Genomic DNA, 70,784 nt, shown 5'->3' on the forward strand with positions numbered 1-70,784 from the left:
ATAATAATAATAATAATATATTTCTTATACCCCCCCCCATCTGGGCGGGCCTCCCCAGCCACTCCGGGTGGCTCCCAACAGGATATTAAAAACACAAGAAAACATCAAACATTAAAAACTTCCCTAAACAGGGCTGCCTTTAGATGTCTTCTAGAAGTCAGAGAGTTGTTTATTTCCTTGACATCTGATGGGAGGGTGTTCCACAGGGAGGGTGCCATTACCAAAAAGGCCCTCTGCCTGGTTCCCTGTAACCTCACTTAACCTCAGAGCTGGACCTCAGTGAGCAATGGGGGTGGAGATGCTCCTTCAGGTATACTGGGCTGAGGCCGTTTAGGGCTTTAAAGCAGGGGTCAGCAAACTTTTTCAGCAGGGGGCCAGTCCACTGTTCCTCAGACCTTGTGGGGGGCCGGACTATATTTTTTTTGGGGGGGGGGGAATGAACGAATTCCTATGCCCCACAAATAACCCAGAGATGCATTTTAAATAAAAGGACACATTCTACTCATGTAAAAACATGCTGATTCCCCGACCGTCCGCGGGCCGGATTTAGAAGGTGATTGGGTTGCATCCGGCCCCCGGGCCTTAGTTTGGAAACCCCTGCTTTAAAGGTCGGCACCAACACTTTGAATTGTGCTTGGAAACGGACTGGGAGCCAATAAGTTATGATAACTATGTCATGTCTCCATTCTTAACCCACACACACGAATCAATTCACAGGAATTAACAACATTCATGTTCGTTCGTTCGTTTCCTTCCTTTTAAAAATCCCCCTCTATTAAAATGAGAAAATCTGGTACAAGCTCATTTTGTTCGTATTCCGCTTGGCAAGTTTATTTTCCTCAGCCCTCTTGCGGGATCTTTAGCTCCTTAGAACAAGAGCAAAGAAGCGAGCCTTGAAAACGGATGCAGTAAAATGCAGCCAGCTGAGAAAGAAAGAAAAAACTGAGCTGGATTCACAGTAAAAATCTACCCCACAGTAGTGCAGACTGTTAAGTTGCAGGCTGTCCTCCTTACCCTGAAAGCATGTTTGCCTGGGGGAAGGGGGAAGTCAACACTGCTTAGGGCAGGGAAGGAGAAACTTTTGCCCACCCTCAGATGTTGCTGAACTACAACTCCCATCATGCCTGGCCATTGGTCATGCTTGCTGGGGCTGGAGTTGTAGTTCATCAGTACATCTGGAGCACCAACAGTTCTTCCTGCCTGTAGCAGAGGATCGCTAGGCACTGGTGTGATACCACCCCATAGCTGCCAAGTCTCCCGTATTCCCTGGGAAACCCCCGTTTTTCCGGCTGTCTCCAGCCGAAAAAACTGAATTTTTTTTGTTCCCCCCGGTTTATTCTGGCGCGGTGGCCATTTTGGAACTGGGCGGAGCATGCTCAGAAGCAACTTTTGATGCTGCTTTGCCCAGTTCCAAAATGGCCGCAGCGCGACTTCTGGTGCGGCGGCCATTTTGGAACAGGGCAGAGCAGCATCAAAAGTAGCTTCTGAGCATGCTCCGCCCAGTTCCAAAATGGCGGCAGCGCTACTTCCGGTCCAGTCCCTTATTTCTCAGGCCGGAACTTGGCAGCTATGTTCCACCCACCAAGGCTACTGATTGGCCTCAACAGGAAGAGCCATAGAGACTTCCTGTCTGTTGCCCGGTCTTTCCTGGCTTGACTTCCCACCTCCTGCCCAATCGCTTCTTAGAGCTGAGCTCCGACATGCAAGCCTTTCATCTTGAGAAACCTCCAAAACATATTTAGGTGGAAGGAAAGCTATTCCATTTGGCCATTTGGAAGAGGCCTGCATCAATGGAAATTTGCATTTTGGGGCAGCAAGTCCCTCTGTTTTGGGTAAGAGGATGCAATGGTGATCTCCCAAGTAGCAGCCTCTTTCTCCTTTATGGATTTTATTATTATTTAAAAAAGCCCTTAGTGAGACACTAAAGAAATAAATCAGAATGACTCTTGCCCTGTCTCTAAGTTGATCGCAAGAGTCATTCCATGTTGAGTCAGCAGCTTCTGAGTAGACAAAGCCATACATCTCAGCTTCTGGGCGGTGAAGTCAATCCCTTCGACGTTGGGGTGACTCGTCTTTTCAAGGACCTCCAGCATGTTTGCCACAAGGACAGCCTTGACCAGCAGTGCTGCGATGGCAACATGGACTTTTGGACAACCCAGAGCCTTCAGGCGCAGAGAAGCACTGTCGGCTGAAAGAAGCAGGAGATACGTTTGAGCGCTGAGGCCTGCCTTTCCCCAACAGAGTGCCCTCAAGACATTTTGGATGGCAATTCCCATGGTTGATGATAATAATAATAATACCCCGCCTATTTGGCTGGGTTTCCCCAGCCACTCTGGGTGGCTCCCAACAGAATATGATTATTAATAATAATAATAATGCAGCAAACATAAAAAGCTTCCCTAAAAAGGGCTGCCTTCAGGTGTCTTCTTAAAGTCAGATAGTTGTTTATTTCCTTGACATCTGATGGGAGGGCGTTCCATAGGGCAGGCGCCACTACCAAGAAGGCCCTCTGCCTGGTTCCCTGTAACCTCACTTCTCGCAGTGAGGGAACCACCAGAAAGCCCTCAGAGGTAGACCCCGGTGTCCGGGCTGAACGATAGGGGTGGAGACGCTCCTTCAGGTATATATATTTTAGGTGGCAGGCAAAAATGTTCCCGGCTGATTAATATCCTATGGCTTCTTAAACGTGACTGTGGGAAGGGGAGGGTTTACTCTTTTGTAGTCTTTGTTTTAATTATTTACTTACTTGTGTTTTATCTTGTATTTTATTCTATGAACTGTCCCGAAATCTTGCGATGAAGGGCGGTACATAAATTGAATAAACAACAACAACAACAACAACTGCTCTGCAGGTTTCAAACCCACCTTGGCTCCACCACAGCCTGCAGCGATGGAGGCTGGAAAAGACTCCGGGCCCAGTGGCTTTTAGCCAGTGCTGCATCGGTACCCAAAGCTTCAGGGAGGTGGTCGCTCTGCCAAGCAGCTGGAGGAGAAAAGGCAGCAGCGTTTGAGAAAGGATAACTGGTTCTGCGTAAACGTTGGGCTCGTCCTCTTTGTAAAGACTGACGACCCTGAAAGAGAGAGAGAGAGAGAGAGAGAGAGAGAGATGTGATTAAAAGCCACTGTATTTGATTTAGCGAGCTAAATAACTTGTTTCTTCTGCTCTTCCTATTTTTGTTGTTCTTTGCATACAGTGGTGCCTCGCTAGACGAATTTAATTCGTTCCACGGGTCTTTTCTTATAACGAAAAATTCGTCTAGCGAATCCCATAGGAATGCATTGAATTTTTTTTTGCCCATAGGAACGCATTAATTGAATTTCAATGCATTCCTATGGGAAACCGCGATTCACTAGACGAATTTTTCATAAAACGAATTCGTCTAGCGAGGCAACCTCCGCTCGAAAAATCCTTTTGTTAAGCGGAAATTTCGTTAAGCAGGGCATTCGTTAAGCGAGGCACCACTGTACTTTATTTAGAATTCAACAATAAGAAAAAAATCCACAATAACTACATCAGTTCATAACAATTGACCATCTTCAAGAATAGTTGAAAAATTACAGAGCATTTTTCATATGTAACTTTTATCGCGTTATCTCTTTCTTAGCAGATCAAAAAGAAAAAGGACCCAAAAAAAGAAGGTAGAGAGAAAGAGAGGGGGGGGACGAGAAAGAATTAAAAGGGGAAAAAATAAACACATTTGACTTCTGATTAGACTCATTGTAATTATTATTTCTATTATTTTTTCACACCCAGTTCCAGATTACTGTATTACTTTTCATCAGATACAAAAAATATTATATTTCTTATTTTACAAGAATCATTCTAGTTCTGCCAGGAGATGTTTATTACTACAATAGTTTCCGAAACAAAATAAAAAAATTCCTTCCAGTAGCACGTTAGAGACCAACTACTGTAAGTTTGTCATTGGTATGAGTTTTCGTGTGCAAGCACATGGTATCTGAAGAAGTGTGCATGCACACGAAAGCTCATACCAATGACAAACTCAGTTGGTCTCTAAGGTGCTTCTGGGAGGAATTTTTTTATTTCGTTTCGACTACGTCAGACCGACATGGCAACCTACCTGTAAATAGTTTCCCAGCTATTCTTTAAAGATTTCCCATTCTTTCTGTTTTGGATAACCTGACTCTCCCTGCCATCATGGCCAGCTGCAGATATTCTATCATTTGGACCTGCCACTCATTTATCGGAGGTGTTTTATTACTTTTCCAGTTTCTTGCAATCAAGATCCTGGCTGCTACTGTCGTGTACATAAAAAGGGGTCTAATTTCATTTTTGATTTCTGGTGGCATTATACCTAGGAGGAAGGCTTCAGGTTTTTTTCTTAAATGAGAACTTAAATAAAGTTCTCATTTAAGATCTTCTGCTCTTCCTAGAGAGTCCGGGGAGTCTAACCTGAGATCTTTGGCATGCAAAGCGGGTGCTCTACAACTGAGCTATACGGCCTTCCTTAGCAAATCCCTAGCAAGATAATCAAAGAAATTCACTGGGTGAGACTCCAGAGCAGCCTTCCCTAACTCAGTGCCTTCCAGATGTCGTTGGACTCCCATCAATCTCAGCAGTACAGCCAATGATCAGGGGTGATGAAAACTGTAGTCCAATAACATATGGAAGTCCTTGTGGTGGTGGTTTGATTATTAACTAACTGCCATTCACCAGAAGGGTTGTAGGGTCCCAGCACTTGCCCCAAACCCTGTAGAGCTGCTACCCACCAGGGTGGACAATATTGTGCTGAATGGACCAACTGGTCTAATTTAGTACAAAGCAACTTCTTCCTTGTAGCATCCCAGGGTATTTATTGAAATAAATCATAGATTTATGATCAGATGTGTGTGGTTGAGGAGGATGATTTTGAATTAATAATTCACCATATCAGACTCCTTCCACCTGGGTCATAGAATATATCAGGCATCCCCAAACTTCGGCCCTCCAGATGTTTTGGACTACAATTCCCATCTTCCCCAACCACTGGTCCTGTTAGCTAGCGATCATGGGAGTTGTAGGCCAAAACATCTGGAGGGCCGCAGTTTGGGGGTGCCTGGAATATATGATCTACGATATAAATTCCACAGGGTGCTGTCTCCATTTTCTATACTTGGAAAATCACATTTTAGCCTGATGTTTTTCCAGGCAAACACAACATTTGTTTCAAGCAGGCACGAAGCCATTTGTCTAAACCAGTGTTTCCCAACCTTGAGTCTCCAGCTGTTCTCGGACTACAGTTCCCATCATCCCTGACCACAGGTCCTGCTAGCTAGGGATTATGGGAGTTGTAGTCCAAAAACAGCTGGAGCCCCAAGGTTGGGAAACACTGGTCTAAACCACGCATCCCCAAACTTCGGCCCTCCAGATGTTTTGGACTACAATTCCCATAATCCCTGACCAGTGGTCCTGTTAGCTAGGAATCATGGGATTTGTAGGCCAAAACATCTGGAGGGCCGCAGATGTTTCGGGATGCTTGGACTCTAAACCATTTGGTGCAGGCAGGAAAAGTACCACTTGCATTCCTTAAACATCCTGCTTTCTGGAGGTAGTAAAACCTGGGTTTTCTGCTGTCTTCCAGCCTAATCCCTTCAGGAATTTTTACTGCTCCTCTTTCCTGTTAACAAGTATGCATGCTCTTTTGTAGTGCTGATAGATATGTAGATAGGAGATCGTCCTTCTCCCAGCCTCATGAGAATTCTCTGCAGCTCCCCTTCCTGCCATGTGGGAACCTTTGGGAAGGGCTGGGGAAAGTTAGATGAATTGTAATTGGAGCGTTTAAATTCTGTGACGCGTTCTCCTATTGCAATAAAAATGAGCCGAGGAGTGGAGGCGGGAATGATTCGCACTGACTCCGGAGGGCTCTGCTGGTCAGTGCGAATCATGTCTTCATTTTATTCTTCCATCGCACGTGTGACACCCACGTTCCTTGTTTGCAACAAATTTCTCTATACCCCCTTCCAGCTCCGTGGCCCCTTCTGTTCCTCACCCTTTGGCTTCTAACTCTGTCAAGGCATCTCCGAGGTCCGTGGAGGGAAGGTGACACACCAGAGTTGCAAAGGCTTCTGGGCAATCCCCAAACTTCTCCAGCAGGCACTGCAACAGGAGAACCAGGCCCTTGTTGCTCTGAAGCAAGATGCAGCCGCTTTGAGGGGGGAGCCCCGAGGCCACCTGCCGCCGTTGCGCCACAAGGCTGGCAAAGATGGAAGCCTCGTGCCTCACTTGCTGGTCTTCGTCCTGAAGCAGGCGAACGGCCACACCAACCAGGCTGTGAAATCAGGCAGTGAAATTCAAATCAGAACAAAATTGATTTTGCGGGGGCGGCAGGAAGGCGAGGTCTCAAAAGATCTCCGCCCTGTGCAATGAACAGAAAGCTGACCTGAGACGGCTTCTGATTCCCCACAGCGATACTGGGTCAGAGTTTTCATTGTGGGGGGAAACTAAAAGGGTAGGAATATCAATCCCCCTGGTGTCGCTTGGGGAATAAATGCAGGTGCTGGGAGAGGCAGGGCAGAGAGGTGTCGGCAGTGCCCTGGCAGCTTCCCAAGGATGCTGGCCCCCTGGCCCCATAGCTACGTACCGTACAGCCAGGGCACGAAGGGATGAGCTGGAGGATTCTTGGGCTCTCCAAAGCACATCGGCTCCAGACGTTCTCAGCGACTTTGCCACAGCCATTCTGAGCACCTCTGAAGACAGGGGGTCGCTGCACTGGTCGATGGCTGCACACCACTCTTCCAGTAATGGATAATCCTCAGTACTGTCCCAGGAGGAAAGAGCATTTGTAATAAGCGAGAGAGAAGGCCGACACTAATTAACTTCCAAGTGTCTGTCTCTAGCACGTGGCCCTTACAATGCCAGGAGGTCATTTTTCCAGTAGTCGTACCTTGGATCTCAAACGCCTTGGGCTTGAACAAATTGGCTCCCGAACGATTGAAACCCGGAAGTGAGTGTTCTGGTTTGCGAACTGTTTTTGAAAGCCAAATGTCCGACGGGGGGCTTCCGCGGTTTCCGATTGGCTGCAGGAGCTTCCTGCAGCCAATCGGAAGCCGCGCTTTGGTTTCCGAACATTTTGGAAGTCGGACAGACTTCCGGAATGGATTCCGTTCAACTTCCAAGGTACGACTGTATGTTATTATCGGAAAACTGAAAGCAAACCACCCCTCAAGTTCGTTCCATGCCACCCTTGCCTTTGGGCACTTTTATGTTGGGAACAAGGAGAACCTGTATATTTTTGTGCCGAGAAACAGTGACACTCCAGGCATTGGTGGACTCAATCTCACATCAGCCCCAGTCAGCATTACTGATGGCTAGGGATGATGAAAGCTGTAGTGTAACGACATCTTTGAAAAATGAAAAATAAAACTTTAAAAAACTTTGATGGTCACCAAAACACATATCATACATTTAATATTGACTTCCCTTCCACCCCTTCCATGGTTTGTTTTGGTCACCCTTTTTTCCTCTGCACATTCTAATCAATCTGTGTGCTTTTCTTTTTCAATCTTATCTCGGTTAGCTATATACTGCTGAATTTATTCTAAACCTGCCAACGTCTTTGTTTACAATAGCTTTCCAGATATTCTACAAATCTTCCTTAAGTACTCTTTCTTCCTGATTCTATCAGTTACTTTAGCCATTTCTTCATTTCCCGTCCATTTCACCTGCCATTCCTGCAGTGTAGCATCATCTGGGAGGCCAAAGTCCCCCACCCCAGACACAAAAGATATTAAGAACGAGCCCTGCTAACTTAGGCCAATGGCCCATCTAGTCCAGCATCCTGTTCTGAAAGTGGCTGGCCAGATATTTGCAGAAAGCCTGTAAACTGGACAGGAGCACAACTGCAGCCTGCCCACCTGAGATCCGCAGGTATTCAGAAGAATAGTTCCTCTGGCAATTAATCTTACCTTGGAGTCAGGAGCAAAGGGATAAGACACAGTGCATGTCCCAGAAGCTCTGGACTGAGATCATCGTTCCCCACCATGGAGAGCAGGCCTCTCTTGATCTCTGTGAGCACAGCTCCCTGCAGCTCGTGAGAAGAAGCCGGGCTCCGAAAGCTCAGCTTGCTCCAGAGATGCACACAAGCTTCTAGGTATAGCTTCAGAAGCACGTTGGTGGTCCCTCCTTTCGGCATCTGACCTAGTTTCTCCTAATTCAACAGAAGGGAAACGTATTTCACATTGGGAGCGGGTGGCGCTGTGGTCTAAACCTCTTGGGCTTGCCGATCGGAAGGTCGGCGGTTCGAATCCCCGGGATGAAGTGAGCTCCCGTTGCTCTGTCCCCGCTCCTGCCAACCTAGCAGTTCCAAAGCACGCCACTGCAAGTAGATAAATAGGTACCGCTGTGGCGGGAAGGTAAACGGTGTATCTGTGCGCTCTGGTTTCCGTCACGGTGCTCCATTGCGCCAGAAGAGGTTTAGTCCTGCTGGCCACATGACCCGGAAAGTTGTCTGTGGACAAACGCCGGCTCCCTCGGCCTGAAAGCGAGATGAGCGCCGCAACCCCATAGTCACATTTGACTGGACTTAACCGCCCGGGGCCCTTTACCTTTACCTAATAAGGTTTATAACCTAGAACATGGTTTGGAGGAACCTGTGGCCTTCCAGATGTTGCTGAACTACAACTCCCATCAGCCCCAACCAGTATGGCCAACATTTGGGGCGATGGGAATTGTAGCATGGCAAACTCAGGAGGACCACAGGTTAGCCCCCCAATACAGAGAACCAACCCACATGACTTTGCAGCCCCAAAATTAAGAAACAAATTTGTTCAACAACAGCTCGGTTGGCAGAGCATGAGACCTGGCGGGGGAAAGTGATCTGCAAATTTAATAAATAGTACTACTAATAGTACCATTAATCCTTTAACGGCTCAGGATCACAATACCGCCTCTTTCCATATAAACCATCCCAGACTCTGCATTCATTACCTGAGGCCCTTCTTTGTGTGCATCCTCCATGTGAGGTCCAGAGCGTGGTAACACAAAAACGGGGCCTTTTCTGCAGTGGCTTCCTGTCTGTGGAATGCTCTCCCCAAGGAAGTTCGCCTGGCACCTTCACTATATATTTTTCAGCACCGGGCAAGAACTTCAACCTTTGGCTGATTAATATCCTATGTCCTTTAAATGTGTCTGTGGGAAGTGGGGGGGGGGTTTATTGTTTCGCTGTTTTGTTTTACTTATTTACTTGTTTTTATCCTGTATTTTATTCTGTGAACCGCCCTGAGATCTTGTGGTGAAGGGCAGCATATACCGTAAAGCCAATAAATAAAAAAATAAGCCAAGGCTCACCAATAACACTATTTGCAACTCCTTGCTAGAATCCAGACAGTTTTCCTCCTCCTTTTCAATCACCCAGGTCAGAATGGCTACTTGCACATCGATGTTCCCCCTTTGCAGGAGCAAGCAAACTTCGCCAATTCTCTCCGGAGCTCCTGATCTCGCGGCCTCATGACAAAGGAAGCAGGCCGCCTGCTGGCAGAATGTGGCAGAACCGATCTGGCAGAGAACCAAGAAAAGCAGGGTTTGGGTATATTCAGACAGCCCTGTTTGGTGTAGCAGTTAGTGCGGGACTAGGACTGCAGGGACCCAGGTTCAAATCCCCACTCAGACACGAAGCTCCCTGCACTGGCCCTAGGTCTACCTCACAGGGTTGTTGTGAAATTGAGGGTGAGAGTATCATGCACACTGCCCCAAAGCTCCTTGGAAGGACAGTGAAATTATGAAGAAATATTTCTGTAAAAAAATAAAAGCAGGAGGCAGGGATACCCCCCTCTAAAATCCACACAATGCACTGTTATGCATCTTTTTCCTGCTCTTTTGGATGCGGCCAGGGCAACCATTTTATGTTAGGTCCCATGGCAGCCATTTTGTGACAGGCGCCCCCAGCCCATCCCCGTGCCCTGACCCCAGCAAAAACAACCCAAAATGTGGCTACACTGACCCCCCCCCAAGTTGTCAACCACCATCTTATATCCTGCCAAATTTTATGGAGTGTTTCCAGCTGGACTCCTGGCTTCCACCCGCTGCTATTTGTCAGTTCTGTCGGCCCCGAATGACCACCGCCTTGGCAGATGTAAAATATACCTGAACCTGAGATGCACCAGGCTTCACTAAGGGCTCGGAGTTGGCCAGGTTGCTGCTCACCACCTCTCGAACTCGCTGCTCAAAATCTCGAGAACAGCTTCCAGTCAGGAGGGAAACAGCTTGGAGGTAGGCCGTGCGAACGAGGGGACATGGCTGTGTGGGGGTGAGCAACCAGAGGCGGTCTTCCAACTGGCCAGCGATGGAGAGCAGCACGTCGGGGGGAAGACTGAAAGGAAGCCAAGACCACCGTATTAGTGTTAAGCGCAGTCATTTAATTCACTGAAATTGCAAATGCTTGCATGCATTGTGATGTGTTTAGGTTGGTCTAGCTGGTAATGGAAATCTAGAGTTCTCTAGTAGTTCTTGTGTGACTGGCTAACGTTGGTCACATGGGAGGTATCTAGCGAGGGAGACTCCATTATTTATTTTATTTTATTTTGGCAAGGTAATAATCATAAATAAACAAGAATAAAAATGTGCACCCCACCCCCAAGACCATTCCACTCTAACTATCCAACCTCCCAAAATTTGGCCCCTGGTCTCACCACCCTGAAACCCAGCTAGAGACAGGTGGTGTCCGAATGAAAAAAAAAATGCACGCATACACCATACGTTTAAAGCACCTGACTACCCATCAAATAGGGGACGCGGGTCTAAACCACAGAGCCTAGGGCTTGCCGATCAGAAGGTTGGCGGTTTGAATCCCCGCGACGGGGTGAGCTCCCGTTCCTCTGTCCCAGCTCCTGCCAACCTAGCAGTTCGAAAGTACCTCAAAGTGCAAGTAGATAAATAGGTACCACTCTGGCGGGAAGCTAAACGGCGTTTCGGTGCGCTGCTCTGGTTCGCCAGAAGCGGCTTAGTCATGCTGGCCACATGACCTGGAAGCTGTATGCCGGCTCCCTCGGCAAATAAAGCGAGATGAGCGCCGCAACCCCAGAGTCGTCCGCGACTGGACCTAATGGTCAGGGGTTTACTTTTACCTTACCCCCCAAATAATCCTGGGAACTGTAGTTTGTTAAAGGTGCTGGGAATTGTACCCCCGGCGAGCAGTAAACCACACTTCCTTGGGGGAAGGCCTGTCCTTCAAAAGGGATGGTTATGTACGCAGAATTAGGCTGCTATTCCACAGACGCTTACCCAGGAGTAAGCTTCCCTTGAACCCGGCGTGACTTACCTCTGAAAAGAGGTAAGTATCAGGGGTGGCCCTACCAGAGAGCCACTCTTACCAGTTTGCATTTAGCGCCTGAGCCAGCAAGCCCTGGATCTGCAGCAGTCTGCCATGCAGGGCGTTGTGGCAAAGCTCATCACCCGGCAGCGGCAAACCCGAGGCCAGTCGGAAGAGGACACCTCCGTATTCCGTTGCAGGAACTAACGGGACCAAGGCCTTGGCTGCCATCATCCTCACAGCATGTATGGGGTTTCCGGAAAGCTGGACAAGGGGCTCCAGGAAGCAGGCGTTGGTATCACTGTAGAACAAGGAACAGGCGAAAGGCAGAGTTTTCAGAATGCGGTTCCCAGTGCCCTTAACAAACTACAATTCCCAGGATTCTTCAGGGCAAGCCATGTGCTTTAAATTTTGGGTATGAATGAAAGTTTGAATGTATGATTTTGCTAGTCGTTAGTCTTCTTTATGATTTTCTATATGCTTATGTTTATAATAATAATAATAATAATTTACATTATATTATGTTATATTATTAATATTTATTTAGGGTTATATTATTATTATTTATGTACGATTTTGAAAGTTTTGATTATGATTTTGTATTTTATTATTTCTATCTTATTGTTTTGTTCTGTGTGTTATTATTTCTTTAGTGTGTTTGTGAGTGTATTTTTAATTTGAAATCTAATAAAGTCTTAAAAAAAAAAGCCATGTGCTTTAAATGCACAGGGCCATATATTTAAAGCACATTTCTTACTACCTCCAACAGAAAAGAATACTGGGAAGTACAGTATAGTTTGCCCCTCGCAGAGGTGCAATTCTGAGCACCCTTTACAAAATACAGCTCCCAGGATTCTTTTGGAGAAAGTCATGTGCTTTATACCTCTAATGTACAGGCCATAAATTGAAAGCACATTTCCTACCCCCCCCCCAAAAAAAAAGAATACAGTGGTACCTCGACTTATGAACGACTCGACAACCAAATTTTTGAATGGGGCAAATGGCTGCACGCTTACGAATTTCTTGACTTCCGAACGGAAACCGCAGTGGTTTTAGATAAGGTTTTTTTCGACTTACCAATTTTTACATGGGGTTGCTTCGACTTACGAATTTTTTCGTTTCCTGTGGGAAAATCACATTTCCAATGGCGCTTTCTGACTTACACATTTTTCGACCTACGAAGGTGCCTTCGGAACGGATTAAATTCGTAAGTCGAGGCACTGCTGTACTGGGAATTATAGTTTAGCCCTTGCAGAGTGTGACGGATTGGCCTGGTGGGCAAAAGAACTCCAGGGTGCAGAGAGTTAAACCCCAACCTCCTGGATAAATGACGCATTCCATTCCTGAGGGGCGGGACTGCCAGGAGTTTAAAAGGAATGGGAGGCAGTTTATTCGGGGGGAGAGGGTTGTGGGAGCGAGGGAGAGTGTGGGTAGGCGTAGGAGATCTTAAAGTGTTCTGGGGAGTTTAATTGAATTATATTATCTAGCCATTGTTAATTGAAACTAAGAATATGATCTAAGAGCCTGTACCCATGAAACCATTACGCATTTAAAAGTCATCTAGTCTAAATAAACCTTTCTTAAATGTTAGTGGATGTGCTTAGTTATTCCAGCTGGGTATCTAAACGCACAGAAGTGGTGGCTCAATAGAGGACAAAACTTACCTCGGGAATAGAGGCAACGGTTTGTGTCCTAGAGTTACACTGAGGTGGCTTAGGAGGATAACCTGGGGTGCTACAAAGTTGCCAGAGTGGAAAGGGCAAACTTTTGCAGTGGGGATTCAAACTGAGTGAGACCCTTTACTGTAGGCAGGAGGTTATTCCGTCTTTCAGCCTAGAGTTTCTCATGATACCAGGCCACGTAAGCTCTTTACTAAGGAACCCAAGTAACAGGGGTTTATTTTAAGGCGGCAGGAGAAGTGGGTGGTGGTGGTTTCACCCCTGGATTCCTGTGGCACATTTTTAGTAATAGAGAGGGAGGACATTTCGTTACACAGAGCTACAATTTTCAACACCCTTAACAAACTACAGGCCTCAGGCTCCTTTCCCCTGACGTGTATCTATCTACCTTTCAGTGTGCGAGTCCTACTATGTCTTTCAGGTCACTCTCAGTATGGCCAGGTACTTTACTGCAGCAAGCAAAACTCACCAGGTTTGTGACGTGACGCCTACTTTTCAAGTGTTCATGCTAATCTTATTTCACTTAGGCTACTTACACCTATGGATAACACATTTCTTATTTTGTTTCTTTAACGATGGTCACCTGTTTAGGGAGGCTTTTAATGTTTAATAGATTATTTCATTTCATTTTCTGTTGGAAGCCGCCCAGAGTGGCTGGGGAAACCCAGCCAGATGGGCAGGGTATAAATAAATTATTATTATTATTATTATTATTATTATTATTATTATTATTATTATTATTATTATTATCTGATCTGATACCACAGAATCACAGAATCAAAGGGACCATGAGGGTGATTGAATCTAACCCTCTGCAATGGAGGAATATTATTTGCCTAACTTGGGGCTTGACCCACAACCCTGAGCTGAGCTCCATCCATGTGCCTTCCTTGGTGTACAAGGAAAAATACCCGCACAAAACCCGACTGCGACTGTCCGATGACCTTTGGTCAGGGCCGGATTTAGGCTTGATGAGGCCCTGAGCTACTGAAGGTAATGGGGTCCTTTATAGGTCCAGCTGTCCTTTGTCAACAACAAATTGTCACTGTTTTTTGTGTGTTGAATACAGTAATACCTCGGGTTACGAACGCGATCCGTTCCGGATCGCAGTTCGTAACCCGAATAGTTCGCAAACCGAGCGCGATGGGCGCCGCCATTTTGCGCATGCGCAAATCGCGCGCGCGGGGCGAAAACACTTCCGGATTTGCGCAGTTCGTAACCCGAACTGTTCGCAAACCGAGGTGGTCGTAACCCGAGGTACGACTGTATACAGGTGAAACTCGGAAAATTAGAATATCGTCGAAAAGTGCATTGATTTCAGTACTGCAACTTAAAAGGTGAAACCAATATATGAGATAGATGCATGACATGCAAAGCAAGATCTGTCAAGCCTTTATTTGTTGTAACTGTAATTATTTGTCGTTAGGCGGGTCAATTATAAATGGAATGTAATTAATGAAATGTAATAGCGATGTTTATTTTTGTATTATTGTAACAATTTGTTTTATTACTGTGGAATTTCCAAAAGAAAGCATTTGTAAAAATAAAAATTAAAATAAAAAATAAAAAGTTGCATTACTGAAATAAATGCACTTTTCGGCGATATTCTGATTTTCCGAGTTTCACCTGTATGCTATATGGTAATTTATGGTCCCAATAGGTATCTAAAGCCATATAGAAATGAGCAAGCCAGTGATATTTTAGGGAGCAGGCTACCAGGCGGGGCCCATGACTTACATCATAGGAGCCTACACAACACAAAACACTGTTGCTGTGTGTAGCTTTTATTTTATTTGTTTTTTATGTTATATTTTGGAAATGTACATCCAGGTTTTTCCCCCCCTTTAAATTTTTTTGGGGCCCCCAAGAGAGTGGGGCCCTAAGCTATAGCTCAGGCATCCCCAAACTTCGGCCCTCCAGATGTTTTGGACTACAATTCCCATCATCCCTGACCACTGGTCCTGTTAGCTAGGGATCATGGGAGTTGTAGGCCAAAACATCTGGAGGGCTGCAGTTTGGGGGTGCCTGCTATAGCTTGTTTAGCTTCTATGTAAATCCAACACTGCCTTTGGTGCCTCCTTCCTGCCATGGGTGAGATTCTGCCTGAGTTGCCTACCTATTCCACGTATCTGTGCCACCAGGCTGGAGTTTTGCCAGGAAGGTGAGGATGGCGTAGAGGGACGGGCAGAGTCGAAACCTCCCCTTTTGGGGGCCTGTGGATTCCTCTGCAGCCGTGGCTAACTCCTTGAGCAGGATGCTGTTCAGCTGAGGGTAGCGGCTGAAAAGGGCCTCAGGGCTCACCCCGTCCTGATCACAGCCATCGTCCCAGCTCTGCGTCCGACCGAGCAGACGGACAGACAGGGCACCTGGGGAAAAAACAACAGCAGGGTGAAAAAAACAGAGCCATGTTATATTCAGTGGTGGCACCAGGAATCTTGTCTTTTATCTGTACCTAAATAGATATGTCTCCAGGGGGTTGGAACTGGTAGGGCAGGAAACAGGCAGCCCAAACAGTCGGTGGCCAATAAAAGAATGAAGGCAAGAAATTCTAGTTTTTTTCCTCTCACCCTCCTCCCTGCTGAATTTGACGGAGGCAACTCTGAGACTAAAGAGGACAAAGGAGCCAGGAAGGGCAACCCCTCTGGACTGGTTGGAAGAAAGAAGATAGGTGGGCTTGGAAGAATCAAGACAGGTAACATGTAAAATGAGTTTTAAAAATTGGATAAAAAATACATACTGTACATTGATACAGCAGATTTTATAGGTTAATATTCAGCTGAAGCCAGAACTCTCTCTCTCTCTCTTTTTAGGGCAGACAACTGGAAAAGGATTATGGAAGATTACTTCACTATATGATTACAGAGGTGAGATTGCTATATGCACAAAGATGGAAAAACAGAGCCCACTATAGAGGCTGATAAAAGTATTGGGCTTGGCTGAGGTTTAATCAGAGGCAAATCATTACTGATTATTTGTTAAGGATTGGGAAGATCTTACCGACTTTTTGCCTGAAGGAGAAAACGAACTTGTAATACTCTGATTTGGAGATTGAAAAAAATAATGGTTTTTAGAAGATGGAATGGTAAGATCTTAAGGAACGAATATCATAGGGCAGAGAGCTAGAAGTCAAGAAAGAAGATTCCACCTAAACATTAGGAAGAACTTCCTGACAGTAAGAGCTGTTCGGCAGTGGAATTTGCTACCAAGGAGTGTGGTGGAGTCTCCTTCTTTGGAGGTATTGAAGCAGAGGCTTGACAGGCATATGTCAAGAATGCTTTGATGGTGTTTCCTGCTTGGCAGGGGGTTGGATTGGATGGCCCTTGTGGTCTCTTCCAACTCTATGATTCTATGATTCTAAGTCCTTTTATTTTCTTCTCCTTTATCCTTCTTTAGTTTTTCTTTCTTTTCCTTTTCTCTTACTTCCTTTAGATTTCTCCTCTCCTTCCCTTGTCTTCTGACTTTGTTCTCTTTTAGACTAAGTAGCTATTTAATCTCAGTATATTATTAAAAAAAACTTTTTAATGGGTATATATTTTTGCATATCTTTGAATAAGTATCAATAATAATATTTTCTTTTTTTAAAAGGCAGGTGTCCCATTTGCCCCAATGGAAATGCCTGCAGCCTGTCTGCCTATCCTCTCTCTGGCTATGAGTATGTGCAGAAGAAACGCAGTCCTGATGCATTTCTTTCTTTCTTTTTAATTGCTTATACACTCCCTCTTTCCTTCAAGGAGCTCGAGGTGGTGTATGTGGCTCCCCCCTCCCCCCTCTGCATTTAATTCAAGCAACAACCCTGCGAGGTAGATCAGGCTGGGAGACAACGGGCTGGCCCAAGGTCGTCACCCAGCGAGCTTCACAGCCGAGTGGGGATATGGGCCTTAGGAGGCTGACAACACAGCCACTACAGCACAGAGGCTCTCACCCCTGGGGTAACGGGAAGGGAACTGCCTACCAAAGAGCTGGATGGCTGCGTTTCTCATGGCCCAACTGGGGGAGCGGAGCGCCTCGAGAAATAACACCACCATGGGCGTAATGTACTGGTTCAGGGCTGTGCCAAGACCGGAGCCACGGACCAGAGTCTGCAGCACGTGGAGAGCCGAAACCTGCGCGGGAACAAGGAAGAGAGATTGTTTCGTAGCTTAACATCCAGGGAAGCTGCAGTTGTGCCATGTTAAGAGTGCTGCTCCACCACACCAGCAGCTACTAACACCCTTCCTAACTGAATCAGGCCCAGGACCCCTTCTGGGGCTGCAAAAGAAACACAACATTTTAAAATCACCGCATTTTTCGCTCCGTAAGATGCACCTGGCCATAAGACGCACCTAGTTTTTTTAGAGGAGGAAAGGGGGAAAGCCCTGTTTTTGAAGGGATCAGCTCAAAGTTGTGCAGCTACTTTTGCAAAGGGAAAAAAAATCCTCTTTTTATTGGGTTCAATTCACAGTTCTGCAGCTTCTTTAGGAAAGGAAAGGCAGCCATTTCTACAGTTTCCAGACAGATAATCTAATCAGCCAGTCACAAGTCGCTGGGGAAACAAACAGCCTCCGTCTGCAGAACATTCAACAATGGCAGCCTGGGCGGGGGGGGGGGGGGGGAGCCAGCAATCGACCACACATTCACTCCATTAGACGCACAGACATTTCCCCTTACTTTTAGGAGGAAAAAAGTGTGTCTTATGGAGCAAAAAATACAGTATTTTTGGGGGGGAGGTGTTCTGTTCCCTCACCTTAAAAACTAAACCGGTGCGAGTTTTATTATGCGCTCAGCATCTATGCGTATAATCTCCTGCCCTTCATTGTGTTTTTTAATGTTCCAAGACCGAAAGCAATGTCAATTAGGGTATAAATATATAGAGAGACACAAATTACTTCCCTCCCATCTGTGAACAGCACCTCAGGACTCAGATTATTTAAAACACAATATATTTTACAAATCTTCTGTTCCACATAGTACAGCGGTACCTCAGTTGTCGAATGCTTCCGAAGCCGAACGTTTCGGTTTTCAAACGCCAAAAACCCAGAAGTGAATGCTTCTGTTTTCAAAAACGCCTTGGAAGTTCGAACGGCTTCCGGGGCGTGTTTCTCCATTTTCTCAATGGATTTTGCCGACCGCCCACTGCGCCTTGGTTGTCGAACGTTTCAGAAGTCGAATGGTCTTCCGGAACGTATTACATTCGACAGCCGAGGTACCACTGTATTCAATCTACTAATTTTTCTTTTTCTTTGTGACCTATAAATCAAAACGGATTACTCCACTACTAGGACCCGCATTTCAATTTTTCTTACTCCATCTAACCCCTCTTTGACTGATGCTATTTTCTCTTTAAAAAGGCCAAACCATTTTCTGTGTACTCGGAACTGACCCTTCCAGGTTCCTGGCTAGTGATGAAATCAATGAACAGATTCTGCCCTGCCAAAAACTTGCCCGCCTTTCTTTGACCTTCCGTTACCTGTTCTCTGTTACCTGAGGCAAGTCCACTGTCTGGTCCCAATCTCCGGGGAGAGGCTCGCCGGCTAAAGCCAGCAGCCTCTGAATGCAGTTCACCAGGAGAGGACGCGTCTTGGAGGCGTCTTCCCCGACCACGATGCACAGGAAGAGCATGGGGAAGCCAGCTGCCCTGCGGGTGATGGAGCAGTTCCTGGGGCTGCTTAACAAAGCCAAACCCTGGAAAGAAAAAGAAGGGCCCCCTCTAACTCAGTTGACAAGTGGTTAAATGACCCCCAAAACAGGCCCCCGATGATGTTGTCTGGGAAGCCCAGAAGCCCTGAGCACCACAGCATTGTCCTCTCCTGTGATTCCCAGCAAACTGGTATTCAGCAGCAGAGCTGCCTCTGAATGTGGAGGTAGTTCAGGGATAGAATCATAGAATCATAGAGTTGGAAGAGACCACAAGGGCCATCCAGTCCAACAGGAAAAAGCAGGAAACACCATCAAAGCATTCCTGACAGATGGCTGTCAAGCCTCCGCTTAAAGCCCTCCAAAGAAGGAGACTCCACCACACTCCTTGGCAGCAAATTCCACTGTCGAACAGCTCTTACTGTCAGGAAGTTCTTCCTAATGTTTAGGTGGAAGCTTCTTTCTTGCAGTTTGAATCCACCACCTTCCGAGGGAGACTGTTCCACTGTCGGAACTACTCTTATCCTAAGAAAGTTTCCCCCCGGTGTTTAGTTGGAATCTCCTTTCTTGCAGCTTGAAGCCATTGGTTTGGGTCTACATTAGACCCTCGTTTCAGGGGTGGCCAGGGTGGTTTCAGACTACAAATCCCATCCGCCAGAGCTAGCATGGCCAATGGTCAGGGATTATGGGAGTCAAAAACATCCGGGGGGCGGGGGGGCGGCACATTTAATCATGCTTTGTCCTGGTTAAGTATTGAGGTTAGAGGCAGAGAAAGGAAGAGCTGGGACATAGGCAATGTATAGGTTGGACAACCAGTGTCTTCCAAGGCAAAGAGACACAGCTCAGTGGCGGATCATCTGCTCTGCAGGCAGAAAGTCCCAGGTTCAATTCCCGGCATCTCCGGGAAAAACCTCTGTCTGGAGAGTCACTGCCAGTTAAATGTAGACAGTAAGGAATGGACCAATGCCTGACTGCATATAAGGCAGCCTCTCCCGTTTCTACTTAATGCAGCATTTTAATATGAACCACGAGGACTAGAATCTTACTCTCGCTCTTCTTTGAAAAAGGGGAAGGGGCATAGCTCAGTGGAGGAGCATCCGCTTTGCATGCTCTCTGTCTGAAACCCTGGAGTGTACATTTCTGAGCACAATTCAAAGTGTTGGTGATGACCTTTAAAGCCCTAAACAGCCTCGGCCCTGTATACCTGAAGAAGTGTCTCCACCCCCATCATTCAGCCCAGACACTACTGAGGTCCAGCTCCGAGGGCCTTTTGGCGGTTCCCTCCCTGCGAGAAGCGAGGTTACAGGGAACTCGGCGGAGGACCTTTTTGGTAATGGCACCCTCCCTGTGGAATACCCTCCCATCAGATGTCAAGGAAATTAATAATAATAATAATATAGTATTTATTTAATTTTTTTAAAGATTTTTTATTAAAGATTTCTTGAATTACAAAGGTGTGTGCAGTGTCACTCATATTTTAACATGTATCATTTTTGCAAATCAGTTTCTATACCCCGCCCATTTGGCTGGGTTTCCCCAGCCACTCTGGGCGGCTTCCAACAAAACATTAAAATACATTAATCTATTAAACATAACCACTTCCGCATTTCACGGAGGTGGTGTTGTGGGCGTGGCCCGTCTCGACCCTCGCGAGGGGGCTGTAGCTCAGCCCTCTCGCGAGAGCGGTGTTCCCGCCTCCGTCACACCCCGGCCGACCAATAGGGCCGGCTGGGAGGCGGGGCCTTCTCCCTGTTTAAATCTGGAGGGAGGCGGGAACACTGCCTCTCTCGTCGCACAGCACCGCAAGCGTTCGGATCAGCCTCTAGAGCTCCCGAATCCTTGCCTTTTGCCTTTTGTCTCCTTTTCTTGCAGGTTTCAATCGTCGCTTTTCTTCGCCGCGTTCCTTGGGCCTCCGCCGCGCTCCCCGTGCCTCCGCGCCATCGCTTTGGCCTCGCGCGGGCGAACGCCTCCGCCGATCAGCTGGGGCTCCGCTGATCAGCTGTTGGGCGCGCGTGCGCAGCAGGGCCGCGAGCAGGAAGTCGGCTCGGGGTTCCGGCGCTCAGCGCCTTGGCCAGCTGCCGCTTCTCCGGTGGACGCGTTCGTGCAGCAGGCTCGCCCATCGCTGCACTCGTGAGGGCGCAAACGCAGCCTGCAGGAGCCGTCGCCCGCATTCCCAGGGCGCTCCTCTGGAGCCGGTTACAGCGGAGGCGCCGGGGCTTCCTTTGCCGGCGGCAGAAGCTCCCCTTCCCAAGGCTTCCTTTGGCTGGCTTCCTCCCTGCGTGCTTGAGTAAGCTCTGGGGCCATACCGGTATCGTCGACGTCTGCTGGGGCTGAGGCGGCTGCCTCCTCACGACCTTCCAGCCAGCGACGCCAGCCCTCGGGGGAGCTTCCGAACGAGGTGGTGAGCTCGCCGCGTGTGCGGCCTTTCACTTTTGAGACTAGTGCCCCTCTCCGATAATTATTCCTCTTCCCTGGTGCTTTCTGTGCATGGTTATTGTTCCCTGTTCCTTGTTCCCTGGTGCTTTCTGTGCATGGTTATTGTCCTGGTGTTAGGCTGACCCTGATCCCTGTTCCTTGTTCTCAGTGGCCATCTTGGGAGTGGACACGTGGGCCAGCTGCGGCGGCCATTTTGGGAAGGTCCACACGTGCCGGCTGAGCAGCCTTATTGAGTGCCCCTCCATAGTTGTGATTTATTTTAATTTTAATTTTACTGCCGCAATTGGGTCTGTCTGCACGCTGCCGAATTACCTTTGACCTAAGGTCTAGACTTTGGGGATCAGCGGCCGGGCTACATCGTTTTCTTTTTAGATCTTGGGGGGGGGATTGCTTAGCCCCTGTTGAATCCTGTTTGGGTTTAGTTAGCAGTTTGTGTTCCTTTGGTGATTATTATCGTCGTTATTGCTTAGCATTATTGGTGTTCGGCTGACTTTATTCCCCTGGTAATTTGATTGGTTCCTCTTGCATCAATTTCTAGTATTGCTTAGCATCTTGCTTTTAAGGGACGCTGGTTCGATTTAATTGGTTGAAGTCAATTTTATTTTAATTGCCGCTAACTCATTCGGCTGATAATTGGATTTGTTTCCTATGGCAGCAATTGCTAGTATTTGAAGTGTTTCATTTTGCATCAGTTGCTAGTCTCGCTTAACATCTTGCGTTTTAAGGGACGCTGGTTCAATTTTAATTGGTTCAAGTTAATTTCAGTTTAATTGTTGCTAACTCACTCTGCTGGTAATTTAATCGTTCCTATTGCAGCAATTTCTAGGATTGCTTAGCATCCTGCGCCTTAAAGGACCCTGGCTCAACCAGCATATTTTGTTCATAGGGCGAATTAGTGTAGTTATTTATTCGGATAATTAATTGTACTTTTGGAATAAACTCAATCAGTACCAACTTGATTGGTTGCTTAGCAAGGGACCACTTAGCCTTAGAACGTCAGGCCTTGAGTAGGTTCGCTTTGTAAGTAAATTCCTTAAAGCGTTCTGATAACTAGGCAAGAACATGTCCTCGGGTCGCAGTACGCGCAGCAAATCCTCTAAGGGAGCTGCCCCAGCAGCGAATGCTGGCACCGCCTCATCAGGCCCTCCCTCCTTTAGCCCAGAGGCGCTGGCCCAAGTGGCTTCCAACTTACAGAACATTTGTAATCAGTTAGGACCACTGTGCTCCACGCTTGCTCCTTTATGTGTTTCGCTTGCATCTGCGAAGAGGGGGGTACAAAATGGAGTTGGCAATTCCCAATCCTGTGTGCCAGAATCCCCCCCTGGCAATAGTCAGTTAACTAGCTCTGCCTTCTCATTTCTCAGCTCCCAGTCTAGTGAGGGGGGAGGGTCAGGTGCATCGGCTGTCTCGCCCTCTGGCTCCCAGCGGGACATGAATGCTCAGCCGGGCACATCAGCTGCTTCCCTCCAGATCCTTCAACAGAGTCAGGCCATGGCGCAAGCTTCCCAACCAGCTTCCCATAACCTCATTCAGCGGGACATGAGTGCTCAGCCGGGCACATCAGCTGTGTCCCTCCAGATCCTTCAACAGACTCAGGCCATGGCGTTAGCTTCCCAACCAGCTTCCCATAACCTTCTTCAGGCCGCTACGCTCGCCAGTAACCCCCCCCCCAGGTCGCCTCACTCCGTGGTTTACAACAGGATTTGGGTGCCCAGCAGGGCGCATCGGCTTCTTTCTTGCAGGCCGCGCAGCAGGTCCAGACCTTGGCTCAGGCCCCTCTAACGGCCTCCTCGAACGCCCCCCAGGGCGCATTCGAGCCCACTCACAGTCAGGCTCGCGCACCAGTTTCGCCCCTCATGTCTGCTCAGTCTGTTTCAGATATCTTGAGATCCCATTCCTCTCAGGCCCAGGCCGGGCCTCCTCAGCTGCCCGCGGGTTCCATGGCCGAACCCCCCAGCGAGACGGCGGGCGTTGAGACAGGCCAGACCGGAGGTAAAGCAAAGAAGAAGACGGAGAAGAGGAAGCGCAGCAGGAAGGACGACTCGGATGAGGGTTCAGGTACGTCGTCCGATTCGGATGCGGACATTCCCATGGAGGATTATTGGGGGGTGGCAGAAGACCAGATGGGCCTTCCTTTTTGGGTACACAGGAGGCGCTCTAGTTCCCATCGCAAGGGTTTTAACGGCACCCTTGAATGCCGGGGTGGTGCGCTGGTGCCAGAGGCAAAATCCTCCACCAATTCTGATATTGACATAATTTTGGGGTCCCATCTGTCTAAACGGAAGCGCGAGAAGATTTTGAACGGTGATTACATCGATATTTTCACGCTGCTGCCCCTGTCCCAAATGTTAGGGAAGGGGGAGAAAAGGAAGCAATTCGGAAAGCGTAGGTATAGAGCCCCGCGTGCAGAACGCACTTTTGAGAATTGGCAGAACGGTATACACATTTGGCTTGCAGTAATTGCGGCAGCATACCCCAAGAGGGCAATGCATTTGTTGGCCTACATAGCAGACGTGAGGCTGGCCTACTCGATGGCGGGGGAGGCGGCGGCTCTTAACTACGATGAGGATTTCCGTAGAAACGCCTCTCAGAACTCAAGGACGCGCTGGGACCAAAGGAATCAGCACTACTGGAGTAACCACGTGGTGCCCTTCGTCGAAAAGAAGCAGGCGGAGCCGCAAAGGTCAACCAGGTTTGAGCCCAGGAAGGACCCGCGTCGCAGGGTTTGCTGGGAGTACAACAAGGGCCTCTGTCAGAGGCCTAATTGTAAGTACGCACATGAGTGCGACAAATGTCTCGCCCAGCACCCTGGAGTCTCCTGCTACAAAGGGAAGCAGCCCTTTCGTGGAGGAAGAGGGGGGAGTTCAGGCCAGGGCCCCAGGAATTCCCAAGGTGCCGCTCAGGGACCTGCCCCTGGCCAGAGTAGATACTAATAAGTCCCTGTCCCTGGCATTCACCCCCATAAAACTTCCCCCACTGCGCATCCTGTTAAACAGCTATCCTGATCCCACCGCCTCCTCCTTCATTTGGGACGGCTTCTCGCAGGGTTTCAGAATCCCAGTTAATACCCCACCGTTAACTGGTGACCCACCTAACCAAAAGTCCGTGCGCGATAGGCCAGATATAGCAATCAGGAAAATTAATAAAGAAATAGCTGCAGGCAGGGTGGCGGGCCCATTTATGACACCTCCCATACCAGACCTCCACATTTCCCCCCTAGGCATGGTACCAAAAAAGACCCCAGGCGAATTCAGGCTTATACACAACCTATCTTTCCCACCCGGCAAATCAGTCAATGACGGCATCCCACAGGACCTTTGCACAGTGAAATACGCATCTTTCGACCAGGCTGTTAAGCTGGTTAGACAATTCGGTAAAGGAGCTCTGCTAGCCAAATGCGATATTGAATCGGCATTTCGGCTCCTCCCGGTTCACCCTCATGACTTCAAGTGGTTAGGTTTCAAGTTCGAGGGTGCGTTTTTCATTGACAAAGCCATGCCGATGGGTTGCTCTGTCGCATGTTCAGCTTTCGAGGCCTTCAGCACATTCCTGGACTGGGCCCTCCGCTTTAAAACAGGCCTAGCAGGTGTTACGCATTATCTCGATGATTTTCTTTTCGTGGGAAGGGCTAATAATGGGGAGTGTGCGAGGCTCATGAAAGACTTTGCCTCCCTTACTCGAGAGCTTGGGGTGCCACTTGCAGCTGAAAAAACTGAAGGGCCAGTAGTTCGCCTAACTTACCTGGGTATAGAACTGGACACCGTGGCCCAAGCATCACGCTTACCTTTGGATAAACTGACCGCTCTTAAGGAATTAATCTTACAACTGATTCCCCTTAAAAAAGTAACGCTTAAACAGATTCAATCCTTGCTTGGACATCTCAATTTTGCATGCAGGGTAGTTTCGCCAGGACGCCCCTTCTGCCGCCGCCTGGCTAGACTTACCGTAGGTCTGAAGCGCCCATACCACAGGGCCCGTTTACCCAAGGGAGTAAAAGCCGACCTAGAGAATTGGCTAACCTTTTTGGATCACTTCAACGGAGTATCCCTTTGGCAGGACAATCTGAGCTTACGTTCAGATTTCCAAGTACAATCAGATGCAGCCGGGTCCTTGGGTTTCGGTGTCTACTTCAAGGGCAGGTGGTGCGCTCAGCCTTGGCCCGCCAGCTGGCATGCCTCAGAGGTCACACGGGATTTAACCTTCTTGGAGTTTTTCCCAATTGTGGTGGCGGTGCACTTGTGGGCCGAGGAATTCAGGAACCGCAGAGTCTGCTTCCGGACTGATAATCAAGCGGTGGTCAGCGTGATGTCCAGACAATCATCCCGTTCCACGAGGGTTTCTGCCCTTCTGCGGGCATTCGTGCTGCGCAGCCTGGAACTGAACTTGCATTTCACGGCCAAATTCGTCCCAGGGGTCAATAACGATATCGCCGATGCGTTGTCTCGTTTCCAGATGGACCGCTTCCGCTTGCTGGCACCGGAGGCGCAGCAGTGTCCAGAGCCGTTCCCGGAATCCCTATGGAACCTTGGGAGCGAGAAATCTTGAAGGGAGTATTCGCATCGGTTGCCCCCTCGACTCTGAGCTCGTACAAACGCGTTTGGGCAGAATTTTCTAAATTCAGAAACAAGGGTCCCTCCCCTTCACCTTTGGGCCCCCCCACAGAGAGGGAGGTCATGCGTTATGTGGTTCACCTTAGGGAATTGGGTCGCGCGACCAAGACTCTTAATTTACATACGGCAGCGATCTCCTTTTTCAGCAAATCTCTGTACTCCACGGACCCTTGCGATAACTTCCACCTGCGCAGGGCCATGGAAGGTTGGCGTAGGCTACAGCCACCAGCCGCTGACCCCAGGAGGCCCATTACATTTGACCTGCTGTGCAAGATTCACAGTCAATTGACGTCCCTTTGCTGGTCCCCTTATGAAGCGAGCTTGTTCTCCGCGGCCTTCTCGCTAGCTTACTTCGGGGCCCTCAGAGTCGGAGAAGTAGTTTGTGAGGACCATCCAGACGGGTCCTCCCGTGGGATCCGAATGCAGGATGTAGCTTTATCAAGCTCGGTGGCAGTAGTGCACATCCGCCGCTCAAAAACGGATCAACGGGGATTAGGGGCCACCATTCGCCTCCCTGCAGCAGGTGGCCATGGCCCTTGTCCAGTAAGGGACCTCAGGCACTTCCTATATCAGAGACCGACCGGCACAGATCCTCTCTTGGTCCACCAGGACAGCTCTAAGCTCACACGCTCCCAGTTCACACGGGTTTTACGCAAGGCCCTTGCGCTGTGTGGCGTTGACCCGAGCCAGTTCTCCGCCCACTCCTTCCGTATCGGTGCAGCAACCTCAGCAATGCACTTGGGCCTTTCAGCTGAAAGGATTCAAGACATAGGAAGGTGGAAGTCTAACGCTTATAGAAGTTATCTGCGCCCTACCTCGTAGTTGCAAATCGTACTGATCCCCAGTCAGCCATCAACTGATTCCCTGTCTGTCACTGTTTCCTTTTCAGGTGGGCGCCGCATCAATGTGTGGATTGCGGGTCACAGCATTGTGCACTGGGCTAAAGTAAGGGCAATGGAAACCGGCCTTGGGAGTGATCTCGGCCTTCCAAAAAATGTTAAAGTATCGTGGATTGCCAGGCGCGGTATGCGCTGGAAAGAACTTCTGCCTGCTGTCTTGGAAAGGGCTGCTTCAGTCGGGCCCCCCCATGCGCTGGTCATACAGCTGGGGGAGAATGATTTGGCGTATCAAAACGCAGTGAAATTGAAATGGAATATCTTTGAGGACTTTGAAAGGCTGCTGGCTTCTTTCCCGGGGATGACGTTGTTATGGTCCGCCTTGTTGCAGAGGCGCGTTTGGCGTGAGGGGCTCTGCCCGAAGGCGTTGAACAGAACCAGGAGGCTATTGAATTCATTTGTATTGCGCAGGGTCCTAAGTTTGAATGGTCAGATAATTTCCCACCCAGAACTAGTACGCACTGAAGCAGCCCTGTATCGTAACGACGGAGTTCACCTTTCACCTCAAGGGAACGACATCTGGTTAGCTGACATAATTAAGGGGTTAGAGCATTGGTTACGGGTGTGAGGGTATTGGCGGCGAGCCTTTTGGGCTCGAGTGGCGGTTAGGCATTGGAAAGCTGCATAGAACAAGAATGGGGGGGCAGATTACGTCATCCTCTGCCCAAATTTGGAGATTTAATCCCGTTAAAGGGGTTCCGGGGGCGGTAGCTTTGTCCTGGGCCTACGGAGGTCAGGGCCTGAGAGCACCCCCCAACGGTGGCCACAGAAGGTGTCCCAGTAGATACATATCACTGGGGGCTCCTTGCTGGTGGTTAATTTCTCCCAGACTGTAACACACGGGTTACAGTCGGATATAGTCGGTTAGGGTCCAATGCCTAAGCCAATACCGCTCAACATCCTTAACCAATAAAGTTGTGGCCTTTTCACCCACTTACCTTATTTCACTGTGTCGTGTCCATTATTTCCGGGGAGGGAGGGACATTGCCACACAATAAACGCTTCCCTAAACAGGGCTGCCTTCAGATGTCTCCTAAAAGTCTGGTAGTTGTTTTTCTCTTTGACATCTGGTGGGAGGGCATTCCACAGGGCGGGAGCCACTACCAAGAAGGCCCTCTGCCTGGTTCCCTGTAACTTGGCTTCTCGCAGCGAGGGAACCGCCAGAAGGCCCTCGGCGCTGGACTTCAGTGTCCGGGCAGAACAATGCGGGTGGAGACACTCTGATTCCTGACTATCTGACTTTTAGAAGACATCTGAAGGCAGCCCTGTTTAGGGAAGTTTTTTAATGTTTGATGTTTTCTTGTGTTTTTAATATTCTGCTGGGGGCCACCCAGAGCGGCCAGATGGGCGGGGTATAAGAAATAAATTATTATTACTATTATTATTATTATGGAGCTACTGCCAGTCAGTGCATACAATACTGCACAAGGTGGACCAGTGGTCTGACTCAGTATAAAGCAGCTTCCTATGTTTTAACCTAGATGGGATGGGATGTTTAACCGCCAAGGTACCTGCTCTAGCGCTTTCCTTGGTATATCTTGGAGCTCTGGGTCCGGGTGGCTTAGCAAAGTGGCACAGAATTTCGTGAATCCCAGGCTGCAGCCTTCCACCGCTCCCTAGAGAAAAGAAAACGAATGAGTCAGCTCCTTTACTGGTCAGTAGAAGGCTGCCAAAGGACAACCTTAAAAACCCAGGCAATACCGATAAAGAAACTTGAGACATGTGGAAAACAAGAGGATTAAAAGATGGGAAGGAGGGGGGACAAAATAAGGCCACATCTACCTCATATATTACAGTAAGCACTTTAAACAGTCACGGCTTCCGCCAAAGAATCCCAGGAGTTGTAGTTTGTTAAGGGTGCTGAGAGTTGTTAAGAGTGGTTTAACAATCCATTCTTCTTCACAGGGAACTCTGGGAATTGTGGCTCTCTTAGGGATCTCCTAACACAGGGGGCAGCAAAGTTTTTCAGCAGGGGGCCGGTCCACTGTCCCTCAGACCTTGTGGGGGGCCGGACTATACAGGTGAAACTCGGGAAATTAGAATATTCGACGTGTCCGAGAAAGTCTGGAGATCTGGGAAGGGCAGAGGAGCCGGGTGCTGGCAGACCAGTCTAGACTTCTCAAGAGACTGACCCAGTTCCTCTGGAACAATGCAGAGAGCCCGGTAATGGTACCTTTTTCATTTAACCTGGACCTTCTTGTATCCTGTCAAAGCTGCACCCGCGGAGGAGGCTTAACGTTAGTTTGTAAGAAACCCAAACGCCTGTATTCCACGAAAACAGCCTCGTGCAGCAGCAAGAGCGAAGCAGACTGAAAGTTAAGGGTACCAGAGGGTACAGGTGAAAATTAGAATAGCGTCGAAAAGTGCATTGATTTCAGTAATGCAACTTATAGGTCCAGCTGTCCTTTGTCAACAACAAATTATCACTGGTTTTTTGGGGGGTTGAATATACTGGTGAAACTCGGAAAATTAGAATATCATCGAAAAGTGCATTGATTTCAGTAATGCAACTTAAAAGGTGAAACCAATATATGAGATAGATGCATGACATGCAAAGCAAGATATGTCAAGCCTTTATTTGTTGTAACTGTAATTATTTGTCGTTAGGCGGGTCAATTATAAATGGAATGTCATTAATGAAATGTCACAGCGATGTTGATTTTTGTATGATTGTAAAGATTTGTTTTATTACTGTGGAATTTCCAAAAGAAAGCATTTGTAAAAATAAAAATAAAAATAAAAAAGCTGCATTACTGAAATCAACACACTTTTCGGCGATATTCTAATTTTCCGAGTTTCACCTGTATCCAGAGATGCATTTTAAATAAAAGCACACATTCTATTCATGTAAGAACACCAGGCAGGCCCCACAAATAACCCAGGGATGCATTTTAAATAAAAGGGCACATTCAACTCATGTAAAAACACGCTGATTCCCGGCCCATCTGCGGGCCTGATTTAGAAGGCGATTGGGCCGGATCTGGCCCCCGGGCCTTAGTTTGCCTACCCATGTGACCTAACAACTCTCAGCCCATGTGACCTAACAACTCTCGGATCTGGCCCCCGGGCCTTAGTTTGCCTACCCATGTGACCTAACAACTCTCAGCCCATATGACCTAACAACTCTCGGATCTGGCCCCCGGGCCTTAGTTTCCCTACCCATGTGACCTAACAACTCTCAGCATCCTTAACAAACTACAACTCCCAGCAATGAGTATGCTACAATTGAACTCTTGGAGTACTAAAGTGATTTGTTTTTTTGTTTTTTTTGGTGCAAGGATATAACAGACCTCCTGAAATGCTGGCTGCTTCCAGCAGAAGCCAGAGCAGGCATGAACAGCAGTTCTTAGCGACCACCATTTTGCTTTCCCCCCAATGCCCCAAACCAGACTTGTTAATTAAGGGTCATGGTATACATCATATATTTAACGCAACTGGTTTCCTCCAAAGACTCGTGGGAAGTGTGTTGCTCGCCCTTTGCAGAGCTACGCCCCCCCCCCCGAACCCTTAACAAAGTTCCCAGGATTCTTTGGGGGAAGCCATGTGTATTAATAAAGGATGTGACCAGCGAGTATATTGAGGGACACAATGGCAGACAGCACAAAAAGCATGGCAGCCCCTATTTTTGGCAGTAACCACCTCTCCACACACACCCCAAAAAAACCCCAGAATGACACCAAATTGAGGCATTCTGGGGTGAAACAAAATGGCAGCTAACAGCAACTGGTGCTGTGTGCTCTGCTGCTGCTATAAGACACTGCTATGAGAGCCAGTGTGGTGTAGTGGTTGAGAGCGGTAGACTCGTAATCTGGGGAACCAGGTTCGAGTCTCCGCTCCTTCACATGCAGCTGCTGGGTGACCCTGGGCTAGTCACACTTCTTTGAAGTCTCTCAGCCCCACTCACCTCACAGAGTGTTTGTTGTGGGAGAGGAAGGGAAAGGAGAATGTTAGCTGCTTTGAGACTCCTTCAGGTAGTGATAAAGCGGGATATCAAATTCAAACTCTTCTTCTTCTACTACTACTTGTAAACGTACAAAACACAAATCAAAGCAAGGCTTTGAAGAGCCCGTTTTGACTTCAGCTGTACCAGCAGGAAGACGGCCTTACCCAGTGGCGGCATGTTAGCAAGATTTCCTGGAACACCTCAGTAGCCATCTTTACAACCGGAAGCGGCAGGAGACAGCCTGCCGGGGGCGCCAGGGGCAGAATCTTCTCAGCTAGGCCTCCCAAAAGCAACCCGATTTCCTTGGTAGTTAAAAGGAACAGAGTTTGTGAGATTGTGAGGGGAGAAGTCGGATGAATAAAGTAGCCCTCTCTTCTCTTGTGTTGGGGATGGGTACATTGCATCTAATTCCCCAGAGAGCACCATGATACCTTCATAATTTGGGTGGCACTGTTAAGCTTTATGGTCCTATATGGCTCTTTTCAGCTGGTCCCTTGCTTTGTCCTACTTTTTACAGCCCTCTGGTGAGCCTCCCTAATACTCCTTTCTCCCACCCCTATAGGAAACACCCCATCTAAAGTGCTGTGAAGTTCCTTCAAAGCCTAGTTTCCTTTTTTATTTTGCCATATAATTTTTTAATTAATTTTTCAACAATACAATGATAATATCCATCACATTATTTTCCCTATTTTTTAACATTTTGGCTTCTTAAGGCCACGACTTCCTTCAAACCCTCCTTATGATATTCTAATATTCATTAGTGATATTTATACTTCACAAATCAATCACTGCTGTAAATTATTACACTTAATCTTATCACTAAAATTCCATACTACAATGGCTTTCCTTTTTTTAATCTCACGAAGCTTCTCGCAGTCCTACCAAAGTATTCAATTGAGTGCAATTGTCTTTCAAATATTCTGCAAATTTTGTCCAATCTTTGATGAACTTATGGTCCTGCTGTTCTCAGATTCTTCCCGCAAAGCCTAGTTTCCATTAGCCTCACTATGCTAGAGTTTCACTCCTCTCTGTCCTATTCCTTAGGCCTTATCCATCAATCTCTTTCTTTAGATTACGTTTCTGAGTCAGTTTGCTACTCTCCACGGTGCTATCGGCTCTCCCGCCTCTTGGCTCCTTGTTGCTTAACTTCGCAACGTACTGGGATCTCTCCCCAGCTCGTTTCTCTCTGTGGCTTCGACCCCAGCCAAATTGACCATGTCCCTTTCCCTCACAGAAACCGGCCTGCAAATGGCAGTTCCCTGAGAAGCAGAACATTTCCATCTGTCAAGCCAGTTCAGTCAACTGATGTTGGAGGTGCCCACCATCAGCTACGAATTTAACCCAACTCCCCTCCCCGCAGCCCCTACCATGTTTAAAAACCTGAAACACTCTCAAAACTGCTCACTTTCACTGAGACCCAGCAACAGGTCAGGATCAGACTGTGTTCCTCCGAGAGTAGAACTGAATCGTCCTCATTAGGGAGCCCAGGATCCTTCCCCACATGGATAAGGAAACTGATCGCATTCCCCATGTCTGCAAATGAAGGAGCTGCAGCTGCAATTAAACCAAGAAGGGGTTAGGAAGTTGTGCTAAGAATACGGAGAAACAGCAGTCAAGTTATATGTTTAAAACACAGTAGAAACCCGTCCTATTTACCGTATTTATTTTTGACAAAGCAATAATCATAAATAAATAAGAATAAAAATGTGCACCTCACCACCGAGACCATTCCATTGTAACTACCCAACCTCCCAAAATTTCAACACCTCTTGCGGTGGTTTGACCCCTTTCCATTTTAACAGTACAAATTCTACAAACACCCTCCATATCTCCTTGAAATCATTTCTCCTGCATATCCTCTGTCTTACCTTAATGGCACATGTTAATTTATCATTAACAGCTATATCCCACACCTCTTTATACCATTCTTCCATTTTATATTCTTCTTGGCCCTTCCACTTCCTGGTTATAATAATTCGTGCAGCTGTCAATAAATTTGGGAGCAAGTCCTCCTTTTAAAAATTTAACACATCCATTGGTGCAGGAGAGCTGAACCGGATAAGGATCATGGTTCCGGGGGTGTACATTAAGGGGGTTTAACTGAGCTGCTTATCTCATCAAATCACCTCCCCTGGCCAGGCTCTTACTAGCCACAGTCATGCCGCCATCTGGTATTGTCTTTTAAATTGATTCATCCTGAAGGGTCCTGAATGAGGTAACTGTGCCCCTGAAGGACCAGGTGCGCAGCCTGGGAGTCATTTTGGACTCACAGCTGTCCATGGAGGCACAGGTTAATTCTATATCCAAGGCAGCTGTATATCAGCTCCATCTGGTACACAGACTGAGACCCTACCTGCCTGCAGACTGCCTCGCCAGAGTGGTGCATGCTCTAGTTATCTCTTGCTTGGACTACTGCAATGCGCTCTATGTGGGGCTACCTTTGAAGGTGACCCGGAAACTACAACTAATCCAGAATGCAGCAGCTAGACTGGTGACTGGGAGCAGCCGCCGAGACCACATAACATTGAAAGACCTGCATTGGCTCCCAGTACGTTTCCGAGCACAATTCAAAGTGTTGGTGCTGACCTTTAAAGCCCCAAACGGCATTGGTCCAGTATACCTGAAGGAGCGTCTCCACCTCCATCGCTCTGCCCGGACACTGAGGTCCAGTGCTGAGGGCCTTCTGGTGGTTCCCTCGCTGCGAGAAGCCAAGTTACAGGCAACCAGGCAGAGGGCCTTCTTGGTAGTGGCACCCGTCCTGTGGAACGCCCTCCCACCAGATGTCAAAAAGAAAAATAACTACCAGGCTTTTAGAGGACATCTGAAGGCAGCCCTGTTTAGGGAAGCTTTTAATCTTTAAGAAATTAGTGTATTCTAATATTTCTGTTGGAAGCTGCCCAGAGTGCCCAGAATTATTATTATTATTCATCCATTATCTTTATATCTCGCCTCTCCCTAAAGAGTTCTGAATGGAACACACAGTTCTCCTTCTTCCGTTTCATCTTCACTACAACCTTGCGAGGTAGGGGCTAGGCTGGGAGAAAGAGCACAACCAGTGAGCTTCGTGTATGAATGGGATTTGTACCAACTAACTCCTACTCATAGGAGACCCGATGCAATTAATGGGCCGCTTGTTATCCTTTATATAATACCTTTTTCTCCAATGAGCTCAAGGTGGTTCTCCCCTCTCCTTGTTTAATCCCCACAACGACCCTGTGAAGTAGGTTAGGCTGAAAGGTGAGCTACATGGCCAAGTGGAGATTTGAACCCTAGTCTCCCAGGTCCTAATCTAGATTCTGGTAGGTAGCAACCAGACTTAACATGGACACTGGTACCAGAGCCTGCAATAAATCCAGATGCCAACTTTGCTGCCACGTACACCCAGACAACACCATCGCTGGACCCAACATCATCAAACATACCATCTCAGGACTATTTAATTGCTCGTCTTCTAACACTGCGTATGCCATCAAATGCCAACAGTGCCCTTCAGCTCTCTATATTGGACAAACAGGCCAATCCCTACGCCAAAGGATAAATGGACATAAATCTGACATCAGGAATCACAGGGCAGAGAAGCCAGTAGGAGAACACTTCAATCTTCCAGGACATTCAATACAGGATCTCAAAGCAGCTGTCTTGTTACAAAAGAATTTCAGAAATAGACTCGAAAGAAAAGTTGCTGAATTACAACTTATTACTAAACTGAAAACTATGGAGAGACCTCGTCTGAATAGAGATATTGGATTCTTGTCTCATTACATATGCTAAAGCTTTTTGGTCATCTGCATACTATCCCTTGCTTTTTCCTGTAGGACTAATTGCAGTCGTTAACAGTCGTCAACAGGTTTACCATACCCATTCAGCCAATCACCCATTCCCACTACCCTTCTGATACACTACCCTACTATATATAAGGGTCTGGTGACTTCCGTTTCAGTGTATCTGAAGAAGTGTGTATGCACACGAAAGCTCATACCAAGGACAAACTTAGTTGGTCTCTAAGGTGCTACTGGATAATTTTTTAATTTAGGTCCTACTCTGACACTCTAACCACTACACCACACTGGCACCAAGGAAGGAAGCGAAGGGAACAGGGGATTAAAAAAGGGATGGGCCCTCCAGATGGAGGGAGAGCTTAAAGATCACTGCACACTGTTTTGAAGACCTGCATAGAAAGGCTGGCGGTCGAATGGGCTGGCGGTTGTTTAGCATCTTTCTATCCCAGCCTGGTCTCACCTTGCTGGTCTAAGCTCAAGGGCCGCTTGCTCTGCAACACTCCCAAAAGCAAATTGCTGACGTCTCGCACGGTGCTCACCAAACCGCTAAGGAAAAGCTGCCAGCTCTCCGCCTGCTCTGGCTTCAACATTGAGGCTGACACCTCTGGGACCTCCAGCAGGCATTGCCTCAGAGCAGAAATCACCCCTGCTGGGACAAAGCACGCTGGTTAAGGCAACGTCCGCACATACAAAATCCTGCTATGGCTTATTTTATGACTACGTCTTAAAATAGGGGAAACAGGGTATATTTAATGCAGTATGATACCACTTTCAACAGTCATGGCTTCTTCTCCCCCCCCCCCCCCCCGAGAATCCTGTAAAGAGTGGCTTAATAGATCTGTCTCCTTCCCCAGGGGACTCTGGGAACTGTAGTTCTGTGAAGGGAAGAGGGGACTCCGAAGAACTCTCAGCAGTCTAAACAAACCACACTTCCCAGGATCCTTTGCAAGAAGCCATGACTGTTGAACGTGGTACAACACCGCTTTGAATGTCTAGTGCAAATGGAGTCAAAGAGCCCCCCACAACCGTCAGTTAATATTCCATGCCCCTCATGAGTTCTGGGAGGGGGGGGGTCTGTTCTCCACAGGGGTCTTTCCCCTTAAGTTTTTTTCTTTTGTACGCAGAAGTTTTCCCACAGTATTTTCACATCAGGCCTGTGAGGTATAGCCTATGAGAGATGACTAGCCCAAGGTTTTTCAGTGATCTTCGTGGCCCAGTGAGGAAATTGTTATTACTGGTAGTAACAGTAATGCATAAAAAGCAATGAAAATGATGTTTGTTTGTTTTTAAAATTTTAAAAGCAAGCCAAATATTAGGACAACTTCTCATTCCAACATTGCCAGAAACAATGGGTTGCATCCAACAATAGCCTTACTCAAAGTAGACTCATTGAAATGAACGTGGATAACTTAGGTCCATTAATTACTCTGAGTAAAATTTACATGGCTGCAACCGAGTATGTTTCAGCCACCCAATGCCTGGGTGAAAAGGAATGTTTTAAGAAATCCCTTCCAAAGGATAATAAGGAGAGGGATCAAGCACAGCTCGCTGGTGAGATCATTCCATAAACAGGGAACCACCACAGAGAAGGCCCTGTTGCAACCCCTCCCTCCCTCCCTCTGTTCCCAAGCAATCCTACCCTGTTTCAAGCAAACCCCCAGCCCCCAAGGCGCTGACCATGTATTGGTGAGGTGTGGGCTGCTAGTAACAAGTTGTGGACAGCCCTGGCGAAATGTGTCTGCAGCACACCAAGGAGATGCTTGAGGAAGGCCTGGTAGAGATCTTCCTTTGCCCCCGGCAACATTCGTTTCAACGCAAGACTGTCTGTTCTGGTGGAGGAAAAACAGTGAAGGTAGTTAGAAGAGGAAAAGGAGCAGCTGTTCCTTCAAAAACTAAAGTACAGCCGTACCTTGGTTTTCAACCGCCTTGGGAGCCGAACTCTTTGGCTCCCAAATGATCGGAAACCAGAAGTGATTGTTTTCGAACGTTCTTTTGGAAGCCGGCCGGCCGGCAGGGCTTCCGCAGCTTCTGACTGGCTGCAGGATCTTCCTACAGCCAATCAGAAGCCACACCTTGGTTTCCTAATGTTTTGGAAGTCGAGCAGACTTCTGGAACAGATTCCGTTTGACTTCCAAGGTACGTCTGTATTCTAGACAAGGAGAGGCTGAGTAACAAACAAAAGTATAACTCCAAACAGGGATGGGGCAGCCATAGACTGGGAAACAAACTTACAGGCCTCTCTGGCCTTCAGACCACACTAGGGCTGGGCGGTATCTGGTTTTGAACACTGCATGCTAAACATTGTGAGATACCAATATATCACAATGTCTGAAATAAGGATGGAGCTATGGAGTTATGCATTGGCTGGTTCATATTGTGATTTTTGCATAGCGCGCGCACACACACATCATGATTCAAGATATATTGCCGGCTCAAAAATTACAAAACCGATATCACGAAACCGATATGGATTTCAGTTTGGGACGATATTATGGATATATCGCCCAACCCTTGTCCAACACATCCTCCTGAGGCAGACTCCTTCATAGCTCTCCCAAACGGACGTTAAATTCTGTAAAAGGCTCAGATGGTCATAAACAAAAAGGGTTCAGAGAACAAATATTCTACTTCTGGAGGACGGCTTTCATCAGCACCGCTCCTGCTTCCGCCTCTGGGACTCTAGGGCTGCACATGGCTTCCTGCGCCAGTTCGAAGAGAGCCACAGCAATGGATTCTGGGAAAGCAGGTGGGAAGTAGCGGACGAGCAGCTCAGATGCCAGCTCACGGATCTGCAGTGGAAGAGGGGGGAGAGAGTAAAAGGAGGACAATGGGCAATGTTCAGAACACCGCTTGGCCTATGCACAAAGAAAGATGCTAGGTTCAAAATTCCTACTGTGCCAAAGGAAAATCACCAGACTCTGAAGCTGAGTGTATATCTTCTTCTTTTTTTTAGGATGGGGGGCACATCTGGATTTTTTAGCAAGTGCCACAGACCACCCCCTCTGGCCACTTATCAGTAAAGTCAGATCCAATAGCACTAATCTGAGCCTTGAAAAGCACATAGAGTTGGAAAAAGAAGCAGGACAGAGCATCACTTTCTCAACTTCCTCCTCCAGCTCTATGTGTTTTCCGTGCAAGAGAAGGTACCACTCTCACCACCCCATGATCAAGGGGCCAGTGAGCGGGTATGGGTGTTCAAGGCAAGACCTTGGTGGTGCCAGTGTGCCCCCAAGTGCTACTCTGGTGACTCCCCCCCACCCCCACCTGTAAATTCTTGCCATTCACAGTGTCATGGGAGGATGGGTGGACGACGCACCTCGTTCGTACTGTCCTGCAAGCAGCTCAGCAGTGCCAATGTGTTGTTTCTCGAGAAAAAGTCCCAGCAGCCCTTGCTTCTTGCCCAGCTCAGTAGCGCAGCCATATTGCCTGCAGAGTAGTACAGTGCGGGGGGCGTGTGTGTGTGGAGAAAGTAAGGTGAAGGGGGGGGGGAGAAACCACATGGACTATAACAGGAACAAAGCATTTTCCTCTTCCCTCTTTGCATGTTGGAGCCATTTACAAAGGGCTAAAGATCTGGTGCAAGACTAGACTGTTTGGGGTTGCTTTCTTGGGGTTCAGAAGCATTACTGCCTCTGGTAGTGGAGGTAAAGCACAGCCATCATGATCACGGATAGCTTTCCCCTCCACGAATTATCATAGAATAATAGAACTGTAGAGTTGGAAAGGGACCACAAGGGACATCTAGTCCATCCCCCTGCAACACAGAAATCTTTTGCTGAACGTGAGGCTCCAACCCACAATCCTGAGATTTGGAGTCTCGTGTTCTACCGACTGAGCTATCCCAGGAATTTGCCCAATTCTTTTTTTTCAGCTTTGCAGCCATCACCGCCTCTTTTGGGAGTGGATGCCACAGTTTTAACTGTACTGCATGAGTAAGTACTTTTTTCTTTATCTGCACGGAATAATTTTTATGAAATTAAATTAGATAACCAGGCTAGAGAAAGCTTTAAGAAACTCAAGTTCTCCAGAAAGGGGACAGAGGAGTGGGAGCAAATGCTCGAAATGGCTCTGTTTGGTTTCCGGCTCGCTTGGAGCTCTCCGTGGTCCTGAAACTTCTGCCAGGCATTGTTTCCCTGCCCCATGGAATGCCTGGACAGGGCTGGGCAGGTAGGAGAGCATAAAATAGAGAGGGAGAACCTGAGGTCCTCTAACCTGTTGTTGGACTCCAGCTCACATCACCCCTGACTATTTGGCCCTTCTGGTTGGGTCTGATGGGAACTGGAGCCCAAGAAACGTCCACAAGCCCATAGGCTCCCCATCAACATACGAGGAGGCTGCCCCTTCTTTCTCTCTGGGCTCCAGGTGTCCGTGCAGGTCTCCATGATGGCCGCCAGGAGAAGAAGGGCGGTTTTCCTCCTCTGGAAGTTGGAGCCCGACGTCAGGGAGGAGATGCAAAGCTGCAGCAGCCACTCGACGAAATCTAGGACGGGAGATAGATTTTTAATGAGGCGGTGTCAGGATGCTGTCAGCAGCTCCCGGCTGGTTGCAGGTAAAGTATAAAGACAAGGAAAAGTTTCTTACTGTCCTTTTTTATTTCAGTCTTTACAGAGAGAGGCTATAGAACCCAACCTCTTGGATAATGGCATTGTCCCGAGTGAATCGCCACCCCTGCCTCTCCCACTTCCTTGTGTCCTTTGTCTTTGAGCTCTTTGCTCTCCTACTTTTAAGGCTCACCTGATTCTGGGAGATGGTGGGTCTGGAATGCTTTCTATTGACGTGTCAGCCGGGTGTTGTTCCGGCTCTCCCATTATTTCCCAACCTTTCCCCTCATCTGCCTCTGAGCTGCGACCTCCCTCAAACCCCTGTTGTAAAGCTATACTGTCTTCCTTTTCCTCCTCCCCGGAAGGGTCAGGATGGGGAGGTGGTTTCCACCATTCCTCCTCCTCTGTCCAGCCCAACAGGCAGGGACACAGGAGTGCTCGGAAGGCATCAGGAGAAGGAAGCAAAGGAGAAAAGCACCACATCACAAACACTGGTGTCCCTTCTCGGGCAGAGGGCAGCCTAAGAAAAGAGGGTGGCAATTATTTTACAGGCAACTCCTCACTTACGTGGGGGTTACATTCCAGCCCGCCACACGCAGGAGCGAAATGAGCTTCAAGTGAGGAGCACCCTCTAAACGCCCGCTTTTTACCTGCTCTTGTTGTAGAAAAAATTGGGCTTTGCTTTTGCAGCCCAACTCCCCAAGAGACTCTTGAGTCCCCTAAGTCCATAATTGGTCAGAGAAGAATGGATGGAAGCTGGAGCCAGTAGAAGGCAAGCAAAGGAAGATCTTCATTTTCCTGTTTCAACAGAGTTCTCCCCCACTTCGCAAGGAGGTGAGGATTCAGAACAAAGGCGTTCAAGAACTTTATAAAACTTTAGAAATTGCCCGGCCCCTTAGCCAAAGACCACCTTTATAACACCCTCCATTCTCTTTTTCTTTTCTATAGTACCTTTGCCTCCAGATTGCCAGAAAGAGCAGGGAACAGCACATTCGAGCCAGTTGCAATTCAGCCTCCTGCCCAACAGCTGTGGAGCGGGGTAGCGCAGCAGCAGCAGCAGCAGCAAGAGCTCCCATATGCCATTTTGGAGCCCATACGGTGTTAGTTTGTTTTTTTAAGCCCTTTAAGCCTTTATTTCTGGACTCTTTGGGCTCCAGGGAGGGTCTCCTCACAAACCACAGGGACTTTTCAGCTTTATCCCGCCACTTCTGGGATGGAACTGAATTATTTACTGATTTCACGGCACCAATCGCACGCAAATTGGGAGTTGCCTGTATTTAAAAACTTGAGAAGAGCAGGGGGCCCATTCGGTCTGGCACCCAGTTCTTACAATAGGTGTGTGGAGGAATGGGTCAACTCACCCACGGCTTGCCCCAAAGCCGTTTCCGGATCCTTCCCGCCGCAGCGTTCCTTCTTGTCCGATTCCTGCTTCCGTAGCAGGGCAAGAGAGCTGTCCCTCAGCCTGACCAGGGCCTTCTTAACCATGGTTTGGAGGTGCTGCCGGAAGGACGAGGAATCGCAGTTCAAGCTCAGCGGCAAAGCTTCTTTCAGGAGCTGGGCCTCCGTCTCGGACAAGGCCTGGTTGGTCCTGGGGGCAGAGCAGAGGAGACTCAGCGCCGCCATGCGGACGTTCTCCTCCTTGGAGAAGAGGCAGGAGGGGAGCCTTTCGAGGGTCTCTGCGTTGGAGGGGAAGGCCCCTGAGATCGTCCTCTGGGCGTTCAGCAAGGCGACCCAGGCCCGCAGCTGAGAGGGCTCCCTGCTCCTAAAACTCTCGTCCAACAAAGAGTAAGAGGCGGGGAAAATTTGCAAGGTCCAGCCCAGGAGGTAGTTGGAGGCGTTGCTCTGGAGCGAAGGGGAGGGAGAGGTCAAGGCCCTGGAGAGAACCCCAAGCCAGCAGCGGCCCCACTCCCGAGCCAGCTCTTCCTCTGGGACCTGCTCCCGCCTCCCGGCCCAAACTCTGCGCTGCAGGCGGAGGATGGTTTTGTACAAATCGGAGGCGACAGGGCACAAGTGGTTGGTCGACAGGCAGTTCAAGAGATGCTGCGGGAGATCTTTGTAAGCATCCAGAACCTGAGCAGAGCGGAAGGGAAAATGCAGGAGATGTCAGGGGTCTTTACACAAACACAAGAGAAGGTCACCCAACTGCACGAAACGCAGGAAGCTGCCTTGTACTGAGCCAGGCCCTTGCTTAGTGCTGGCAAAAGAGAGAGTAAGATTCTAGTCCTCGTGATTCACAAGAAAGGGCTGGATTAAGGAGAAACAGGAGAAGCTGCTTTATACCGTCAGATCCTCGGTCCATCTGGCTTAATATTGTCTACTCTGACCAGCAGCAGCAGCTCTCCAGGGTTTCAGGCAAGGAATCTCTCCCAAGTCTACCTGGAGATGCTGAGGATTGAAGCTGGGACCTTCTGCATTCAAAGCAGGTGTTCTACCATAGCTGCCAAGTTATCCCTTTTTTAAAGGGAAATTCCCTTATGATGAATAGGCTTCCTCGTGAGAAAAGGGAAAACTTGGCAGCTATGGTTCTACCACTGAGCTACGCCCCACTGCTAAAGTCAATGGGACCTGTAAACACTGAAAGTGGTTATTGATTTAACTCAAATGTTTCCCAAACTTGGGTCTCCAGCCGTTTCTAAACTACAATTCTCATCGTTCCTGACCACGAGTCCTGCCAGCTAGGGATGATGGGAATTGTGGTCGAAAAACAGCTGGAGGACCCATGTTTGGCAAACATGGTTGCAACAATACAGTGGTACCTCAGAAGTCAAATGGAATCTGTTCCGGAAGTCCGTTTAGCTTCCAAAACGTTTGGAAACCAAGGCTCAGCTTCCAATTGGCTGCAGGAAGCCCCTGCAGCCAATCGGAAGCCGTGGAAGTCATTCGAAAACCGGAACAATCACTTCTGGTTTTTGATCGTTCGGGAGCCGAAACGTTCGACTCCCAAGGTGTTTGAAAACCAAGGTATGACCATACAATCTGTTACAGCACTGGTGCATAGAAACACACAGGTGAAATAGTCTCGTATTTTGGCACATATGAAAAAAAGGGGGGAAAAGAAAGGTTTTGATGGGTTTTGTTTTTACGAAATTAACAAAGAGGGCAATTTCCATCTCTTGCTACCTGACCCTTTTGTTTTCAGAGTATTATGGGCTGAGCTCCACACTCACACACCAATGTCCCGTCCCGTCCCCCTTACCTTTTCAGGACCCAGGTAGGGCAGAACCGAAATGAGAGGAAAATACCGGGCTCTGGCCTGCCAGGGCATAAGGATGACTCTCTGGAGGAACTGCCCATAGAGGGGTCTCTCCGGGTCCACAAAGCGATCACACTCTAAGCTGTAGATCTCTAGGAGGAGCTGGAAGGAGCTGTGGATGAAATCAGACACCCCTTCCACCTGAACAGTGTGGGCAGAGGAGGGGTGGGAAAGTAACATTATTACATATGTACAAATCATAGAATCACAGGGTTGGAAGGCACCGCGAGGGTCATCTAGTCCAGGTTAAATGAAAAAGGTACCATTACCGGGCTCTCTGCATTGTTCCAGAGGAACTGGGTCAGTCTCTCGAGAAGTCTAGACTGGTCTGCCAGCACCCGGCTCCTCTGCCCTTCCCAGATCTCCTCCAGACTTTCTCGGACACGTCGAAGCCACAGAGAAAACACTGCAAACAGAGGCCCAGGCTAATCACACCAATGACTACCAATCCCTCGTTCTGCATTCACAATGCTTTAAAAGCAGGAGTGGCGCTCTGGATGTTGCTGCGACTCCAGCTCCCATCAGACACAGTGGGCCTAGCCAGTGGGGGATGGGAGTTCAGAAAACTCTGGCGGGTCACAGGTTCTCCAATGGCCTCAGCCCAGTAGACCTGAAGGAGCGTCTCCCACCCCACTGTTCAGCCCGGACATTGAGGTCCAGTTCTGAGGACCTTCTGGCAGCTCCCTCCCTGCAAGAAGTGAAGTTACAGGGAACCAGGCAGAGGGCCTTCTCGGTAGTGGTGCCCGCCCTGTGGAACGCCCTCCCATCAGATGTCATGGAAATTAACAACTCTCTGACTTTTAGAAGACATCTGAAGGCAGCCGTGTTTAGGGAAGGTTGTGATAAATTGTAGTGTTGCAGCACATGGAAACGCCGGTAGGGCTGTGCAGGAACTAGGAAGCTGCTGCCAGTCAGTGCAGGAAATGTGGGTCTAGACAGACCAACCATACAGGAAAGGAAGCTACTTTGTCAGCTTGCATATTATCGCCCTCTGCTGGGCTCATATGCATATTACACTTTGAAATTTTGTTTGCAATTTAGGCCCCATCTTCACTATGCTTTGAAAGCCGCATCATGCCACTTTAACCAGTCATGCCTTTCCCCAAAGAATCCTGGGAACTGTAGTTTACTGAGGGTGCTGAGAGTTGTTAGGAGACCCCCTGTTCCTCTGACAGAGCTGGTTTAACGCTCAACCGCTCTTCCTAGAGGATGTAAAAAGGTAAAGGGACCCCTGACCATTAGGTCCAGTCGTGACCGACTCTGGGGTTGCGGTGCTCATCTCGCTTTATTGGCCGAGGGAGCCGGCGTACAGCTTCCAGGTCATGTGGCCAGCATGACAAAGCAGCTTCTGGCAAACCAGAGCAGCGCACAGAAACACAGTTTACCTTCCCGCTGTAGCGGTTCCTATTTATCTACTTGCATTTTGATGTGCTTTCGAACTGCTAGGTTGGCAGGAGCTGGGACCAAGCAACGGGAGCTCACCCCGTCACAGGGATTCGAACCGCCGACCTTCTGATCAGCAAGCCCTAGGCTCAGTGGTTTAACCACAGTGCCACCTGGGTCCCTTAAAGTGGGCCATAAATCCTTAGACCCCTGCAGCCAATCTTCAATGGCTGCCCAGCAGGCTCCCCAGCTCGCTCTGCAAAGCTTCTTCTTGTTCGGACCCAGCAGAGTTTCAGCGCAGCTGGAACGATGGCAGTCTGTGTCTTCAATAAAACAAACTCAACTCCGTTGCTTCTAGTCTAACTCACCTTTATTACAGAAGCATAAAAGAAACAGCAAAACCAACACAAGCTAGCTGCATGTTTGCAGCTCTTATCTCTAGCACTCTCTCCTACAGAAACTCATACTCGGGACTCTCAGACTCAAAACCGAAACTGAACTCTGAAACAAAGGAAACTGCACAGATCACTTGTGGGCAGACACCCAGAGAATCAGAACACCTCCAGAGTGTTTTAACTCTGTGTTCACCAGAATCCCAGCTTTTAATGTTTGATGTTTTAGCGTGTTTTTAATACTGTGTTGGGAGCCACCCAGAGTGGCTGGGGAAATCCAGCCAGATGGGCGGGGTATAAATAATAAAGTTTTTTATTATTATTATTATTAGACTCAGATGGTTCTTTCCTGGTTGAGGACTCCTTTGGCTGCGACCACCTGAATTGGATAGATGACTTCAGGGCAAACCACCTACCTTGGAAGCAGTAGTAATCTGGCTCTTCCATTAGGACCAAAAGAGCTGGGAACAGGACATCCAGCAACAGACAAGCCTGCGGAAGAGGGTATTAGGGCTGTGATTTAGCTGCATTGCAGGCGGTTGGATGAGATGGGCCCCTTCCCAACTCTACACTCCTATGATTCTATAGGGGGGAAATGGTGTGTAGGGCGGGAGGAAGCAACCACAGTATATTTTTTCAGGACCAGTATTACAAAATGCCAAGAAAAACCATGCATCTCTCTCAGGGAAGGAGGCAGAAAAAAGCCTCGAAATGAGAAAAAACACAGGGCATTTTAAGAACAAGATGGTCTTTTTTTTATTTATCTTAATTATTATTACATTTACACCCCACACCGTTCCTGCAAAGTGGCATCCACACAGTTCTCCCTCCCTTTATTTCATCCTGGCAACAACCCTGAGAGGTAGGCTAGGCCAGTGTTTCCCAACCTTGTGCCTCCAGATGTTTTCAGACTACAATTCCCATCATTCCTGACCACTGGTCTTGCTAGCTAGGGATGATGGGAGTTGTAGTCCAAAAACATCTGGAGGCACAAGGTTGGGAAACACTGGGCTAGGCTAAGAGGCAGTGAAAGAGCCCTCTTCTTCCCAAGCTGAGAGGGAAAATGGTGAAAACAGGTTCTTTATGGACAGAATGATTTTTGCAGCTGTTGTTAAAGTGGCAAAACAGTGAAGCACAGGGTGGAGGGATCTGAAATAACAATTGGATATCAGCTCTACCCAAGGCATGAAGGAGAAGTAAAAGATAGACATAATATTTTACAAGGACAGGAAGAAACACCATGGACAGGATAACTGCCACACACAGGTAGAGCAAGGATATAGTTTGAGTGCCTCACTTGTAGTTTTAGAAATCATTTAATGTGTCAACACAAATAGAAGTTGTTAATATTGCAGTTGTTGTATAAGGGATCGTTATTTTTACACAGAATGTAAATGAAGTTAATAAGATTTTGGAACGCAGAAATAAAAGAAAACCATCAAACCACCAATTCTAGCATGTGGGGTGGGGGGGCGCCAAAATTATACAATTCGGTATTTGAATGATTGGTATTAGTAATTCTAATATAATTTGGTATTGTTATAATGAGGCTATTATTGGACTGTAATTGAAAAATTAATAAAAATTATTATCAAAAAGATACAACAAAATGATAGCATAGTTAAGATACAACAGAATCACTCTATGGTGTTTGGGGCTGGTTAAAACTAGCCCCATTGTCTTGCATGGAGTAGACACAGTAACGCTGCTATTAATATCTGCAGGATTTAAATAAGCAACATGACTTTTTTTCATTATACACCATTAGAATCCATGATATACCCAGCCAATGTATATGGTATATAACGCTGGCCTCCCTGCCCTAGACTCTTCCTTGCCACTGCAGAGGTTGCTGGCCTTAACTCTCCCAAGACGGACCACCCTTGCCCTGAGCGCCTGACACTTACCAAATTTTGCCTCTGGGTTTATGGAAGAGCAGAAGTTCTTTCCTCAAGCCTACCTCTTGCGTGGTATCATCCAGCCGGCAGCTCAGGACCTCCTTCTTGCAACAGGCTAACAAGCCCCGGGTGAGTACCACCCTTTCCAGTCCGTCTGGGCTCCAAGGAGTTCGGGGAACACGGAGCGTGCCAAACCAGCATTCTCCTGGTCACGGAAAGAAATTTCTCCAGTCAGTCAAAGGAATGTGTCCTCACGTCGGCTCAGATCCACAGAACGGCATTTCCATCTCGTTTAACTTTTAATTTGCACGCCGCCTTTCTGTATACACAAGGCGTTCTACAAGCTGAAGGAACCGAAAAAGGTCACGCGACTCAGAACGATCTGACCCACGACAAAAACGTCGTAATAAAACGCATAACTTTAAAATAAATGACATATCAAATAAAGTAATATTCAATAATCCACTACGGTAGAATGTAACAGTATACAATAAAATCAAATATCAGCAAATTAAAGAGAAACGCACGTCGCAGCGCATGAAATAACACAATACAAGCTGAGAAGCAAAATAATATAAGATTATTTTAAAAAAAAATATCCCTGAACTCCTCTCTTCCCAGCTGCTTCTGCTGTTTCTAGAGTCATGGTCTGGGAAAGGCTCTTCGGGCTGGGGCAAGAAAGGTGGGAAAAGCCATTGCCTGGTGTCCAGCACAAAGTCTCTCTCCCCAGCATTATCTGTGCTGGGTTCCTGCGCCATTAACAAGGTGATTTGACCAAGGCTATATTCACAAGGCAGGCTGTTCTGTTCCCCTGACATCCCCCTAACTAACCGATGTGAAAGCCACTTCCGGAAACAGAGCATCAGGAGGCTGTCAGCAGCTCCCGGCTGGTTGCCCAGGAAAAGTATGGTTTCTTACCATCCTTTTTTATTTCAATATTACAGAGAGAGGCTAGAGAACCCAGCCTCTTGGATAATAGCGTTGTCCCGAGTCTCTACCCCCGTCTTTCCCACTTCCTCATTCATCTCCTCTACGGGTGCTGCTATGTGCCCTGTCTTTGAGCTCTTTGCTCTCCTACTTTTAAGGCTCACCGGGTTCTGAGAGATGGTGGGTCTAGAATGCTTTCTAGTGACGACGTGTCAGCCGGGTGTTGTTCCAACTCTCCCATGATTTCCCAGCTTTTCCCCTCATCTGCCTGAGCTGTGACCTTCCTTACACCCCTGTTGTCCACCTATACTGTCTTCCTCTTCCCCCTCCCTGGAATGGTCAGGATGGGGAGGCGGTCTCCACCATTCCTCCTCCTCTGCCTGGACCCTGACACTTAGTGGAATATGACGCACATTTACTGCTCCTTTCTGCATTCATTGCAAACATTAACATTTCTTTTTTTTCTGGAAGCAAATACAGAAACAAGCGCTAAACACATTTGATTTACAGAAGACACTTGGGAGATTCATTTGCAGTCAAACAGATTGAGACCAGCTAGCAGGAGCACAAGCCGAAACGCAGAGCAATTTGTGCAGCAAGGAAAGCGACATCTGAACGCACCTTGATGGCCGGCTGCTTTAGCATCTTGTCTCTGCGCAACAGAGCAACCACCGAGGTCCAGAAGTTGATAGAGACCCAGGACAGCCATGGCTCCTCTCTGGGGCTCTGGCGCTGTGTTGACCAACATGCTCACAGCAGTAGCAGCCAGCAGCCGAGTGTCCTTGCAGGTTTCCTATGGAGAAGGTAAACCCCGTGAACAAGAATGGTTTCTCGGACCAAAGCTCACAATTTGAAAAAGATCTTATACAAAATAAAGAAAAACCTTTTTTTATCTAAAATGTGCAATCTGTTATTAGACTGGGAAACGAAAGATGCAGGATTTTTATCCTGGGTTTATTTTTAGATCTCGTACTGAACAGCTTTGATTTATTTTATGTCGAGAAAGTTGATGAATGATGAATTTCTATATATAGGATATTTTAGGATATATATTCATTGAAATATGGGGAAGCAGTATTGTAATATAGCACTTGATGAACCTGAGAGAGAGATGAGTGGAAGTCAAATAGGAGGGGAGGAGATAAAGGGAAACAATTAAAGGGGATTAGAGGTGGAGAGTACTTAGAGTACCATGTTTATAATAATTTTGGGTTTGAATGACTAAAGGATTTTTGTCTGTATTTTCTTTTTCATTTTTTTTCTTTTCTTTTTCTCTTTTTCTTTTGTTCTGTTTTTACTCGTAATTCTTTTAGGGTTACGGGTATCACAATTTAAGTTGGATTTAAGTTGAATGTATGAATTTAACTTTATATCCTTATTGTCAGTATGGTTATTATTTGATTCTTTTTTATTATATATGATTTTGTATGTTGTTATTATTATTATTTCAAGTGTGTGTATGTGTTTATGTGTGTGTTTATTTTAATTTGAATTTCAATAAAGTTTTTTTTTTTTTTTTTTAAAGGGAAACGAAAGACGAGCTTGTCAAAGCCACTGGGCAATAGATATAGGACATAATATAGTTTTTAGTCTCTGGGGGGGAAAACTTTGGATGAGCGATCTGAAGTACAGCATGTTACTCCTTGAAGGAGAACTGAACTACTTGAAAATGATTTGCAGATGGTATTTAACTCCGAGTAGGCTTGCTAAGATGTATAAGACTGAATCAGATTAGTGCTGGAGATGCAATGCAGTTGAGAGTACAGTGGTACCTCTACTTACGAATTTAATGCGTTCCGAACGCACATTTGTAAGTCAAAAAAAATGGTAAGTCGAATCCCATAGGAATGCATTGGGAGAAAAAATTCGTAAGTAGAAGCAACCCTATCTAAAAATTTGTTATCTAAACCGGATCCAAGATGGCGGACAGAGCTCCGTTCGTAAGTAGAAACATTCGTAAGTAGAGTTATTCGTAAGTAGAGGTGCCACTGTATGTTCTTTCATATGTGGTGGACCTGTAAAAGGGTAAAGGAGTATTGGGAAATAATTTATAATGAGTATTGGGAAATAATTTATAATGAATTGAAAAAAATGTTTAAAAGCACTTTTCCAAAAAACAAACAAACAGAGTCCTTTTTGTTGGGGATAATTCAGACAGAAATTCCCAGGTGTCAACAAAGGTTATTTATGTATGGCACCACTGCGGCCCGTGCTTTGTTAGCCCCAAAATGGAAAGCGAGCGAGGTCCCAACTAAAGAAGAATGGCAACTTAAACTGGTGGAATATGCGAAGCTTGCGGACCTAACATACAGAATAAGAGAACAAGAAGAACATACGCTTAAAGAAGATTGGAAAATGTTTATTGAATGTATGGGAGGATTTTAGTTTATTTATTTATTGAATTTATATACCGCCCTATACCCAGGGGTCTCTGGGTGGTTCACAGAATAACCATTGAAAACGTTGGCAGCAGTAAGATAAATTCAACAGTGTAAATAAGTTTTGACGGATGCAATAATGGAATACTAAATGGTTTAGTTTATGTAAAATATGCAGGGATTTATGTTATGCAAAATGAACCATGGAAAGAGAAGAAGGGAAGTCACTGATATTTTAAGGTTGTTTAAATGAATATTCTAAATTGTAAAACATAAAGTTTAATAAAAATTAGATACAGTGGTACCTCGGTTCGACCGTCACAGAAGTTTTGGTTTTCAAACGCCGAAAATCCGGAAGTAAATGCTTCCGTTTTCAAATGCGCCTCGGAAGTCGAACAGCTTCCTCTGCATGGATTACGTTCGAAAACCGAGGTACCACTGTATATAAAACGAGAATTTCTTGTCTACTCCTTCTTTTACAGATATAGCCAAACAACTTTTAGAATTGCAGACTTGAGGGAGGGGATTTTTAAATGCTCCCTAATCCTGCACTTACTTGATGCAGAGGTAAAGGGGTTGTAGCCAACTAAATCCCACTCAGAGTAGACCCAATGCCATTAACGGACATAAGTATGCATTTACTACATTTATATCTCACCTTTCCCTCCAAGGTGCTCAAGGCGGCATACATAATTCTCTCCCTCCTTGTTTAACCCCCACAACAACCCTGTGAAGTAAGTTAAAAAGGCTGTGACTGGCCCCAAGGTCACCCAATGAACTTTTTCATGGCCAAGCGGGGATTTGAACCCTTTAGGGGTTAGGACTTTAAACCTAAGACGCTGGCAAATTAGCAAGGTCATGTGATTTGAGTTGTTGAGTCGTTAAGTTGTTAAGATGCTCAGTATATATAGAGCGTTTGTTTTGTTTGCCTGTGGGGTGTGAAGCAGTCATGTCTGAAAGCTCTGGAGGTGTTTCTGTTATTTTTCTGCAATAAAACTGTCTTCGAAAGTTGGGCTTCCGTGAGTAGTCACTGCAAAGCTACAAGGCTTTTGCTACCACAACAAGAATCCAGCTGCTGTGCTTAATGCTCTGCAAATAGAACTGTTCCTGGTCTGTACAGCGCAGTGCAAGCGTTTTACTGGACCAGAGCAGCAAACCTCTTAGTCTCCCAGATCTTAATCTAAACTCTAACCACTGCACCATGCAGGTAGTGTGTATTGACTGATGTTTTCCATTATACTGCCTTGTAACGCTCCCTGATTTTATTTATTTTTATGTACATGGATTATTGTTGAAGTATTTTATTGTATGAATCATGTGACACGGTTCTATTGAAGGGTGTGTGTAAAGCACACCTTGATTGACAAGGGAGAATAAGTGGGCGTACCTCTTTACCCTGGCCTGTCGACAACCAAGATCTAGGTTGGCATGACAGGTCTCTGTTCCCATGATTGCAGTTTTCCCTTTTTTTAATACCAAATTTTTAAATTCAGTATTAAACCCACCCTGAGACCTGCGTGTGAAAGGCAGGTAACAACGACGTTTTATTTCGGTTTGGTTTTTTTTAAAAAAGGAGACCGCACAGGACTAAAAGCCAGACCGGTTCATAAACAGGCACCTTTCCCACAATGCTTTGCAGCAGAGAGCTCAAAATCCTTTGAAGGGTTTTGCTGTTCTCGGTTCCTTCCCACGCAAGGGGCAAAATCTCAAGGGGCATCCACTTGAAAAGCTGCAGGCACACCTAGAGAGGGAACAGAGAGCATAAAGCGTATCAGGATGGCTCGTTTGCTTCTGCTCAATCCAATCCATACTGAACTCTGAAGTCAACCCTGCTGTGCTCAATGGGGCTTGGAACCCAGGTAACGGGATGCAGAAGATCACAGGCTAGGTTTCTCATTAGCAGGGCCCTAATTTGGCACGGGAGGCTGCTTCTCCACCAACACCTCAACCACCTACCCAACACATGACGTCATAAGTGACTGCCATGGCAGAACCGGGAGCCTTGAAAGAGTGTTCCTAAATATTCATTGGCAAGCAGGGCTTGCTGTCACTGCTGAAAGCGACATCAAGCCCTGCTTGGATCGACCTCAATCTTCCTTCGCAACGTGGCAGGACAGGTTTGCAGGGGAACTTGGCTGGAAAAAGTTCTCCGTGCCCTTGAATCAGATTCGCCGAGTTTTAATTTTTTCGTTTTTCTGCCCCTGCCATGTGTCACTTGGTTTGCTTGCCCGAGTCAACTAGAGCTGTCGTCTGTCATATGAACGCTTTATGCTCTGAAAGGGACGTACTGCGTCGATGGAGGAGGGTGGGAGGTCTGGTGCTTCAAGGCCCTGGATGAGTGCTCAGGGCTGTAAGAATTCCAACCACGGTACCTTTTCCCATCATATCAACACACTGAATTAGCAGCAGGTGCCACAGCGAGCAGAATTAGGCCTCGTATGCACTATACATTTAAAGCAGCGTCATGCCACTTTCAACAGCCATGGCTTCCCCCAAAGGATCCTGGCAACTGGGGTTTGTTCAGGGTGCTGAGAGTTTGTTAGAAAGCCCCTATTACCCCGCAGAGAGTGGAAATTCCCAGAGTTCCCTGGGAAGAGGGGCTGATTGCTAAACCTTTGCTGATCAAGGCTATAGTTCTCTAACTGATCCGTGGCTGTGGCTCAATGGCAGAGCACCTGCTTTGCATGCAGAAGGTCCTAGGTTCTATCCCCAGAATCTCCAGCTTGGGCTGGGAGGGTATGAAAAGCTGGAGAGGAGCTGCCAGAGAGTGTAGACTGACATTTTTTTCAGCCTGGGGTCCCCAGATGTTGTTGGGCTACCCTGTCCATTGGGCCAAGCTAGGTAGGGATTATGGAAGTTGTCGTCCACAGTATCTGAGGGCCCAAGGTATAGACAGCTACATCCAGGCGCGGTGCTAGGGCTTTTTGCGCCCTAAGCAAAACACTTTCTGGCGCCCCCCGGGCGCATGCGTCATGACGCATGCACGCCCCAGCGCGCCTGCGGAGCTTTGCGTGGGGAGTGGGAGGCTGAGGCCGCCTCAACTGAACAGCTGAGAGGTGCAGCGAGGTGGCCTCAGGCTCACGCTCCCCCTGCGCGCCTCCGGAGCTTCGCGCCCAGAGCGCGAGCTTGGGGCCGCCTCGCCGCGCCTCTCAGCTGTTCAGTTGAGGCAGACCTAGGCTGCCGCTCCCTGCACGAAGCTACGGAGGCACGCAGGGATCGCTGGGAGCGCGAGCCTGGGGGCGGGGCTGCGTCCTCCCGCCCTTCTGCCGCTGCCACTTCTCTGCCGCTCCCCGAGCACCTCCGGAACTTCTTGCCGGGAGCGCGAGCCTGGGGCCGCCTCACCCGCCTTTCAGCTGTTCAGAGGAGGCGGCCCCAGGCCCATGCTCCCCGCACGCCTCCAGATAGCGGCCTGAGGCAGCACCGGCGGGCGGCCTGGTCAGCACCCCCTCCATTTTGGTGCCCTAGGCCGTGGCCTAGTTCGCCTTAATGAAAGCACCGGGGCTGGCTACATCGGTCTTGGTGCAGATGACACTGAGTCCAATGGACCAATGATCTTGCCTGATATAAGGCAGTTCCCTACGTTCCTAGCCCCATATTCCACTGAACCCACGGCTACTTCCTTTTGAGTAAACGTATGGCCCTCACTCCTGCTTCCTTTTGAGCAAATGTGTGCCAGATTGCACCGGAGGTCAATTAACTGGCGAATCCTAGACACATCTGCTCAGAAGGAAGTCCCATTGAGTTCCTTAACTCCTGTGTTAAGCGCATATAGCAGAGTTTTCCTGTCATGGAATTCTACTCAATACTGATCCAGAGTAGATTCCAATGTAAAGTTAGCAGAGCAACAACTTAAACACGTTGCAGGATTCCCCAAACAATAGACCAGAGGCAATCATATTTCATCCAGTAGAGCTTTACTGCTACCGAAGGCAAATGAGCATAATGGTCACAAATCCAACACATTCAGGATTGGCCCTGTCCATAAGAAATCCAGTTGCAGCAGACTTAACTTAAGCTTACGATAACTTAAAATAAGTCTAAACCTCAACACTAAGCATACAATGTACCAGAAGGAAAAAGAGATGGAAAAGCATGAAACCCAAGCTCCTTTTGGCCTTACTTTTATAGCCAGCATGACCTTGACAGAAGAGATAACAGGACCAGTTTAAGCCAGCTGTACTCAGCTTCTCTGAAGGAATAACCCAAACATCACAAACCTTCTGCTTGTTTCTTTCACACAGGGGAGCTTCCAGAACCCTCTTGAATTAACTAGAATAGGAAAGATCTCTACTCATCAGATCAATACTTTCTGCACTGAGAAAGGCAAACTTGGTTCTCCAGCTGTTGTCGGACTACAACTCCCATCATCCCTGACTAGCAGGACCAGCTGTCAGGGATGATGGGATTTGTAGTCCAACAACAGCGAGAGAAACCCTGGGGTTGGGAAACCCTGACATACAGGACGACAGCTTAAAGCGCTGGAGAGAAGCCCTTTTCCTCACCTTCACCGTGATGTAACGCCACTCCTCATTCCCGGCTACCTGGTCCTGCATGATCACATCAAACGTGGCAGCGATGCATCTCAGGAGTGTCTCCAGGTTGTTTTTCCAGTAGCATCGTCCCGACACACTCCCCTCGACAAACATGCACACTGCGGAGTAAGGAACCATTGCTATCGCTTGGTTGGATTTAAAATGTGCGCCCCTGAAATAAAGCAATTTCATACCTGCCCAAGATACGCCGGGATGAAAGAGTTTGGGTTTGGCAGATCTTGGGCTTTCTCAGCTGAGCTGGGGCTCAGCTGGGGATACACGTAGGCAAGTCCCTCGCCCCAGTTCAGGCGGGGCTCAACCAGCAGAAGTTAATGGGGTGGAAATTAAACCCGGCGAAATTAATCCAGAGCAAGTCTACAAAAAGGAGTGCGCTGGGGGTATAGACTTAACAACTGCCTAAGAAATATTGGCCTAAATTATGCCGCTTCCTGTGGTTACGATTGCTCTAGGAGTCTCCAGGTACAGTGGTTCTTTGGTTCTCAAACTTAATCCGTTCCGGAAGTCCGTTCCAAAAGCAAAGCGTTCCAAAATCAAGGTGTGCTTTCCCATAGAAAGTAATGCAAAACGGATTGTTCCCTTCCAGACTTTTAAGAACAACCCCTAAAACAGCAATTTAACATGACTTGATGAGACCATTGATCCATAAAACGGAAGAAATAAACAATGTACTGCAGTCAATCAATCAGTAGCTGAACTGGGTTCCACACAGTCACAAAAGCAAATTAACCGAGAAAGCCTCAAAAGCAGAAACGCAAAATAAAAAGCAAAAACAAAAGCTCCAAACTTAATCCGTTCCGGAAGTCTGTTTGACTTCCAAAATGTTTGAAAACCAAGGCGCAGCTTCTGATTGGTGCAGGTGCCCCAGAAACAATAGCCGACAGCCGCGTTGGACATTCGGCTTTCGAAAAACGTTCGAAAACTGGAACACTTACTTCCGGGTTTTTGGTGTTTGAGAACTAAGGTACTGCTGTGAGCACAGGGTGGGTGGAGTTTGGAAACTAACCTGTCTGAAGCGATCTAGGAGGCATTGCCTGAAAGAAAGAAACAAGCATGTTACACAAAAACACAGGAAGCTGCCTTACACCAAGTCAGAACACTGGTCCACCTAGCTTTATATTGTCTAAAAAAATTTACACATCACTTGGGAAGACAGGCAAACTAATGCCAACATACTTGGAAGAAGCAAAGATCACCAGTGTCGAAGCAACGATTCTTCAACATCAGCTTCGTTGGACTGGTCATGTCGTGTGGATGCCTGATGATCGTCTTCCAAAGCAGCTACTCTATTCCAAACTTAACAATGGAAAGCGTAATTCTGGAGGTCAACAAAAGAGGCTTAAAGACTCTCTAAGGCAAATCTAAAAAATATGTAGTATAAACACCGATAACTGGGAAACACTGGCCTGCGAGCGCTTTAGTTGGAGAACAGCCTTTACCAAAGGAGTCATGGGCTTTGGGGACACTCAAACTCAGGATGCAAGGGAGAAACGTGCTAAGAGGAAGGCACGCTTGGCAAACCCTCACCATGATCAACTCCTGCCCGGAAACCAATGTCCTCACTGTAGAAGGACGTGTGGATCCAGAATTGGCCTCCACAGTCACTTACGGACTCACTGTTAAGACTGTGTTCATGGAAGACAATCTTACTTGGCTATGAGTGATAGAAGAAAAAGAAGAAATTGTCTATGCTGTTGGGAAGCAGCTCTCCGGGATTCTAACCCAGCCTTTACCTGGAGATGCCAGGGATCAAAACTTGGACCAACTGCATGCAAAGCAGACATCCTGCTTGGGAAAAATGGCCCTGCCCAAACAACCAATGGGAGAACATCATCCTGGACCACTGGTCATGCTAGCTGGGCCTGATGGATGCTGCAGTCTTGCAACATCTTGAGGGCACCAGGCTGGGGAAGCCTGTAGTTGGAGACAGGCTGATCTTCCCTTGTTGGTATTCTTTCTTGAATGGCATGTGGTGGCTCAAGTCCCTTTGGCTGACCAGAGCAACCAGAGAGTCACATACCTGCTTTTTCTCCATGTGACCTTAATTGAGTGAAGTATGTGCATGCTCTGGTTATCTCCCGCTTGGACCACGGCAATGCACTCTACGTAGGGCTACCTTTGAAGGTGACCCGGAAACTACAACTAGTCCGGAATGTGGCAGCTAGACTGGTGACTGGGAGCGGCTGCCGAGACGATATAGCACCGGTCCTGAGAGACCTGCATTGGCTCCCAGTACATTTCCGAGCACAATTCTGGTGCTGACCTTTAAAGCCCTAAATCAGGCACCCCCAAACTTCAGCCCTCCAGATGTTTTGGACTACAATTCCCATCTTCCCCGACCACTGGTCCTGTTAGTTAGAGATCATGGGAGTTGTAGGCCAAAACATCTGGAGGGCCGCAGTTTGGGGGTGCCTGCCCTAAATGGCCTCGGTCCAGTATACCTGAAGTAGCGTCTCCAACCCCATCGTTCAGTCCGGACACTGAGGTTCAGCACCAAGGGCCTTCTGGCGGTTCCCTCTCTGCGAGAAGTGAGACTACAGGGAACCAGGCAGAGGGCCTTCTTGGTAGTGGCACCCGCCCTGTGGAACGCACCCCATCAGTTGTCAAGGAAATAAAAAACGATCTGACTTTTAGAAGACATCTGAAGGCAGCCCTGTTTAGGGAAGTTTTTAATGTTTCATGTTTTATTGTGTTTTTAATTTCCTGTTGGAAGCTGCCCAGAGTGGCTGGGGAAACCCAGCCAGATGGGCGGGGTATAAATAATAAATGATGATGATGATGATGAAGTAAACAATGCCTGAAGAAGGCGATATTTTCAAGAGGGTGAAACCAATTTTTCTCTCACCTCCTCGTCTTCAGCCAGGCTGGCCATACACCTATTCAGCTGCTCCGTGACCAAGGATCCGTTGTTCCCTTCCGACAGTTTTGCAACAATCTAAGGCAGAAGAGGGAATCAGTCCTGGGCAAACTATGGCCACATTCACACCCACTACAATACCACTTTAAACAGCCATGAGAAGAATTAGGGGAGCTGTAGTTTGTTCTGAGTGCACGGAGTTGTTCTGAGTGCACGGAGTTCCCTTCACAGAACTACAATTCCCAGAGTTCCCTGGGAAGAGGAATTGTAGCTCTGGGAAGAGAATGTCTTGGACTTTTTTGCTTCTTTGAAGTCAAGGGTCGTTATCTCTTCCTCTCTCCCCCTCCATCAACTAGGGTTGCCAGGTTCCTAGACGCTTCACTGGCCATTTTAAGAGAACAGGGCAAGAGGCACAGCTGGGTCCGCTGCCCAAGGCTGGTTGAAAGCAAGAAAGGGACCTAGATATTTGATGATAACCGCCTAAGAGCACAAGAGTACCGATAGATCAAATCAAAAGCCTATCTCAAGGGTAGTCAATGCAAGAGACTACAACACCCAACATCCTTGATGGCGCTGGCTGAGGCTGATGGGAGCCCAACATCTGGCAAGCTCCCTACTGGCTACCCTTGGTCGATCTATTCCAGGATCCCATTTCCCAAAGTGGCCAAACCGGTGCCTATGGGAAGCCCAGAAGTGGAACATCAATACCACAGGGATCTCCTACTATTGAACATCAATATCTGGTACCCAGAGGCTTATTGCCAATATTCCTGGAGCATACAGCATATATAGCCACTGCGACTACCGGGGTATTAGCCCTTCTCGGCCATTTCCTCCATGGTTCCCCCACCACAATTCCTTTTCATTAAGTGGGCTTTTCAGTTTTGGGGGAACTTTTCAGTTTCGAGAAAACGCAAGTAAGAGGTGACATGATAGAACTTTATAAAAATTATGCCCGGCATGGAGAAAGCGTACAGAAGAAAAGTATTTCTCCTTCTTTCAAGACATCCAATGCACCTGAATGCTGGAAGTTTCAGGACAGATAAAATAAATGATTTTTTCATGCAGCGTATAGTTAAACTGTGGAACTCCCTCCCACTGGAAGTAGCGACAGACACCAACAAGGATGGCTTTAAAAAGGACTGGGCAAATTCCTGGAGGAGAGGACTATCAGTGGCTACTAGGCTCTGGGCAAGATAAAGAGACTAAAATAATCATAATCCCAGTTGCTGGAAACCACGGGACGGAAGAGGGCTCTTGTGCTCAGGTCCTGCTTGCATGTTTCCACAGGCATCTGCTTGGCTACTGTTGAGAACAGGATGCTGGACTAGATAGGCCATTGGCCTGATCCAGCCGGCTCTTCTCGTGTTCGTTTTAAAGCTGTTCAACGTGGAGTCCATCGCAACTTCTCACGGCAGGGAGTCCCGCAATTCATCCACGCGTTGTGCTGCCAATGAATTCAATCTGCACATGAGCACACCTTCTCAAGTCGATGGAAAGTGCTGGAGCCCGCCGTCTCCATTTGACAAGCGAGGACGCAGCGGAGCAGAGGCAGAAAATCCTCACAGCTCAGTTCCCACACTCCTTTGCTCGCTAGCACCAACTGCTGAAAAGCCTCCTCCAGGTTTTTTTCTCTACATCTCTTCACAGAACCTCTGAAAAATATCAAAGACCAGCACGATTAGCAGCTGTGTGTGTGTGTGTCTGTGTCTGCAAGCTTTATAAATGTCATCCATTTTACACAAGTGCGTTTTGTGTGATGTGTTCTTATGATGACACATTTTATACCTGTGTAAAAAGGTAAAGGGACCCCTGACCATTAGGTCCAGTCGTGACCGACTCTGGGGTTGCGCGCTCATCTCGCATTATTGGCCGAGGGAGCCGGCATATAGCTTCCAGGTCATGTGGCCAGCATGACAAAACCACTTCTGGCGAACCAGAGCAGCACACGGAAATGCCGTTTACCTTCCCGCCAGAGCGGTACCTATTTATCTACTTGCACTTTGACGTGCTTTCAAACTGCTAGGTTGGCAGGAGCTGGGACCGAGCAACGGGAGCTCACCCCGTCACAGGGATTCAAACCGCCGACTTTCTGATTGGCAAGTCCAAGAGGCTCAGACCACCGCGCCACCCGCGTCCCAGAATTCATGTATACAATCCCAGCCAGGCAAAACTTCTGATCGGCAAGCCCTAGGCTCTGTGGTTTAACCCACAGTGCCACCCGCGTCCCATTCTACCTGTGTACAGTATATGCTTTCAAATATGTTGCAAGTCAGTTGGGGACCTTTTCATTTAACAAGCAACTAAAAAGTTCAAATCAATAATAATATAATCATTATTACTGGTCATTCTCCGATTTGGCGAAAGCTCATTGAGCAGCCACAAGCTGAACTTCCAGTGTTGTCAACCCAGTCTTGTGGAACTCCCTGCCAATTGATTCAGCAAGCACCTTCTGCTCTCAGATGCCTGCTGAAAACTGCAGGCAACTAAAGAATGCATCTTTCCATAGCACTTAACCAATTTCCGATTTAAATTTCCTTTAAAGTTCCTTTAGAAACTTGCCATAAACCTACACTTTTGCTGTACGTAGGTTTTATTTTATTTGTTTTTTATCTTAAATTTTGGAAATATACACCCAGGTGTTTTTTTAGGGTTGCCAGACTCAATAGAGGGCAGGACTTCTGTGCCTTTAATTGCCCTGCTCTTTTTTTGAGTCTGGAAACCTTAAAGAGAAACCAGCAGACCCTTTGTTTAATTTCCAAGCAAAGGGTCTGCTGGTTTCTCTTTAAGGTTTCCAGACTCAAAAGAGAGCAGGGCAATTAAAGGCACAGACGTCCTGTCCTCTATTGAGTCTGGCAACCCTAGTTTTTTTTTTCCTTTACATTTTTTGGGGTGCCCAAAGAGAGTGGGGCCCTAAGCTATAGCTTGTTTAGCTTATACGTAAAGCTTATACGTTACACACACACTGCACACACACAAATACTCTGCAAAAAGCCACGTGGATCCTCAGCCAACCAAGCCTTCCTTACCCTGCAAACTGCTTGAGTTTCTCCAGGACCAAGAGCAAAACCTGGCAGGTGCTCCCGGCGCCTTCCTCCTGCCCCAGAGCCTTATAATGTCTCATGCAGCTCTCCAGCTCCTGCTCTGCGCTCATGGTCCTCGCAGGACCGGGAAAAGCCAAGGCTGATCCCGGGAATCCTCAGGCACGTCCGCAAAAACTCCAGCATGGAGCAAGGAGGAAGAGGCTTCTGCCATAGAGCGCGCAGCACGGAGCGGAGCCACTTCGGGGGCACTCCAGCGCCATCTAGCGCTCGCACGGCAGCTCTGCTCCTGGCCGCTCTTCCTACCGTAGGAAGGTGCCTTGCCGTCAGACGAATGGTCCGCCTAGCTCAGTGTTGCCTGCACTGGTTGGCAGCAGCAGCTCCCCAGGGTTTCAGGCGGAGAATAATATATGGGGGGGGGGGCAGGCCCGGACTGGGATCCTTCTGCATGCAAAGCAGAATTTACACCCTTCTCAATTTTCAAATTAAGCCTTTCCTTTATTACTGATGGAGTGGCACTGTGGGCAGGGAAGCTCAGGCCTGAGGGCCACATTTGGCCCTCCAAGTATTTATATCTGGCCCTTGGAACTTTCCCCAGACACACCTGCCCTCCGCAGGCCACATCTCTCTCCAGCTCTGCTTTCCACCTTACTTCAGGGTTTTGCCTGGCTGGGATTGTATACATGAATTCTGGGACGCGGGTGGCGCTGTGGTCTGAGCCTCTTGGGCTTGCCAATCAGAAAGTTGGCAGTTTGAATCCCCACGACGGGGTGAGCTCCCGTTGCTCTGTCCCAATTCCTGCCAACCTAGCAGTTCAAAAGCACGCCACTGCAAGTAGATAAATAGGTACTGCTGCGGTGGGAAGGTAAATGGTGTTTCTGTACGCTCTGGTTTCCATCACAGTGTTCTGTTGTGCCAGAAGCAGTTTAGTCGCGCTGGCCACAGGTGGACAAACGCCAGCTCCCTCGGCCTGAAAGCAAGATGAGCGCCGCACCCCATAGACGCCTGTGATTAGACTTAACCGTCCAGGGGTCCTTTTTACCTTTCCATTATTATTGTCGTTTGTTTATAAGTGCTGTCATTTCTTCTGAGCGTACATACAAAGCCCAAAGCATGTTGCATGTTGCCCAAAGCATGTTGCATGAAAATATTATATTTGGCTAAATTAGTCAAGTCTTATTATTTTATTTGTTATGCTTTCTCCAAGGAGATTGAGGTAGCGCACCATGGTTCTCCCTCTCCTCGTTTAATCCTCACAACAACCCTGTGAGGTAGATTAGTCTGAGAGGCAGTGACTTGCCTAAGGCCAGTCAGTGAGCTTCATGGCCAAGTGGGGATTTGAACCCTGGTTTCCCAGGTCCTTGTCTGACAGTGCAATCACTGCACCTCACAAGCTTTCTTATTAATAGGAGTTATCCTATAATATCCTGCCACAGAAGTCCATGGATAGATGGAAGATCATGCTCCTTCTGTGCAACATAAATGATAAAACTGAATCATGCTGTCAGGGAACAGCCTTTTAGTTGTTGTTTCCCTTCTTTCATTTGCAGAGATAATTTTTCTGTTAAAGTAATGGACCATATTTGCTGATACTATTCATTCATTAGATTGTCCTCTTAAGTTTTCCCCATCATTTGGTTATTGTTGTTCCGGGTCATGTGGCCAGCATAACTAAGCCGCTTCTGGTGAATCACAGCAGCGCACGTAAACACCGTTTACCTTCCCGCCGGACTGGTACCTATTTATCTACTTGCACTTTGATGTGCTTTCGAACTGCTAGGTGGGCAGGAGCAGGGACCGAGCAACAGGAGCTTACCCTGTCGTGGGGATTCGAACTGCCGACCTTCTGATCGGCAAGCCCTAGGCTCCTGTTGCTCGGTCCCTGCTCCTGCGCACCTAGCAGTTCGAAAGCACATCAAAGTGCAAGTAGATAAATAGGTACCACTCCGGCGGGAAGGTAAACGGTGTTTACGTGCGCTGCTGTGATTCACCAGAAGCGGCTTAGTTATGCTGGCCACATGACCCGGAAGCTGTACACCGGCTCCCTCGGCCAGTAAAGCGAGATGAGCGCCACAACCCCAGAGTCGTTTGCGACTGGACCTAACGGTCAGGGCTCCCTTTACCTTTTTACCACTTTAAACAGCCATGACTTCCCCCAAAGAATACTGGGGACCGTAGTTTCTTCACGTTACTGAGAGTTGTTAAGAGGCCCCTCTTCCTCTCACAGAGCTACAATTCCCAGAGTTCCCTGGGAAAAGGGGGTTGATGGTTACATCGCTCTGAAGTCATGACCATTTTTTAAAGCAGGTGCTGGAAAAGAGTTATGGCAAAGGTGCCTGCCCAACGCCAAATGCTGAAATATTTCTTTCTTTCAAGCGTGGGGTGAGGATCATGTAGCACCTGCAATAGTGCCAGTTCAGCAGATCGAAGCAGGCAAGTGAACATTTAAGGTGAACATGTAAGGGCTTTATACACGAACAGGAACGCCTTTTGCCTGGCCCAGTAGTCATACTTCTGCAAAGAGGAGAATAATAATGCTTTATTATTTATACCCCGCCCATCTGGCTGGGTTTCCCCAGCCATTCTGGGTGGCTCCCAACAGAATATTAAAAACATGATAAAGCATCAAACATTAAAAACTTCCTTAAACAGGGTTGCCTTCAGGTGTCTTCTAAAGGTCAGGATTCCTTCATGAAACTCTCCTGTGCATGGATGCCGTACCCTCCAACATTTCTCTGAGGGAAATAGGGACATCATATTCAATAATAATAATAATACTCTGTCCATCTAAGTGGCTTTCCGCAGCCACTCTGTGTGGACCCTGGAAAATTATCTAAAAGGGAGTGTAGCCCTCAGGCTGGAAAATGTTCCCCAACCCTGGGTTAGGTGAATCCTCTTCCAATTATTATTTAAGGGTCAAGGCTCTGCTTTATTCTGAATTGACTCCTCTGGAGAAAACACACATACACTGGTCTTTTTCTTTTCCTCAGGCTCATAGGACCCTGTTGCTGAAGAATGGAGTTTTTTGGGGGGTGGGGGAAGAGAGGCAACTCAAGCTTCATCACAGGAAGGATTTTCCAACCCTGTGAATTCACTTTTGACAAACGAACAGCTAAAGCAGATTAACTTTTTTTTTATGTTTGCTAATCCTTATAATGGTTTTAGAATCTCTTTTCCCCAATACGAAAACAATAAAGGCCCCTCTTTTCTATTCTCTTTATCCATATCTCTACATTGTCTCCGGCTTGTCTGCATTTCTCCTTCTCTCCCCCCCCCCCGCCTCTTGTTTTATTTCCCCCTCTCTTTCTCTCTCTTTCTAATATAGAATAACCCGGGAGATCTTATCTCGGTAAACACAACATCAATATAAATCCCCCTCTTACTTATTTGCCCTTTTCCAGGGACCAGGGGTTGCAGAGACGCGCCTGGCGATTGGGTTTTGATTACCGGCTGCTATCAAAAGTCCTCTTTGTGAAATCTGGGTCTTAAATCCCATAATTCTTTGATAAAAGAAGCATTACCAGTCTATTTTGCCCAAAGTGAAAGGTATGGGGAGAATGAAAGAAAGCAATCAGCAGAAGGACTAATAGGCTAAGTGTATAGGACCTTGTATGGTTAGGGAGGTGGGGAGGGCAAACTAGTGGTTGGGGGGCGGGCGGGCGGGAGAAAATCTTTGTTGCAGGCGATGTGCGCATGCGCAGGGGTGCAGAGGGGAGAATCAATCTGCTTCAGGTTGTATGACGGCGGCTGCTACAGCCCCTGCCAACTGGGCCGGCTCCCCCCCCCCGGCCCCAAAAAATTCCTGCTTCATACTTGTAGGGCAGGCATCCCCAAACTGCGGCCCTCCAGATGTTTTGGCCTACAACTCCCATGATCCCTAGCTAACAGGACCAGTGGTCAGGGAAGATGGGAATTGTAGTCCAAAACATCTGGAGGGCCGAAGTTTGAGGATGCCTGTTGTAGGGTGATAAGGCTGCTTTTCAACAAAGTGTCCTTTCTACCGCTCCATCCCCATTCATTCAATTCATCGTGGCCTCTCCAGAATGGCGTTTCTTGCAGGCATATTCTGAAGCCCAACAAAGAACTACAGAAGAGCCTGCTGGATCAGGGGGCAATGGCCCATCTAGTCCAGCATCCTGTTTCCACGGTGGCCAGCCGGATGCCTGTGGGAAACCCGCAAGCAGGACCCGAGCATAAGAGCACTCTTCCCTTTTGCAGCTCCCAGGAACTGCCCCCCTCTCCCGGAAGCACTACTGTGTTCGACCATGGAGGCAGAGCATAGCCATGGTGGCTAATAACCATCCATAGCCTTCGCCTCCATGAATTTTCCCCATCCTCTTTTAAGGCCCTCCCATCAGATGTCAAGGAGAGAAATGGCAAACCAGTTGGATTCCAACTCCTGTCAGCCTGACCTTGATGATCAATGGCCAGGGATTATGGGAGTTGTAGTCCAGCAATACTTGGAGAGCTGTAGTCCCTCCACACTGGTTTATTGTTTAATATCAAGCTTTTCTGGTAGCCTTTAGGCAAACCTATCTCATCTGTTGCCCCTTATCCCCACTGTCCTGTTCTGGTCCCACAGAGAAAGCAGCAAGGATGGGAGGGCAAGACTGGATAGACGTTTCAGGACTACGGACAGCTCCAAACAAGCAAGTTGCTCTGGCAGAGGTGAGGCGCAGACTGAGACCTTTTAAGCCTCTGTCTTCCAACTACCTCTTCTAGGACTTCAAAGCCTTAAAGGGCCAGCTCTCTGGTCTGAAGACGGGCACTTCTCCATCCCATAACCCAGGGCCAGGCCAAGATGTTTTGCAGCTTTGCCATTCTTCCCTGCCACCATCTCTCTCCTCCTTGTGTGGTGCTTGCTGCCACCTCTCTCCTCTGTGTCTGGCGCCATCGTGGCCTCCTCCACCTCACCTGTCACAGAAGGGCACTTCCTTCACACACACCCAGATGCAGGAATGGGGGTGGCAGCAGTGGGCAGATGTAGAGGAGGTGGGTATGGAGGAGACCGGATTTGCCACTTGAGGTGACTACCTTACCTCACTTCATGGGAGTTGCTTGGTTCCTCAAGGGAAGGTGACCAAGAGGGTCTGGGCTCTGGTCACAGAAGCCCCAGTGGTCCTGAAGGTTCTCCTGGTCCTCATACCCAACAGCCTCGGTGGCCTGCAGATCTTCGCCTGTCAGCTCAGAGCCCTACACTACCCTCATGATTATCAGCGATTGCTCTCCCATTCATTCATTTAGGACACAAAAATAGTTCAAAGGGAATGTTTGTTGTCTGGGGGCGTAGTTTCCAACAATTGCCATTGTTGAATTGTTCACTCCCCCAGTTTTGTGCTTATTCCCCCTGCAACAGACATCTCTGGGTAAGGCATGATGAAAAGAGCTCAGCAAACATTTAAAAAGACATGAAGATGTATGCACATGGCAGCCAACATGCCACTATTTGTTGATTATTTCAATTTTTCCAATATATACCCTACCCTTCCTCCCAGTGGGAGCCCAGTGTGACAAATCCACAAATGGAATTTTTTAAAAAACAGCTTAAAAGTGATTACAGGAATAAGCATAGCTCTACATTTCACACAATGTTAAGATGATGATGATGATGATGATGATGATGATGATGATGATGATGATGTATTATTTATACCCCACCCATCTGGCTGGATTTCCCCAGCCACTCTGGGTGGCTCCTGATAGAATATTAAAAGCACAATAAAACATCAAACATGAAAGACTTCCCTAAACAGGGCTGCCTTCAGATGTCTTCTAAAAGTCAGATAGTTGTTTATTTCCTTGACATCTGATGGGAGGGTGTTCCACAGAGAAGGCCCTCTGCCTGGTTCCCTGTAACCCCACTTCTCGCATGGAGTGAACCGCCAGCTTATGAAGGATGCAAAGTATTTTTAAAGCCCCAGGTATCCCAAGGATGTCAGGAAAAGTTGTGACGCTTTGATACGGCCCCCCCAAAACCACAGGTGGTCCCGGCTAGATGTGACGACTGTCGAAATCTGTCCGGGACTGCCTGGATATTTATGTATTAAAAGGACAACCTGTATCATTTTGGGAAAACATCCCACAACTCGACAACTTTTCTAGTTATCGGGATGGGGAAATAAATTGGCTTTCGGGAAAAGACCTTGGCTTGCAAAGTGTTTTGGCTGCCGGTGCCGATTTTCTATCTATCGTCGAGCTAAACTCTCCCTGTGTTCTGCCACTCGCTTCCAATCCCGCTCCATATTGTGTGATATGACAGTTCCCTTTTGATGGGAAAGCTTTCATTTGGCCAAAGAAAAGGATAATTTGCTTCTCTCTCTCTTTTTTTAAAAAAAGGACTTAATCCTTCTGGGCCATTTCTGGGCCTGAGAAACAGCTTTTCTCTCTCCCTGACTTGAACGGGAGGATTCCGACACAATGGACCTCATAACCACCTCAAATCTACACTTGAGATAGAGAAATCAGATTTCCTTCCAGAGTCATTTCTGTAGGATTAGCTAAATCTTAGATCCACACTAACCCTTCACAAAGCTGTCAAGATTAGTTAGAATTTATTTTATTCCAGCAGGGGGTTTATGGTTTCCTTTCCAAGAAGGATTATATAGATATATACGTATATATTTAGGGTGCCATTGGTTATCAAGCAGCTCGCTTAGGTGGGCAGACAGGGGGCTGGTTCTGGGATATATATGCATGTGATCTTGTTTGTCTGCGAGCATATATAATAAAAAATGGCCCAGGAGGTTGGATAAGAAGCTGAGCTCCCCCCAGAGACACAGGCACACACCCACGTCCAAGAAGCCAAAACATTAGTTCTGCTCCATGTTTTCCCTTTGTCGTCGTTTTGAAAACTAGTTCCCCAGTTCCATTCCCGAGAAGTCAGGTCTCTCTCTTGCAGGACGGCGTGGCTGAGGTCCCTTGAGCAGGATGTCTGCCGAAGCTCCTTCAGGCGTAGTAGACCTGGGGAAGAGGACCCTCAAGAAACCCTGCTCCTTCACCATTGAGAACATCCTTTCCGGCTCGGCCGAGCGAAGACCCCCTGTCCTCCTCCCGTTCTGCTTCCGAGGGATCTTGGACTGTGAGCCCAAGGGGCTGTGCTCTCTGGGGGGCATGGCTGCTGGCCCCCTGCAGCAGGAGGAGGACGAGGTGGAAGAGGCAGAGGTGGATGCTGCGCCTTGCGGCTGCTGCTGCTGTGTTCACAGCGGTCCCTACTCCTGGCAGGAGGCTGCAAACTGGCTCAGTGAGTATCCCTGTTTGCTTGTTATCAGAGCCTGAAGCTGGCTGCTGCTGGGAGCTGTCAGCCGAACTTCTTCGTTGAGCTTCGCAGCTGCACGGGATACATTTGCCCTACTCTGTATAGTGTAAAGGGGAGGGGGAGAGAAGGTTGGGAGAGGGGTCATAGGGTCAGCTAAGGATGTGGGAGAAATTCCATTCAGTTTGCGTTTGAACTCGCGCCTCCCCAATGTGCAGCTTCCGAAACGATACCCAAACAGGGACGCAGCGGCCCTTCGAAATTTGCACTTGGCAGGGGAACTGCCTTGTAAAATGGAGAGAAGTGTGTTTATTTATATAACAGCTCCCAGAGTCCCTGGGAAAGGGGATTGACCATTAAACCACGTTGGGAATTGTAGCTCTATAAGGGGGAATAGGGACCCAGGTGGCGCTGTGGGTTAAACCACAGAGTCTAGGGCTTGCTGATCAGAAGGTCGGCGGTTCGAATCCCTGCAACGGGGTGAGCTCCTGTTGCTCGGTCCCAGCTCCTGCCCACCTAGCAGTTCGAAAGCACATCAAAGTGCAAGTAGATAAATAGGGACCGCTCTGGGGGGAAGGTAAACGGCGTTTCCGTGAGCTGCTCTGGTTCGCCAGAAGCAGCTTTGTCATGCTGGCCACATGACCCGGAAGCTGTCTGCGGACAAACGCCGGCTCCCACAGCCTATAGAGCAAGATGAGCGCCGCAACCCCTGAGTCGGACATGACTGGACCTGATGGTCAGGGGCCCCTTTACCTAAGGGGGAATAGGGGGCCTGTTGATGACTCCCAGCACCCTTCACAAACGACAGCTCCCAGGATCCTTTGGGGGAAGACATCACGCAAGGGTGCTTCAATGTACAGTGCAGATGGGACCTTTGAGTCATGGGTAAAGGGAGAGACAAAGGTAAGATGGCTTATCCATCACACACATGGGGTGTAAATGGCCTGTGCATTTCAGAGCTCTTTGTCACTCAAGACCCCTCCTCTAATTCAGTTAATGCTCTTTCCTGCAATTCACAACTTTTCTTTTCCCCTACTTTAAATGTTATCATGGATCCGCTGCAGGCTGACATACAGGGGATATTGCAATCCGGTAAAATCATTCTAGCCTTTCCCTCTTCTCTCCAGGAAAACGGACAAGGCTGGAAACCTCTCACAAATAACTGATTTGTCAGCCTCACTGGAGGGCAGAGGAAGGGTGGTTGTGAAACTGACAATACTTTATAACCCACCAGGGAGAAGCTGTTTTGTTTTGTTTTGAATGGGCAAAAGTCAGTCCAAAATGTGTAGATTTTACTGGGAGAGGGGAAAGTTGGGTGGAAAATGCTCTCCTGGTACAAGGTGCCTTTGACCTGTTTGCTGTGCATTCGTCCCAATTTGTTAGCAGGGAGACTAGATGATGTTGCCTGTTTAGTAAGCATTCATTCTGATTTGTTTACAGAGAGGTTAGATGTTGTGTTGTTATCCCACACTTTCCAGTGCATTTCTCCCTCACTTTCCGTGTCACAAATATTCTGATCTCTTGGGGAAAGTAGGTTTGTTGTGCAAGACCTCCCAATCGACTATAAATAAGCAACCTACATATCTCCCACTTGAAAACAGGAACAGCCTGGAGGCACCCAGTATCCGTTAATGAAGAGAAACTGCAGTTAAGTTTTGAGGCAATAGCTACCAAGTAGAATATAGATATAAAAGGGGTGCAATATGGTCCCATAGATACAAAAATATTGCTATACGCAGATATTGTAGTACTGACAATATCTTCCACTGAAAAATCTTATAGAGAAGTTACAAAGCTGTGTAGCAAGATATCAGGCTATAAAATAATTGATGATAAATCAGAATGGCTCAGGGTAAATATCACAAATGATTTTTTTTAAAAAAAAATCTTATGGAAGCAAGGGAAACCACATGCATAAATGAGCAAAATGGAAAATATTTAGGAATATGGATTGTAAACCACTTAGATGAAATAATAAGGTTGTCAAAATCTGTATATAGAAGTGGGAAAGGAACTGGGATCTTTACATACGTCATGGTACAGGTGAATATAAACCTTGAAGATGGAAGTATTACTGAGAAACTGCAGTTAAGCTGCATGGGGAGATACATCAAACAGAATTTGGGTTCTGTAAACGTTTTAGGGTGCTGGCTAACTCCATCAGGGATGGGGAACTGGCTGTCCTCCAGATATTGATGAACTGCAGCTCACATCTGCCCCATCCAGCATGACCAGTAGCCAGAGATGATGGGAGATGCAGGCCAAAAACATTTGGAAAGTCAAAGGTTCCCAAGCACCACCCTAGAGATCTGAAATGTGGGTGGTGGGCTCCACCTCTCTTTTGGGGAGTGTTTAAGCCGTGCATCTCCACCTTTGCTCGACTTGCCTATTTGCAACAGTTACAAAATGCCAATAAACCACCCCAGGCAGCTCTTTCCAAAGGGAATCAAGGCCAGGTAAGCACAGGACCTCTGCCCTGTTTGGCATAACACGATGGACCAGGTCATTAAAAAAATCATGTTTTGCTTTTTGCATGAAAGGCAGAGGCGTAGGAAGGGGGGTGCGGTGGAGGCGGACTGCCCCGGCTGTCATTGCTGAGGGGGGTGATATTTGGCGTGCCTACCCCGAGCCACCGGAGGAAGGGGGAAGCTGCGCTGTTTTGCTGGCGGCCTTTCCCCCTGCCCCGTTCATTTTGACAGCTCGGGGGAGGCTTGGGAGTTGCGGGCGGGCGGCTGGTCATTGCCCCGCATTCCCGGGCTGCTAGAGGAGGCTGGCAGGCAGGCAGGGAGAGGAAGGGAAGGAGGCAGGCGAGCAAACAAGCAGAGGGGGAAGGGGAGAAGCAAAAGCTCCCTTAACTCAGGACCCAAACCCAGGAGGAGACGTGGGCTGTGAGAACAAAGTTTGGGGGGGAGGGTTAAGTGCTTATGCTCACAATGTTAAGTAAATAAACAAGAAAAACAACACTTGCAAGTATCTTATTTTTCCTTCTTTTAATAATTCCAATGGGGGGGGTTGACAAAAAAAAAATTCCGCACCGGGTACCACCTGGCCTTGCTACGCCTCTGAAAAAAAGGCAAACCCTCTGAATCCCAAACTTTCCCTTTAGCAGACGCAAGGTTTCCCTGGCCCATGCGGGTTTTCCATCCCGTTGGCAGGCCGTGCAAGAATCCTCGCGGGAGCCAGAGTGAGCTGCAAGCTTTCCACCAGATTCAGCGCCGGACTCGCCGCCACCGCACCATTTTCACGGATGACCAACTGCAGGCCCTGGAAGCCCTCTTCCACCAGAACCAGTACCCAGATGTCATTACCAGAGAGCACCTGGCTAACCGGATTCACCTGAAGGAAGAGAGAGTGGAGGTAAGTACAGTGGTACCTTGGTTTACGAACTTAATCCGTTCCGGAAGTCCATTCTTAAACCAAAGCGTTCTTAAACCAAGGCGTGCTTTCCCATAGCAGCGGGGGACTCAATTTACAAATGGAACACACCCAACATGTTCTGCTTCCAAGGCAAAGTTCACAAACTGAAACACCTACTTCCGGGTTTGCAGCGTTCTTAATCCAAGTTGTTCATAAACTAAGCTGTTCTTAAACCAAGGTACCACTGTAGTGGAAACTGGTCCATTCGTGAAAACAGCCCCGCTAAACTCAGCCTGCTCATCCATCAGTGGCCACATTTGCCCCGTACTTTTATGTCCCCTCCAATATTTCTCTGATTAAAACAGGGATGCCCTATTCCGTAATAATAATACAGTGGTACCTTGGTACTCGAACGTCTTGGCTCCTGAACAAATTTGATCCCGAACGCCGCAAACCTGAAAGTAAGTGTTAAATTGGGGATAATTTTTTAAGAACGCAAGAACCTCGCTGCATCAGAAAGCAAAAGTCTGTTCAGTTTAGCATTCTGTTCCCACGGTGGACAACCAGATGGCTTTGCGAAGCCCAAATGCTGGACATGGAAGCAATAAATCTGCCCAACTATTGGTCCCAGTGACTGGAAGTTCATTGTGCCTCTCATTCTGCTGGATCCATCAGAAGTCCCCAATAGGCTAAGTAATGCTGACCCCCTGTTTTTCAAAAGCCAAGCCAAACTTTTGAAAAATTTGGTACCGG

At 47.7% G+C, this 70,784-nt stretch overlaps 2 protein-coding genes across 6 annotated transcripts in view; one reads left to right on the top strand and one right to left on the bottom strand.

The window, feature by feature from the left end:
• Window positions 1-804: 804 nt before the first annotated feature.
• Window positions 805-59,661, bottom strand: LOC118075975 (tRNA (32-2'-O)-methyltransferase regulator THADA). Of its 5 annotated transcripts, XM_060269406.2 has the most exons (31): window positions 59,411-59,661; window positions 57,862-58,036; window positions 56,370-56,459; window positions 54,531-54,558; window positions 53,477-53,625; window positions 50,593-50,715; window positions 47,218-47,389; window positions 45,732-45,874; window positions 44,188-44,263; window positions 42,266-42,402; window positions 41,940-42,137; window positions 40,105-40,813; window positions 38,530-38,682; window positions 37,519-37,628; window positions 36,831-36,991; window positions 35,880-36,031; window positions 34,663-34,848; window positions 31,829-31,977; window positions 30,588-30,725; window positions 27,992-28,096; window positions 18,386-18,586; window positions 16,878-17,028; window positions 15,042-15,291; window positions 11,308-11,547; window positions 10,082-10,307; window positions 9,287-9,493; window positions 7,906-8,147; window positions 6,582-6,758; window positions 5,991-6,269; window positions 2,866-3,071; window positions 805-2,188 (listed from the first exon to the last, which is right to left on the bottom strand). In XM_060269406.2, the coding sequence occupies exons 1-31, from the start codon at window positions 59,533-59,535 to the stop codon at window positions 1,935-1,937; spliced, it is 5,712 nt and encodes a 1,903-aa protein (XP_060125389.2). In that variant the 5' UTR covers window positions 59,536-59,661; the 3' UTR covers window positions 805-1,934. The 5 variants fall into 5 exon arrangements, with proteins under 5 accessions (XP_060125389.2, XP_060125390.2, XP_060125393.2 ...); XM_060269407.2 differs by lacking the exon at window positions 5,991-6,269; XM_088659106.1 differs by lacking the exons at window positions 805-2,188; window positions 2,866-3,071 and having other exon boundaries at window positions 6,217-6,356.
• Window positions 59,662-66,349: 6,688 nt separating this feature from the next.
• GSC2 (goosecoid homeobox 2) overlaps window positions 66,350-70,784 on the top strand; it is a 5,968-nt gene continuing 1,533 nt past the window's right edge. The window contains exons 1-2 of the mRNA XM_035097830.2: window positions 66,350-66,662; window positions 69,781-70,031. Coding sequence (XP_034953721.2) covers window positions 66,350-66,662; window positions 69,781-70,031 — 564 coding nt within the window. The remainder of the gene's footprint in view (window positions 66,663-69,780; window positions 70,032-70,784) is intronic.

The sequence above is a fragment of the Zootoca vivipara genome, chromosome 16, assembly GCF_965207765.1.
Source record: "Zootoca vivipara chromosome 16, rZooViv2.hap1.1, whole genome shotgun sequence".
NCBI classification, from domain to species: domain Eukaryota; kingdom Metazoa; phylum Chordata; class Lepidosauria; order Squamata; family Lacertidae; genus Zootoca; species Zootoca vivipara.

Bases quoted from the DNA above. Each gene is read 5' to 3' on its own strand.
- LOC118075975 (XM_060269406.2), bottom strand. From the start codon at position 59,535: ATGAGCGCAGAGCAGGAGCTGGAGAGCTGCATGAGACATTATAAGGCT. The intron at 56,460-57,861 runs GTGTGCTCATGT...CTTCTGCCTTAG, and splicing joins CTTTCCATCGACTTGAGAAG to ATTGTTGCAAAACTGTCGGA. The intron at 6,270-6,581 runs GTACGTAGCTAT...CTGATTTCACAG, and splicing joins CTTCGTGCCCTGGCTGTACG to CCTGGTTGGTGTGGCCGTTC.